The following is a 72,089-nucleotide window of genomic DNA, read 5'->3' on the forward strand; positions in this document are numbered from 1 at the left end:
TCCATTTAATTTCATCCTATCAATTTGACTGAAAAAAATATCCAACACTGCATATCCAATTCAATGCTGTCTTAACTGAATCTCATATATTTCTGCACATATGTGTACTAATTTTGAAATCTAAAAACTCTCCAGTAATACATGTTGTGTCCTAGGCATTGATCTTAACACTTTAGGGTATTACCTCATAGAACTATTGGACCAGGCACATGAGGTAGATGTCATCTCTTTTTTAAATTGAGGAATCTGTCATCAACAAGTAATTTTCAAGGCCACACATGCTGGTAAGAGATGGAAGTAAGTTTCAAACTCAGGCTGTTTGACCCAGAATTCATACTGTTATTTATTCTGATTTCTGACAACTTGGCTTTTTCTGCATTTTGTTTCTCTCTAATTCAATAGAGAATTTTTAACTTTCCAGAAAAGGACTTCCAGATTCTCTGATTTTTAAATGTATTCCCAGACTTATTGTACTGTATTTGAGAATATTCACATTTTTTTTTTACTTTGGTTTAAGAATGTATTTATGTTTTCTTTCCACCCTAATATATTGTCAAATTTGATCCTCTGGCACTTGAAAAAATTTATGTACACTTGCCAGGTACATAAATTCCACCTTATTGTTAATGTGAATTATTTATATCTTTATGTTAGTCCATTTGTTTTTTTGTCTTGGACTGAGATGAATTAGATTCTACTTTTAATGTTTGTTTCAACTTGAATTTTATCTAGTGTAATTTATATTTATCCAAGCTGTATGAATGTTCATGATTTTTATTTACAATGTGAACATTAGCCTTTAGCATAATTAAAAGCCCTTCTATGTATTTTTGGTCTCAATTACAGTTTTTCTAATATTAATGTATGTGGCTCTATTTTTGTTTGCATTATCTTTGATAGCACCGCCCATTCTTTTGTGTTCAGCCTATTTTATTTTAGCTCTATCTCTTTACTCTAATTCTGAGTTCTAAAATACATTGCAAGAGCCAGGTGTTGTGGTAACTATCTGTAACTCCAGCTACTGGGGAGGCTGAGGCAGGGAAATTGCAAGTTTGAGGTCAGCCTTAGCAACTTAGCAAGACTCAGTCTCAATAGAAAAAAGAAAAGGGGTGGGAATGTGGTTCAGTGCTTCCCTACAATATGTGAGGCCCTGAGATTGAAACAGAGTACAAAATATATATATATATATATATATATATATATATATATATATATATATATATATATACCACACAGGTGTGTATAGAGATTTGTATTACATATACACATTTATATTTTTTAATTCACCTATCTTTGCAGGTACAAGAAAAAATACCAAATTTATTTATTAAACAAATAAGAAAAAACAAATTTATTTGTTAAATATCACAAAAATACAAAACACCTAGTGTCAGAACACTCAGGCCTACTCCAAAAGGTCAGAAGTTCTAATTTCTGCATGAACAATTATTGGTGGTGGCCTGGGAGGAAGCATGTCACAGTTTAAAGAACTTCAATAAGCCCTGGGCTTCATTGAGGCTGTGGCAATGTCAGATGGAAGCTAAAGTCAGTGGCTTAGAGGTCCAGAGGCAACATGGGATGAAGTGAGGCTCAGTCATCCTATATTGGCTCAAATAATTGTGGGGGTCAGAGGGGAACACCACAGGGGATACATCCTGAGGGTGACATAAGAAGCAAGAGGTGGTCATGATATCCAGGCCACGGTAGGGGCCAAAGGCACAGCCATGTTGAGGAGTGGGCTAAGAGTTCTTGAGAAATACCACAACCTCCTGTGGCAGCTTATGGGGAGGGAAGGTCCACTTCTGTGGCACAGTGAACCCTGGTTGCCATAGCGGGAGAAAGCACAAACATCTCACTGGTGTCCACTCTTGGGTCTCCACAGGTGAAAGACTCAGGCCTGAATTGTTGCTTGATGAGGATATTCTGTGGTTCCAAGTGTTAGGAGTCAGAGGCACAGCATTTGGCAATATATTAAATAGCCATGGATTCAGAGGTTTGAGAGCAACCATTACTAAAGTTATTTTAGGCCTCAAAGGTGCAGCATCATCTAGCTTCAGCTGGGAAGAATCCCACCCAGAGACATAAGGGATTTTGGCAACCTTAGTTGAGTCTAAATTCCTAGAGGAAGAGTGGTTCAACACTATACCTTCTGCCAGGTTCACAGTGATCTTTTAGTACCCAACAGTGGCCCTGAAGAGCCTTCTAAAAGGCATAATAACATTGGAAGCAGTCAGCAGGACAATTTCAGGGAGACAACTTAGTACTGTTGTCCAGAGAGAGCAAGCATGGGCTGGGGTGCATCAGGAACCAGGAGGGGCCCCAAGGGTTGAAGATCAGAGGCACAGCAGAATCCAGGAACCATGGCAGAAAAACGAGACCCAGGTCTTACAGACTGTGTAAATGCCATCCAAAGGCAGGCACTGAGGCTCTGTGTTGCAAGCTGTTCTCTTGGTGCAGATCAAAAGGTGACTCTTGGTTGGAGGCTAGGAGGTTGTATAACAAAGTGAGTCCCACTTTGTAAAGATCACAACCATGATGACCACATCTACCAGTTGAACCATGAAGAGTCACCGTGGATGGACAGCATTTCTTTGACAGGGACACAACAGGCAGCAGGTGAATTAATGACTGTACCAGGCTTTGCATCAGCTCTGTAGACTGAGGAGGGGCACTAGGACCCTGGGTTTACAAGTACACTCAAGAGCTGCCAGCCAGCATAGTTCTCCAGAAACAGTAAGCATCTAGAGACTGAAGGTATCTCTTAAGAGCATCCAGTCCTCTCTGTGGTCAGCAACTCTGGCTTAGTGGCTTCCTGGACTCAGAGTGATCCACTTCCGCCCTGTCTTGCCCGCATTTCCACAGCTCATAGCACTCAGGTTGCAGGGTGCTCACAAAGGCATCCATGGAGAAGCTGACCCTGAACTTCCCACAGCTGCACTGAGACACTGCTTTGCCATAATTAATCCATTGCAGAGTGGCGAAATTGATGACCTCCACACAATTGAAGCCATGGTTGAAGCCAGCATGGTAGCCATAGGGAAATGTCACCATGAACTCACCACGTTTTTGGCTCCCCAAAGTGCAAGTAGTTGATGCTGTAAAGGTCCATGTCCTCCGTGTGCCACGCAAAAGTGGTCTTCCACATGCCAAAGTACAGGTAGAGCGTGTTGATACTCTCAATGACAACTCCACATTCCTGCTCAACAGGTCTAGAATGGTTCCCAGGTATCCCAGGTTCCACTCTTTAGTGTTCTCATCAAATAAGGAGCCACTGATGTCAGCACCATAAATTGGTGAGTCTTAGAGGCGGCTCTTCCAGTACTTTCTCTCCAGATCTTCAAAATTCAGGTGTGGGGGATTTCTATACTTTTCACTGTCTGCCAGGAGGTGATACTCTCCCACTGTCATGGCTTTCTTCTTTTTGTGGTATTGAGTGAACATACCTGCCTTCCCAGAGACCACCTGCTGCAGGGGAGTAGCTATTAAGATGTCACTGACATCATCATAGGACTCCCTGGCTCTCCATTCCTTGGGTGGAATTACCTTGGCCAGGCCAGCTCTGTGTGCCCCTTGGGATTCCATGTAGGCAATATAATTGTTGAAATCTGAAAATTCTTCCATGGTTGGGTGGAATGTCATAATGGTGCAACTTCTTGTCTGGGTACCAGAGTGAGCAGACTTTATATCTGCAATATACTCAATTGCAAACTTGAAAACCTCAGGTATATTAGGGATTACTGAGAATGTTTGGGAGTTATATCTTTCCCCTTTATTTTTTTTTAATGTTTTGACTTATATGTGGAGGCAGGCTTGATTTTTAAGTAATTTCCCAGACTTGCTAACACCACAGTAACTCCATCCTGTTCAGAGTTTTCTGCCCAAAGAACACAGAGTATCTCCAATTGAGCAGGTACTCCAATCCAAGTACTGGTTCAGCCTGCAGCTAGATGAGTGTCTTCAGTGGGGGCTTTCACTGTCTTTGATATCTGTTCTAAATCTCAGGCCTGCATGCATGAATAGCTGCTGGCTCCACTGTTCCAGGTGTTGTTAAGAAGTTTTAAACCCTAAACCTTAAGAAAATACAGAATAGAAAATAAGTTATCTGATACTAGACAAAGGTGCCAAAAACATATGTTGGAGAAAGATAGCCTTTTTAACAAGTGGTGCTGGGAAAACTGTAAATCCATATGTAGAAAAAATGAAATTGATTCCTTATCTCTCACCCTGCACAAACGTCAATTCAACGTGGATCAAAGACCTAGGACCAGAACCCTTGCACCTGCTAGAAAAAATGTATGCCCAGAACTCCAACATGTTGGCTCAGGAACTGACTTCCTTCACAAGACTCCTAAAGTGCAAGAAGTTAAATCAATAAGTAGGATGCCATCAAATTAAAATCTTCTTCACAGCAAAAGAAACAATTAAGAGTGTGAAGAGAGCCTACAGAATGAGAGAAAATCTTTGCCACCTGCTCTTTGGAGCATTCATATCCAGAATATATTCAAAAAAGTTAATACCAAAAAAATATAACCCAACAAATAAATGGACAAAGGAACTAAATAGATATTTCTCAAAAGAAGAAATATGAAAAGTCAGCAAATATATAAAAAAATTCAACATCTCTAGCAATTAGAGAATGCAAATAAAAACTATACTGATATTTCTTCTCTAGTCAGAATGGTAATTATCAAGTGTACAAGTGACAATAAATGTTATGGAGGATGTGGGAAAAGGGTACACTCATACATTATTAATGGGACTACAAACTGGTAGGACCACACTGGAATGCAGTATGGAGATTCCTCCAAAAACTAGGAATGGAACCACCATATGACCCAGCTATCCCACTCCTTGGTATATCCAGAAGATTTATAATCAGCATACTACCTACAGTGACCTAGCCACATCAGTGTTTATAGCACCATAATTCACAATAGAAAAGCTCTGAAGGCAGATGAATTGCTACATTTACACAATGGAATATTACTCCATTGTAAAAAAGAAGGAATTTATTATATTTTCCAGTGAATGGATGGAACTGAATAATATCATGCTAAGTGAAATAAGCCAGTCTCCAAAAGTCAAAGTTTGATGAGCTTCCACTTTTTAAAGTTTGTGAGGGGTAGCTTATTTTCCACTTTGATAAGTGGAAGCTAATCCAAAATAAGGAGAGGGAGGGTTAAAAAAAAGAATAGAAGAAAATTCAGTGGAATAGACAAAGGGGAATAAAAGGAAGGGAAGAGGGATACTTGTAGGGAAAGACAGTGGAGTGGATCTGGCATAGCTTTCCTGTGTACACATATGAATATACCACAGTAAATCTCACCATCATGTATATCCATAAGATAATAATTTTTAAAAAAGATCACTATATGTAAATAGGTGAAGGCTCAGTAGAGTAGAGAGAAGAGAAGAAGAGGAGAGGGGAGGGAAGAGAAAGGGGAAGTACCAGAGCTGGATTAGAACAAATTATATTCAATGTGGTTATAATTATGTCAAAATAAATCCTAATGTTATGGATTACTACAAAGAACCAGTAAAAAGGATCATTATTGGACTTCGTATACTGTATATAGGTGTTCATGTGGACTCATATTAATGAATGGATCTCTTGGTCATAGAACATGAATGCAAACTATCATTCAAACTGCTTTTCAATAGTTTTTTACCATATTACCCACCCACTAGCTCTGTATGAGGGTGCTCATTGCTTTTCACCTCTGAAAATCATAGGTAAATATCAGGAATCTGGGTTCTCTTTTTAGGTACAGTTATCTCTTAGTATCTGGGGTGGGGGAACTGGTTCCAGGAACTCCCTGAAGATACGGACATCCATGAATGCCCAAGTCCTTATATAAAATGGTGTAGTATTTGCATATAACTTACATGTGTCTTCTGATATACTTTAAATCATGTCTAGATTATTTATAATACCTAATACAATGTAAATCCAATGGAGGCAGTTGTTATACTCTATTGTTTAGGGAGTGTCAAGAGTACATGTTCAGTACAGATTTCATTTTTTAAAAATAATTTTATTCCATGACTGCTTGAATCCGTAGATGCAGTGGAACCCATGAATACAGAGAGACAACTGTAATAGCTCTTTATGTACTTGATAATACAGCTTTTTATTGGATATGAGTATTACAATATCTATTCACACTCCTTGGTTTGTCTTTACCCTCCTGTATCATGCCTTTTGGTGAACGGAAGTCCCTCATCAGTTATAATCAAAATATTACTAAAAATAGCTAAAATAACTGCTATGGTGGTGCACACCTGTAATCCTAGCAACTGGGGAGGCTGAGGCTGGAAGATTGCAAGTTTGAGGCCAGCCTTGATGGAACTCAGTGGTAGAGCATCCCTCAGTTCAATCCTCCCTAGTATCAAATCACCCCCACTAGCTCTGTATGAGGGTGCTCATTGCTCTTCACCTCTGCAAATCCTAGGTAAAAATCCTAGGGTTCAGCTGTCAGGCAAAGGCATAGTGGTATCCCAATAAGGTCTGTGTTTCTCTGATTACTAATGAGAGTACATAAAAAAAGAACATATGTTTTATGTGGTGACTTTCAAATGCCAGACACTGTTTAATTTCTCTTCACAAAATCATTGATTTAATCCTCACAATAACTTACAAGGAAAATCTTATGAACTCTATTTTCAGATGAGGAAATAGAGTCATGGAGACATTAGTGACATGATATCCAAATAAGATATCAGATATACAAAAAAAAGAATCTCACAGTTGATTTCCCTTTAAAGAAAGTGACTTTTCACTTATCAAACTGTGACATTTGAGTTTAAGTGGACAAATACATGTATGTACAAAATAGACAGGCCAGGGTCTTAGTCTGTTTTGTGTTGCTGTTACCAATGCCTTGTCTTTAGTGCAAATTTAATAAGGAAGATACAAGTTTAAGAAAAAGGAAAAAGGTTTATTGCTTTGCTAGCAAAGGGAAGGCAGAGGGGACTCCTGTCCCAGAGACTGTGATTCTGCCCATAAGGGGTCCAAGAAGGTTCTTCAAGAAGCTACTCAAGCTCTACATTCTAGGGGTGCCCTGACAGGGGATCCCAGGTTTGCCCTGATGGGTACTGAAATTTATTTGCTAATTTTGAAGATAGTCACTTTCTAGATCTTCTGGTTCTCTCTCCTTCCTGTCGTGGGCCTGTGCTCAAAGACAGATAATTTGGCCTGGGATGGGAAAGGATAATCTAGTTTTCTGCTCCCAGGAAAGGGAGGGTGAGATGGAGAAGAGGAAAAGAAAAACATGTGCATTTTAAAATAAGCCTCCCGGTTACACATCACATTTTTACATACTGCCATATTAGTGACTGTTGTATTCTGCTACCTTAAAAAAAAAAAAAAATAAGCCTCCCTGGCAGAGCAGCAAGGGCTATATTCAAAGCATGAAATGGACCACTATTACAATGGTACAATAAAATTCCTGAGGCTTGATAATTTTTGAAGAAGTTTGTTCAGCTCACAGTTCTAAAGGTTCAAGACTATGGAGCTTGGCCTGGCCTGCAATCCCAGTGGCTTGGCAGGCTGAATCAGGAGGATCCACAAGTTCAAATCCAGTCTCAGCAATTTAGCAAGGCACTAAGCAATTTAGCAAGACCCTGTCTCGTTAAGCACACCTGGGTTCAATCCCTGGTACCAGAGAGAAAGAGAGAACATGGGTACGTGAAGGAGAAAATGAATTAGTGTCCTAAAATGAAGTCAGGCACAGTGCCACATGCCTGTAATCCAGCTTCTCAGGAGACTGAAGGCAGGAGGATCGAGATTTCTCCCAAGACTGAACAACTTAGTGAGATCCTGTCTCAAAAATAAAAATAAAAAGGTCTGGGAAGTATATCTCAGTGGCAAAGAATTCCTGGGTTCCAACCTTAGTACTTCAAAAAATTATAATAACATTAAAAATGATTACAGATTGATTTTTTAAAAATAGTCAACTCAAAAAAGTTAGCAAAGTCCTAGAACAGACCATCCAAAACAGAAGAAATCCAAAGGGCCAAAATATATGTGGAGATGTTTAAGATCACTAATAAACTAATAATAAGGTCACTAATCACTAATCACTAATAAATGCATAAGACAGTACTTTTTACTGACATAGGAAAAATTAATAGGTGTGATGATACAGAGTACTAATGGAGATAGAAATTGAGAACCAATCTAGCTGTCCCCAGAAAAGTTGAAAATAAACATAAATACAACTCATCAACCTTATTTCTGAGTATGAAGACATTCAGTGAAGTACTGTATGAGGTAGCTAAGTTATGCAAGTAGCTGGGCATGGTGGTGCACACCTACAATCTTGTGGCTTGGGAGGCCCAAGCAGAAGGATTGAAAGTTCAGAGTACCCTCAGTAACTTAGTGAGACCCTAAACAACTTAGAGAGACCCTCTCTCAAAAGAAAAAATAAAAATGGCTGAGGATATGGCTCCATGATTCAGGGCCACTGGTTTCAATCCATAGAACAACAACCAAAAAACAATGCAAAAGTAATCCATTTGTCCAACAGCAGAGGAAGGGATACAATGAAAATTGCCCATTGACTCTTGAAGTTGCCAGGATCTGGGTATGTAGCAGTAGGCTTAGATTTTGTACAATGAGTGTTCTAAAAAGATGACACAGTGGGGAAGAAGTTGGTGAAACATAAATGACATACTACTTTTGTGTGCAGACTTATGGTTATAACAGTGAAGATTCGAAGAACTCATTATTTCTTAGAAGTGAAGAAAAGCCTAAAAGTAGAGAGAACAAAGAGAGTTCTACACTTATCTGTATATAAGGTTTTCTTAATCAATGTCTCTTGATTTTACAAAATAGAATATAAGAAAAACTTATTGAACGTGGACAAACAGGTAGTGTTGTAGTCAGCTTTTTCACTGCTGTGACTAAATGATCTGAACAGAACAACTCTAGAAAAGGAAGAGTTTATTTGAGGGCTCACGGTTTCAGAGGTCTGAGTCCATAGAAGGCGGGCTCCATTCCTCAGGGCTCAAGGTAAGGCTGAACATCATAGTGGAATAGTGTGGCAGAGGGAAGCAGCTCACATCATGCTGATCCAGAAGCAGAGAGAGACTCCACTCTGCAGATTCAGATGTATACTCCAAAGCCACGCCCTAATTCCCACCACCTCCAGCCACATCCTACCACTTCAGTTACTAGTCAGTTAATCCCTATCAGGGGATTAATTCACTGATTAGTAGGTGAAAGCTATATTTGGTCATTTCTCCTCCCACCTTGCATTGTCTCACACATGTGCTTTTGGGGGACACCTTACATCCAAGCCATATCAGGTAGATATGGGTGTGTGTTACTCAGAAGAATGCTTCAAATTGAGTGTGTTCAGATTGAGTGTGCCAACAACAAGTAACATAAAATCCTGAATAACATTTCTTGAAGGATCTCCTCCACTTCTTGAATCTCTAGAAGACTAATTTAGAAATTGGTTTAATATGCCTTTCTTTGTACTTATAGGGCAAGAGAATAAACACTAATGAATGCTACAGATAAAAATATAGGAGTGCCATGAAAACAGTGTTTTCAACAAATGAGTTGTGTGCTCATGTTTTTGTCCTTCAGAGCACCCCCCCAAATTTTTTTAAAGCAAAGACTTCTCACAGATCTATCCATCTGGGAAGAAAGTGTGATATTACTGAAAGATTATGACAAGAAATCAGCATCTGTTTTCAAAACAGGAACACCAGCCAAGGCTACTGCCTTAAGAGACACTTTTCGGAATTCCCAAATTTCTCTGCATTGCCATATCCACTAACTAATTCTACCACTAAATTTTAAAATTACCATTTCTCACTTGGAAAACAAGAACATCTGGCCTTCTACCGAGATCACTGTAAAGGCCTTGCTGAGATTATCATATAATGGAGCTGACCCACCAACTACTAACTTTGCAAATAAATTTTCAACAAAACCTCTTGCACTTCTCAATTTCACTCCCAACTCCAGTGGCATACTAGGTGTTGTAAATGCTCATCCCCAGTTGGTTTTGAGGATTGGGCTGCTTTCGATTTTTTCTTCCACTAACCTAGGAACTCAGCTTTATGAAGTTTTTGAGACAGTTCTCACTTTTTCTCTGCTATTATCCTTTCTACTACTCAGTTTGCTTCAGAATGCAATAAATGCATGAATCTTAGGTCTTCAGTGAGTATCAAAAATGAGTACAATATGCAGTCGTCACCCCAAAACGATGTTGGATGATTCAGCAACCAACCTATACTATTCTCTCCTCCCTAGACCTTCCTAATCAGTCCCCACTCCCCAATAGAAGCAACCACTGACTAGCTTCTATGAATGCAGATAAGTTTGGCCCATTCATGGAAGAAATATAAATGGAATCATAATCTTTTGATATATATATATATATATATATATATATATAATTGTCAATGAATCTTTACTTATTTATTCATTTATATGTGGTGCTGAGAACCAAACCCAGTGTCTCACATGTGCCAAGGAAGCACTCAACCACTGAACCACAACCTGAGCCCTAGTACCATAATCTTTTTCCTCTTGAAAATGGCTTCTATTGATTATAGCATAAACAGCAGTTTATTCTATTAGATTGACAGGTAACATTTCTTTTTTTATCATGTTTTTATTTTACTGGTTCTTTTGAGTTATACATAATAATGGAATTTATCTTGACATACTTATAAGTGCATGAAATAATTTGTTCTAGTTCAGTCGTCAGTAATTCCTCTTCCTGTACCCTCGTCCCTCCCCCATTCCCTTCCGGTTCTCTACTAATCTTTTTGCTACTTACTGATTTTTTAAAATTAGTGTCTTTTGGATGTACATGATGGTGACATTCACTGTTGAGTATTCATACATACATAGAAAATTAGGTAAAAATCAATTCATTGTCTTTCCATACCCCATCTTTCCTCTCTTCTCTTCATTATCCTTTGTCTACTCCACTGATGCTTCTATTATGTTTTTATTATTCCGCCCCCCCCCCCACACTTATTGTGGAGTAGCTTCCACTTCTCATACAAAAAGTCATTATTCTTTATGGCTGAGTAGTGCCTGATGGCTGTGTATGAATACCACCTTTTCTTTATCCATTCATCTAATGAAGAATATTTCAATAAACTATTATTTTTCCCATTCATCTGTTCAGAGACATTTGAATTGTTCACACAGAGCTCGATTTTCTCAATTTGGTAAATACCTATAGGAACATATTTTCTAGGGTCACTTGTGTACTTAGGTTTATAAGAAAATGAGAGTTTTTCAAAGAGGTTGTGTGACTGTCAATTGCCACAAGCTTATGACACACAAGTGTGTCCATTGCCCCAAATATGGTATTGTTCCTCTCAGAGAGGTACTTCCACTAAATCTAGGGGTAGATCTTGAAATGATTTATCATGCCTAGAGCACAACACTTGCCTCATATGCTTGTGCCTTTTAGTACTCAGAGGCATCTGTTTTCTCCAGGAGTTAAACAAAAGTTCATGAATTGGAAGCAGAGATTATCATCTGGCATTTTCTAATTCCTCACATCCCTGAACAACCTTGCAATGAAGGATTATAATGTCAGCAGGGGGCACAGACCTTCACTTTCTCAATCAAGACCTAGAGTGGTGTTCTAGTTTCTTGCCCTAGGAACACACTTCAAGAGCTCAGCACTGGGGGCATTTATTTAGAAGAGCCTTGGGGTACACATGGCCAAGGAAAAGGGAGGGGACTGAGGCAGGGTTGAGCAGAGGGAAAAGTTGAGCTCAGGTTCAGGCCCAAAGACAGTCTTAGCCAATCCTGCAAGGAACTCTGAGCTGAACTGGCCCTTCAGAGTTGTCCCAGGTGGAGAAGGGTGGCCAAACTTTCATGCCTCAGCTTGGAGCAGTCATTGGATATGGGCTTCCCTGAGAAGAGCCATGGCCTTGAGTGAGGCATCTCTCCACAGCTATAGGAACTGGCAGCTGAAACCTGTGTCCGTGCACACCAGGGGCAATAAAACTTCATCTGAAGGAATAAAAGCCTCCATCTCTCAGTCCTTATCAGATATAAGTCCATGTGAGATCGTATGTAGGCCCAAAAGCCCCCTAGGGCTTCTCCCTGCCAAATAAATACAGTGAGTTTCCATCTTGTAATCCCACCATCTCAATATTGACTTATTCTCCTTCTCAGTCGGGCATTTCACTCCCATCCTCTTCTGTTCCTAGATTTCCTGAGTTCAGTCTCTCAGCCTGGTTTTTCATCTCTTGTAACATTAGGAAAGACAGAATTGCCCACCTGGATGAGATAGGGATGAAGATATGGGGTTTTGCTGCCTTTACTCAGGACCTCAAACATGTATCAACTTTTTATTACTCTTGTCTTCAATTCTAGAGCCTTACTAAAATTCTGTGGGGAGGAGTAAGGATGGCTGTTATGAGGAGAGGGGGCTTGCTTCTCTGAAATCTTTCTTTCTCTATCCAAACTAGCACTGTCAACTTCAAAAATACATTCTGCATTTGTCCACTGTGTGCAATTTCAACAATACTAATAAAGTCTAAGTTAGCATTACTCTCACTTGTATTATCTAGATGGTCTAGCTGCTACTCCAGCCCCTACATTTTTCACAAGACTAAGCTGATTATTGAAATTTGGAAATCATATCATGTCAACTGCTGTTTTCAACTTCTAATGCCTTCTCCTTTCAAGTTGCGAAAGAATCAAACACTTACCATGAGATACAAGGCCCACATACTCTGGCCCTGCCTCTTCTTCCTTTCTATGCCCCAGACACAAATGAGCTTCCTTTCTATTCCTAAGAAAACACAATCACCCTGCTCTGCATTAGGCCTGTTGCACATACTGATTCCTGAAAGTGGAAAATCCTGCTCTGGACCTTAAGGGACTCAAAAATGTCTTCTGCTCTGTGAAGCATTCCGTGACCAAGTGTACCATTTGGGACACTTGCATCCCAGGGAGCATATCCCCAGTGAGAAAAAAGCAATGACATTTCTGTTTTCTCCAGAACAATCCTCTGCATTTGCGCCATACAATTCCCTCTAGGTCACAAAGGCAACACTTACTGCTCCATTAATCCTAGAAACACAAGCTTAGCATGAAAATTATGAGGAATACCCTTTAACGAAGAACTGACTGATCCCTGTGCATGTTTCTGGGATATTCCTGACTGCATTTTCCTACAAGCACACCCCACCTGCTCTGGTTACATTCAGAACCTTGGCGACCTCTGAGAGCACAAGTGGGATGCATTACACTGTCCAGCCCACACCACGCAATGGGATCCCACATGTGTGAGTGTGTGAAGCTTGGGAAAAGCTTCCTGGCATTCTACAGCCTCCTGTCCACCACACCCAGAAAAGCCACATGGAATCTAGAGAGACTACCAGTAAGAATAGACATGGAGCATACCTATACCCAGGCTGTACTAATGAAGGGAAGAAGAAATGTGTTCCTCCAAAGCCTCAGACCCTCACAATGAGGAAATATGGAAAGAAACTAGAATTATAAACCTGTCATCTAGGATAAAACAGAAGGGACTCATGAGTTCCCTGAAATGTTCATAGATTTTCACGTGTGTAGAGTTATTAAAGGGGAAGTTCTGTAGCTTTCAGCAGACTCTCAATGCCCATCAGGAATGCCAATGTTCATTTTAAATCTAAAATAATAACCTTAGGTATAATTTTTTAAATTAAGAAATAATTATATAAAAAGTAATATACTGTAGTTATTTAGTTAGAAATATGGTCAATACATGCATGATTTTAATAAAGAATATAGAACTGAATCTAAAAGATGATAAAAATGGCTTTGAAAAAGGACTTTGAAAGATTTTTGTACATCAGTGCTCATGCAGCACTATTCACAATAATCAAAAGGTGGAAAAAAACCCAAATATCCATCAATGGATGAATAGATACACAATACTTTGTGTACATTCAGACTGGGACAGTGTCTAGTGTTGAAGAGGAAGAAAATTCTGATACATGTTACAACCTGGATGAGCACATTATACTAAGTGAAACAAACAAGATACAAAACAACACATACTGTATCATTCCACTTGTTGTAGGTGCCATAATAGTCAAATTAATACAGAATCCATGGATTCTGGCAGCTGGAGCAGTGTGTAATAAGAAGTATTGCCTAATGGGTAGAGTACCATTTTGTGGTGAGGAAAGTTTCTGCAGATGGATAGTGGTTGTGATGATTGTATAATTAGAATATTTTTTATAGTCACTAAAATGGTTATAGATTATGTTACATATACTTAACCACAACAAAAATATTTTGATATTTAATGAAAGAAAGAGTTTCATGGATGTTCATAACTGCTTTACTTTCATTTCAAAGTGTGTTTAAAGAGTTCTTTAGTATTATGAAGAACCTTCTAGACAGTAGACATGATCAAAGCATGATATATTCATGTCGGGAAAGATCACAGTAAAACTCATTAATTTGCACAATTCATATATGTTAATAATTACAATTTGTTTTTTTAAAAATGCCCCTTTTCTAGGGCCAAGGCTGTAGCCCATTGGTAAAGTGGTTGCCTCGCATGTGTGAGGCACTGGGTTGGATCCTCAGCACCAAATAAAAATAAATAAAGATATTTTGTGTCCATCAACAACTAGAAAAAAAGTACACACACTTCTTCTATATAGCTTTGGTCTCATTTTGTTTGTCTGATACTAAGATCCATGACTACAGTGAGGTTTCTTTGTTTGCATTTTAGTTGGTACAGTGTTGCCAATTTTATTGTTTTATATCTACTTGAAACACTGTTTAGATATATCTCATTCATACAATTTGGATATGAAGAATATATTTTAAGGGTTCCCCTCTTTACTTTGTGGGTACACATTAGAAATAACAAATTTATTAAACAGCAATAATGTTACAAAACCTGCCCGGGGTAGAACAATCAGACTCAATTGGTCAAAAAATTTAGTTTCTTCAGGAGCAGTGGTTGGTGGTAGCCTGGGAAGCAGAGCATGTTACACTTGTCGAGCTGTGAGGTGCTACTGGGCCTCACTTTGGCAGTGGCAAGATCCAGGGGAAGGCTCATTAAGGACAGACACCCTGATGGAATTTGGGGATGAAGTAAAGAAGCTCAGTCAGGTTCTCTGCATCATCCAATGTTGACCCATGATTGTGGGGGCTAGAAGCATATACCATAGAGGAGGAAACAAGGACATAAGAAACAAGAGGTAGGCATGGCATCTAGACCATGGTAGGGGCCACAGGCACAGCCATGTTCAGGAGTGGTCTGAGAGTCCCTGAGAGATGCTACAACTTCCTGTGGCAACTTATAGGGTGGGGAGATCCACTTCCTAGGCCACAGTGAGCCCTAGTTGTTGTAGAGGGAGAAAGCATCAGGCATCCTCAGAAATGTCAATTCTTGAAAGTAACAGGGAACAGGTACTAGAGACAGGCTCATGCCAGAATTGCTGTATGACTGAGAACTTCTATGGTCCCTTCCAAGTTTCCTGAGTGGATTTGCCAGCATTTCATTACTGTAATTAAATATCTGAGGCAGACTACTTGGCAAACATAGAAATTTACTTTGACTCATGATTTTGGAGAACGAAAGTCCAAACAGGATGATGCAGTCACCTGTAAGGGTATGTACTGGTTGCATCATATGGTAGGGAGAGCGTGTATATATCTCTGTGTATATATGGTCTCTTTCCCTCTCCTTATAATGTCACTAGGATTCTGTGATGACAGCTGGATCCTAAGGAGCTAATCTAAACTAATCATATTCTAAAGGTCCCAACCTTAAACACTTTACACAGATTAAATCTCCATACTCTTAAAACCATTAACATAAGATTCATTGTTTTAATCAGGTTTTTCATCACTGTGAACAAAAGACCCAGCAAGAACAACTCAGGGAACATTTATTTGGGTCAGGGTTTCATAGGTTCCATGACTGGTCAGCTCCATAGCTCTGGGCCTCAGTGAGGCAGAACATTGCAGTGGAAGAGTGTGGCAGAGAAAAGCAGCTCAGAACAAGGTAACCAGGAAGCAGAGAGAGAAAAATCAATACTCATCAAAAGCAAAATATAAACCACAAAGGCCCCCAGTGATCTAATTTTCTCTAGCCACACCTTATGTGCCCACAGTTTTGACCCAGTTAATCCATATCACTAGATTAATTCAATGATTAGGCCATACCTATTGTGATCTAATCATTTATCTTATGAAAATTATTGCATTTTTTAAAACTTGAGCTTTTATTGGACATGTTATAGGTAAACAATAACACTCACACAGGACTAATTCTTCTGAATGAGTTCAGGAGGACAATTTATATTTGAACCAAAACACTAGGACTAGGGGTCAAAGACACAGTCACATTTACAATATATTCAGTAGCCAAGAGTAAAAGCATCCATTGGTGGCCAAGGCTTCTCCAAAGTCAAAGGTTCAAATCCCTCTAGTGGCAAGAAGATCCTGGAGACCTCCACTGGATCCAGAAACATAGAGGAATAAGAGTGGTCCAAGCCTACAACCTCAGCAGGTGTCATGCAGTCCCCAGTATCATCCTTGGCAACTCTTACAGGTGGAATGAAATCAGGAGGAGTCAGTGGGACAATTTCAGGGAGATTCAGCGTGATGTTATCCAGAGATTGCAAGCATGGGCCAGGGTGCATTGGTTCGTCAGGATCCAGTGGGGGACCCAAGGGTTGAAGATCAGGGGCACAGCAACATCCAGAAGCCTTGGCAGGAAAATAGGGCCCAGCTCTCACAGATATAGAATCCTTCATCAAAGCTCTATCCTCAGGCAAGGGCTGATGCTCAGAACCTGAAGCTGTGTTCCCTGTGGCCACCATTAGGAGTCCTTTGGTCTGGGTCAAGACAATAGGCTCAGGAGCCTCCAATTCCCAAGAACAAAGAGGATTGACAGTTTTGGTCCTTGAACGGATCCTTCCAGACTTTGAGAAGCAACCTTTAACTGTAGCCCTGGGCTGCATATAACCATTTGGGGATGACATGCTACAGGACGCAGGACATATTGGGGTGCAGCCACGGCTCCCACGGCATGTGGCTACAGGACATTTGAGGCATCTTTTTTGCTGCCTGCGGAGGTGTCTCAGGCTAGGCGCCAGTCTCCCAGGAACCTGTTTCTGTTTTGCTGATGCGGTGGGCTTGGTGTGGTCCAGAGCTGCTGGGTCTTGCGAGAGTGGGAACTGTCTCAGGCTGGGGGAAGCTTTCCTACGTGAAAGGACGTCCCTCCAGGTGGTCTTCGCCTGTCTACCAGGTGCTGTAGGCTCAGTGTGGTCCACTACGGCCCTGTCTTGTCCGCATTTCCACAGCTCATAGCGCTCGGGTTGCAGGATGCGCACAAAGGGGTCCATGGAGAAGCTGACCCTGAACTTCCCACAGCTGCACTGAGATGCCACTTTGCCATAATCAATCCACCTCGGAGTGGCGAAATTGATGGCCTCCGCACAGTTGAAGCCATGGTTGAAGCCAGCATGGTAGCCATAGGGGAATGTCACCATGAACTCACCAGCCTCCTGAGTCACGCGATTGAAGGGAATGCCATTCTCATGGAGGACTGTGGGTGAGATGAGGGCCACCTTGTGCCTCAGGAAGGCCTCACAGCACTGGGAACTGCCCGGGAAAAGCTCCCTGGCCAGGCGCTCCAGGCGCTGCCCATGTTCAGGGGGCACCGCGTACCACGTTTTGGGCTCCCCAAAGTGCAAGTAGTTGATGCTGTAAAGGTCCATGTCCTCCGTGTGCCACGCAAAAGTGGTCTTCCACATGCCAAAGTACAGGTAGGGCGTGTTGACACCCTCAATGACAACTCCACATTCCTGTTCCAACAGGTCCAGAATGGTTCCCAGGTGTCCCAGGTTCCACTCTTTAGTGTTCTCATCAAATAAGGAGCCACTGATGTCAGCACCATAAATTGGTGAGTCATAGAGGCGGCTCTTCCAGTACTTTCTCTCCAGATCTTCAAAATTCAGGTGAAGGGGAGTTCTGTACTTTTTGCTGTCTGCCAGGAGGTGATACTCTCTCACCGTCATGGCTTTCTTCTTTTTGTGGTATTGAGTGAACATACCTGCCTTCCCAGAGACCACCTGCTGCAGGGGAGTGGCTATTAAGATGTCACTGACATCATCATAGGACTCCCTGGCTCTCCATTCCTTGGGTGGAATTACCTTGGCCAGGCCAGCTCTGTGTGCCCCTTGGGATTCCATGTAGGCAATATAATTGTTGAAATCTGAGAATTCTTCCATGGTTGGGTGGAATGTCATAATGGTGCAACTTCTTGTCTGGGTAGCAGAGTGAGCAGACTTCATGGTGCAATATTTTCAGCAACAGATTCTAAAACCTTAGATGAATTATAGATTCCTGAGAATGTTTGGGAATTATTTCTTCTCCTTGTCTTCTTCCTCCTTATTTTCTGTCCTTCCTTCTTTACTCCCTCCTTTCTTTCTTCTTTTAAGTATGTTTGTTTATCTCTGACGCAGTAACCCAGTCTTGAGCCTCCAATTCAATGATATATCTTTTCCAGGTTTGCTGATTCACCAAAGGTACTCTATTCTGATCAGCGGATATTTTACCCAAATAAAATATAGTATTTTCCAGTGGAGCAGGTACCACAATCCAAGAACTGGCTCAGCCTGCAGCTCAGTGAGTTTCCCTTTGTTGGATCTGTAAGGAATGACAATGACCAAATTATACTTATATTGTGTGCAGGTACAAATATGTAACAAATGCAACCATTAGAGCATAGCATTGTGGCCCATTCCTGTAATCCCAGCAACTCGGGAGGCTTAGGTAGAAGAATCACAATTTCGAGGCCAGCCTCAGCAACTTAGGAAGATGCCTGAGCAACTTAGTGAGACCATATTTCAAAATAAAAAATGAAAAGGGCTTGGGAATGTAGCTCAGTGATAAAGCACCCCTGGGTTCGATCTCTAGTACCCCCTCCAAAATAAATCCAACAATCATGTAGAAAGAAGTATAATGTAACAATGCAATCATTGGGAAAATAGCGAATCCTCAAATGCTAAACTCATAGCATTTTGTAAGTAGATTCTCTTACTTTCTTTTCTATAATCTTTTTTAGAATGATTTGGGTTTATGAGGCCATGAGCATAACCTTGATTCCAAAACCAAAACAAGCCCCACTGAAATCTCATAGGCTCGTTTATCTAATGGCAAATTTACAAATATATTAAAAAAGAAATAAATGAAATCTGTAATGCAGCTGGGTATTAAAAGAATAATACACCACAAAGGTTTTGTTGTTTTATTTGTTAGATTATTTTAAAATTAACCTTTTAAACTTTGGATACTTAAGGCTTTAGAGGGAAACCCCAATTTTTCACTATATAGCTTTGTACAAAACTTGAGTTATGTAAGATTTAAATGAAAATATACAATCAAGGAAAAATAAATAAATAGAAGATGAATCGTACTTCATGGTTTTCAGGATGATTTAAAAATCCAGCAGTGTAATGGAAAGCAGTATGGAGATTCCTCAGAAAACGTGGAAAGGAACCAGCATTTGACCCAGCTATCCCACTCCTTGGTCTATACCCACAAGACTTAAAATCAGCATACTATAGTGATGCAGTCACATAAATGTTTATAGCAGCTCAATTCACAATAGCTAAGCTGTGGAAGCAACCTAGATGACCTTCAATAGATGAATGGATAAAGAAAATTGGAATATATCACAATGCAATATTACTCAGCAATAAAGAGGATAAAATTATGGCATTTGCAGGTACATGGATGGATCTGGAGAGTATCATGCTAAGTGAAATAAGCCAAACCAAAAAACCAAAGGCCAGAGGTTCTCTGTGATAAGCAGATGCTGATCCATAATTACGAGTAGGGGTAGGGAAGAATGAAGGAAGTTTAAATTGGGCAGAAGGGAGTTCAGGAAGAGGAGGGGTGTGGGGGTGGGAAAAGTGGTAGAATGGACATTATTATCCTATATACATGTATGATTACACTACTCGCATGACTCTACTCCATGTTCAGCCAGAGGAAGAAGTTGTGTTCCATTTGTGTACAATGTGTCAAAATGCATACTACTGTCATGTATAGCTAATTAGAACAAATTTAACAGTAAAAATAAAAAGAAATAGTACATATTAAGAAAAAAATCCAGTAGTATACCTGTTTACACAAATAGTTGAAAAAAGGATATTATTTCATGAGAAATATAATTAAAATAACTTAATCTCTAATAATTACTTGATATACATCATGTATGTTTTAATTATTAATTTTTAAAAAGAGGTATAAATTCCCTTCATGAAGAATACTTTGTAGCAGATTTCAAACAGAAATTAATCAGAAGAGAAAAAGAAGGTCCCTATATCTTAGACAAGGGAACAACCCAATAAAAATATAAAACAATAGTAAATATTCATGTCCCAGATGTCAACCCACCCAATTATATGGACAAAAGATACCCCATGATATTAAATCCCACATAGACCTCACATCATAATAGTGAGTGCTTTCAGTATATCTTTATCACCAACAAACAGGCATCAAAAATATAAAATCAATTAAGAGATCTCCAACCTAAATAACATTATAAATCTAATGAACATAATGGACATCTATAGAATATTCCACCACAAAACAGCTATAATTTAACTTCCTCTCAGCTGTACATGACACTTTTTTCAAAATAGCCCATATTCTAGGCCACAAAGTAAATCTTAGCAAATACAAAAAAATCTATATAACCCCACATATCCTATTAGATCATGATGGAATAAAGCTAGAAATCAAGAGCAAGAAAAATAATAAAAACTGCATAAACACATGGAGATTACACAAAACTTTCAAAGGAAGAGGGGATAGAAGAAAAAATGAGGATAGAAATCAAGAAAGTCTCAGCAACACATAAAAATAAAAAATAAAATAAAAGTCCATCTACAACAAAAAAATTTATAAAAAATACACGAGAACAGAGATATAAAATATTAAAATCTCTAAGACAGTATGAAAGCAGTTCAAGAGGAAAATTTGTAGCATGGAGTGCCTACATTAAAAAATTAGAGGGGGCTAGGGATATAGCTCATTGGTAGTGCCTGCCTGGCATAAGTGAGGCCCTGGGTTTGATCCCTAGTGCCACAAAAAGAAAAAAAAAATAAGAGATCTTCCAAATAAATAACCTTATATTCCAGCTCAAGGTCTTAGAAAAAGAAGAACAATCTAACCTCAAAACCAGTAGAAGACAGGATAACTAAGATCAGAGTCAAAATCAATGAAATTGAGTATAAAAAAACTGCAGAGGATCAACACAACAAAGAGTTGGTTCTGTGAAAAGATGAGTAAGATGATCAAACCCTTAGCCAAATTAAGCAAAAGAAAGGGTGAGAAGGTGCAAATCAACAAGATCAGAGATGGAAAAGGAGATATTACCACAAACTCTTCTGAAATCCATGTTCTGATTACCAGAACCTATATTGAAAATTTTTACTCCAAGGAACTGGGAAATCTGGAACACATTGACAAATTTCATATGCTGCCCAAATTGAATCAGGAAGATGAAGAAAACCAAAACAGACCAATATTAAGCAATAAAATTGAAACAGCACATAGAAGACTTAAAAAAGAAAAAAGAAACAAAAGGGGCTAGGGTTGTGGCTCAGTGGCAGAGCGCTTGCCTAGCATGTGTGAGGCACTGGGTTCGATTCTCAGAACTGCATATAAATAAATGAATAAAATGAAGTTTCATCAACATTTTTTAAAATTAATAAAGAAAGAAAAGCCTAGGATATGATATCTTCTCATCTGAGTTCTAGCAGACTCTTTATCAGACTTTCTCAACTTATTACATGAATATGAAAGGGAGAGAACAATCACAAATTCATTTTATGAAGCCAGTATAACCCTGATACCAAAACCAGAGAAATATCCATCAAGGAAAGAAAACTACAGACCAATATCCTTGATGAACATAGAGGCAAAAATCCTTAATAAAATATTAGCAAGGTGCATTCAAAAACACATCAAAAAGATAATACACCAAGATCAAGTGGGTTTCATCGCAAGGATGCAAGTTTTGTTCACCATATGCAAATCAACAGATATAATTCACCTCTTAAACATAATTCAGGACAAAAATCACATGATCATCTCAATAGACCCAGAAAAGGCCTTTGATGAAATTCAACACACATCCATGTTAAAAACTTTTGAGAAGCTTGGGATCGAAGGAACTTACACTCAACATCATAAAGGCCATTTTTTTTAAAAAAAATATGTTTTAGTTATAAGTGGACCTTTATTTATTTTTTATTTATTTATACGCAGTGTTGAGAATCAAATCCAGTGCCTCATACATGCTAGGCAAGCGCTCTACTACTGCCATAACCCAAGCCCAAAGACTTTTTATGACAAACCCAAAGCCAACATCATACTAAATGGAAGAAAAACTGAAAGAATTTCCTCTAAAATCAGGAAAGATACAAGGCTGTCCACTCTCACCACTCTTACTCAATACAGCCCTTGAAACATTAATCAGAGCAATCAGGCAAGAAAAGGAAATCAAAGGGATACAAACAGGAAAAGAAAAAATCAAACAATCTCTGTTTGCTGACCATATGATCTTATATCTACAAGACCTAAAATAACTCAACTAGAAGACTCCTATAGCTTATAAATAAATTTAGCAAAGTAGCAGGATACAAACTCAGCACCCACAAATCAATAGGTTTCCTATACTACAACAGTAATTCATCTGAGGAAGAAATTAAGAAAACCATTTCATTCACAATAGTCTCCTCCTCCAAAAAAAAAAAAAAAAAAGAAAGAAAGAAACAGAAAACTTGGAAATTAAACTAACTTAAGGACATAAAAGAGTACTACTATGAAAATCATAGAACACTGAAGAAAGAAACTAAAGAAGACCTTAGAAGATAGAAAGACATCCATGGATAGGCAGAATCAAATTGTCCAAATGTCCATACTACCAAAAGCAATATACACATTCTGTGCAATCCCCATCAAAATAATAATGACATTCTTCACAGAATTAGAAAACAACAATTCTTAAATTCATTTGGAAGAATAAGAGACCCAGAACAGCCAAAGCAATACTAAGCAATAAAAGTGAAGAAGGAGGCACCACAATGCCTGATTTGGAATTTTACGACAGAGATGTAGTAACAAAAACAGCATGGTATTGGTGTGAAAATAGACAGGAAGACCAATGACACAGAATAAAAGACACAGAGACAAATCCATACACTTCTAGCTGTCTGATATTTAACAAAGGTGCTAAAAATATTTTTTGAAAGACGGCCTTTTTAACAAATGGTGCTGGGAAAACTAGAAATGTAGAAAAATTAAACTAGAACCCTCTCTTTCATCCTGTACAAAACTTAAATCAAAATGGATCAGACTTAGAAATTATTCCATAAACTTTAGAATAAGAAAACATAGGGTCAACACTTCATTTTGTATTTGCTGGCACTGACTTCCTTAACAAGATTCCAAAGCAGAAGAAATAAGACCAAGAATCTAAGTGGGATGCCATCAAACTAAAAGTTTTCTGCATAACAAAGGAAATGATGAAGAGCATGAAGAGAGAACCTACAGAATGGGAGAAAATCTTGGCTATCTATTCCTTTAAAGGGGTATTAATATGCAGAATATACAAAGAACTAAAAAAACTTAACGCCAAAAAACAACTCAATCAATAAATGGGAAAAAAAACTAAATAGAAACTTCTCAAAAGAAGAAAAGGTAGCAGAATACAACAGTCACTAATATGGCAGTATGTAAAAATGTGATGTGTAACCGATGTGATTCTGCAATCTATATTTGGGGTAAAAATGGGAGTTCATAACCCAATTGATTCTAATCTATGAAATATGATTTGTCATGAGCTTTGTAATGTTGTGAACATCCAATAAAAAAAAAAAGAAGAAACACAAATGGCCAACAAATGTATGGGGAAAAAAATGTTCAACATCTCTAGCACTTAGGGAAATGCAAAACAAACCTACACTAAGATTTCATCTTACTCCAGGCAAAATGACAATCATCAAGAACATGAACAATAATAAATGCTGGCAAGGTTGTGGGGGAAAAGGAACTCTTATACATGGTTGGTGGGACTGCATACCAGGACAACCACTGGGGAAAGCAGAAAGGAGATTCCTCAAATAACTAGGGATGAAACCACCATGACTCAGAAGTGTCACTCCTTGGTATTTTCCCAAAAGAGCTAAAATCAGCATAATACAGTGATATAGCCATATCAATGTTTATAGCAGTACAATTCAGAAATTAATCGAGGAGCAAAAGGAAGTCTAGCAAATTAGAAGAAGAATGTGAGGGGGAGGGAGGAAGGGAGGGCAAAGTGGAGGAGAAGAGGGAGGTTACATACTGACATAGATTTCCATGCATCTAGGAGTTTGTCTAGATGAACACAATTACAATGTACAAATATAAAGCTCTATTTTTTTTTTAAAAAGAGTATTTTTGTAAAGCAGTAAGCAGGCAAACAATCACAAAACATGTACTTATACAGGTCCAATAATCATTATTTTTAGTAGCATTCTAATTAAAATTCAATCACTGCTTAGGATTAAGCGAAAAAAAAGTTATTAGAAACACTGCGCTCAGCAAATTTTCTAGATTCAAGGTCAGCATATAGAAATCTATACCATTCTGCACACGAGTTAATAATCAATTACAAAATGGAATACCAAAAACACTTCAATTCTCTATTTTTTTAATTTAATGCTGGATAATGAGCAAGGTCCTTAATGTTCCAAACACATGCTCTACCACTGAATCCCACCCCTGTCCTGATTTCAAGTTTTTTAACAAGAGAAACTCAAGGTTCCAATAAAGAAATATAGACTGTAAGTGCATGCAATCCCAGATATTCCAAAGACTGAGACAGGAGGATTGCAAATTCAAAACCAGTTCAGCAACTTAGCAAGGCCCTAGCAACTTAGAGAGACCCTGTCTCAAAATAAAAATTTTAAAAGGACTGGGGATGTGGCTCACTGGATGAGTGCCATTGGATTCAATTTCTGGTACCATCCACCAAAAAAAAAAAAAAAAAAGAGGATCAAAGAAGAACTTTAAAAAATAAAAATAAAAAAGAAATAGGAATATACACATTGATGAAATTTATGCACCTAACACAGTCCTGAGACACAGAAAACAGACGGAAAGTCAAAAATTAAAGGTAAAAATCATCAGTGATGCTGGGAATTTTTTGTATTGGTTTGGTTTTTGTTTTGTTTTGTTTTGTTTTAACACATTCCTTAGAATACTATACAGAGTAGACAATAAAATGAATTGTGCTATAAAAATATTTAAACAAACCTAACAACTTCAAACATAGCCAACTACAAATACATGACAATTGGAAAATCCTTTTCAATAAACACAAAACAATTATAAGTACATACCAACTACAAGCCTACAAAATAAATATCAATTAAAATTTCATGCAATCTATATATTACGCATCCTCAAAAACAATGAAATAAAACTGAAATCAACAATAAAAGCAATGAACCCAATCATATTTATTGAAAATAAGTATCTGTATTTTTAAATATTCACTCACTTTATGTAAACTCAATTAAATGAACCAAACAATATAAAATTACACAAAGGAAAATGGAAGTTAAATTAATGATAGAATGATACATAAGCAAAAGGGAAAACAAACCAATGCAAAAGTTTAGATGGTTAATAAAACTGAAATCAGACACCTTTAAAGAAAATAAAAGAACTATCTAGAACTGAGCAGAAAATATATCCAATGAAAGAGGAGCATCCTGTATTGCTGGAAAATAAGAATATGCTAAATACAAACAAAAGCATTGAAGGTAGAATCCAAAGAGAAACAGAAACCATTGGATATGGCTCTCAATGACCAGAGTTCAAATGAGTTGACCAAATTAAAACAATTTTGGGGGGCGGGGTAGTAATGGGAATTGAACCTGGAGGCACATAATCAATGAGCCACATCTGGAGCCCTTATTACTTATTTTGAGACAAGGTCTCCCTAAGTTGCTTAGGGTCTTATGAAGTGGCTGACTTTGAACTCGCTATCCTCCTTCCCCAGCCCAAACTGAGGAAAATCAAATCTACTATATGAATGAACAAAGGTGTTTAATTGACAAGAACTCACCAATTTTGGTTCTTTAATTGTAACAAATGTCCCATACAAATGCAACATGTTAATATTAAGGAGAGTTGCTGGGCATGGTGGCACACATCTATAATCCCATTGACTCCCTCAGCCTCCTGAGTTGCTGGGATTACAGGTGGGTACCACCACTTCAAGCTAAAATAGTATACAATTCCAGCCAAGGTACAAAATAAATATCTCTAACTTCATATAGATACACATAAATGATAGAATAACTTGAGAAAAATGGGAGAGAAGAGACAAATTTCTCCTCCAAAGAATTCAAATAAATTCCACAGAAGCTCTGCCCTGAAGAAGAGAGCATTGTCCCTGTCCTTACTCTTGTACTTGAACAGTGACTTCCTTCCAGAGGTGCATATGGCTAGCAGGGGAAGGGGTGCGGAGTGCATGATAGTAACTCCACAGTGGAGAAACCTGACAACCACTATTTTGGCCAGGTCAATGTGGAGTCCTGAGTCATGTTGATAATGTGTACCCTGGAAATGATATGATGTGATAAAAAGGGCAGAAACACAGCTACCCCATTGGATCATAGGAAAGACATCAGAGTTCAATCCAGGGGTATCCTACAGTGTGTCAGACCAGCTCTCCCCCAAAACCTCAAGTTTCTGTGCAAATGTTTCCTCAAGACCAGGGAGAGCCTGAGAAACTGTCAGGGCCAAGAGAGAGCTAAGGAGAGGTGAAAACTAGATGTCATGTGGTGCTTTCATCGGGATGCTGCAATAGAAAACAGACTCTAGGCTCAAGAATAGGGAGATATGTTAGGCAAGGATTCTATACTGAGCTACAGCCCAAACTGAGGGAAATCTACTATACGAATGAACAAAGGTTTTTAATTATCAAGAACTCACTGATTTGGGTTCTTTAGTTGTAACAAATATACCACACGGATACAAGATATTAACATTAAGGGGAGTTGCTGGGCAGGGTAGTTTACACTTGTGATCCCACCTGTAACTCCCGGAGCTAAGATAGGAGGTTCGCGAGTCCAGCCTCAGAAACTTAGTGAGGCCCTAAGTAACTTAGGAATAACCTGTCTAAAAATCAAAAATATAAAGGGCACCACTGGGTCAATCCTCAGTACAAAAAAAGTGGTGGGGATAAGGATCCCTGCTCCTCTGAAGCCAGAGCCCAAACCTAAACAGTCCCTGCAAAAAAGGGAAAGTACTAAAGGGGAAAGTTGAACTCACCTGGGTGTGAATAACCCTGTAAAAATGGAGATGCCAAACACACAGGGAGTTGAAAGTGCTGGAAATGCCAAGGGACTGTGCACTATTGATCACTGAGTGCTCCTGGCCACTGCACAGTCTGAAATACTACTTTTATCAGGTTCATAAAAATGCAGAACTCGGTTTTACTTTTTAAAAACGCTAAGTTGTTTTCACATGAGGCACTTCATTTCTGCTTTGGGGGAAAGGAGCAGGTCATTAGTAGAATGTCTCCAAAGCTGGATTGCTGTGGGGAAAACACCTTTCCCTGCTAGCTTTGAGACTTCCTCTTGGCTCCCAGAAGGAGGGATTCCCTAACCTTGGCACACACAGCCACTTGGCACAAACACCTTGTGGTGAGTGGGGGAAAACTCAAATTCATCTTTATGTTCTCTCCCATCTTCATAGACTTAACTACCTAAATCTAGAGGCTTACTGGGACCTGACCCCCAGCATCCTTTCTACCCATGTCAGCGAATCTGGACTTTCCAGTGACCTTTTTGACATAGTGCTCTCAAAAGGACAGCAATTCCTTCTCTAGACTGGGCCTCTTTTCTAACTGGGCCATTTTCTTTCCATTTCCTGCAAGTCAGGGTTGGCTTGTGAAAAGCTGTTAAACATCATGCTAAAGCTGAAATACCAACCCTCACTCTAAACTCTCCCTATTCAGGGCATCTCATAAATAAATCATTGGGTCTTATGACTTTCTGATTTTAGTATCCCCTCCAAGAAGGAGTTTTACCATTGTTGTATACTATTAATGATGGTCTGCCATGTCCTGCCTTAGTACCAATTTGTTTATTAAAAAAAAATCTTTAATAGCCAGGCATGATGGCACACGTCTACAATCCCAGCAGTTTAGGAAGCTGAGGCAGGATGATTGCAAGTTTAAAGCCAGTCTCACCAACTTGGCGTGGCCCTAAGCAACTTAGCAAGACCTGTCTCTAAATGAAAAAAAAAAAAAAAAGTCGGGTTGGGGAGGTAGTTTAGACGGTAAATGACACTGGATTCAATCCCTGGTACCAAAAAAAATTAAATATCTTTAATAAAATTAGATACAGTTAAAAAGGAAATTCAAAGAATTAATATTAAAAAATTCTTTTTTAAATCAGGGCATAAAATGAACCATAAACAATAAAAAACCTAACACCTAATATAGATGACAACAAAAAAGGAAAAAATGATTTCTTTGAAAAAACTACAAAATAAATCACAGTGATAAAATAGGAGACACTGCCATAAATTTATCAGAGGTCCTTGGTTTTAAAAGTATTGTTGAATCTTACCAACAACATGGTGGTAACATTTCCTCAAAAGTAAAATATCCAAGAAGGCCCACCAGAGAAACAGAGGGACCTACCTTCCCCAGCAAATTCTAGATCCAGGTGGAGACACTCCAGCACACAGAGAAGGCTTCCTCTGCACACCTACTGTCCACAGGAAGCCCAGACCCTGAGGACCCTGTTTTATACCTGAGCTCAGCTTCAATCTAATCAACACCCACCTGATATAATCACAGGGCTGGGTTCTAGGATCACCACCCCACCTAATCCAATGCCATCCACCCTCCTCTTTTCTTAATTCAATCAAATCAAATCTAAGAAAGAGGTTGAACATCAACGATGGTAAAAGACAAACAGGCTAAAATTAAGCAAAGGAACCTGACATATCAAACTGTAGTAACACTCGCCTCTTAGCCCAGCCCCTTAAGCGGGAAGCTGAAGCCAGATTGCAAGTTTGAGTCCAGCTTTGTCTATGTAGGAATACCCTGTCTCCAAATAAAAAAGAAAAAGCTTGGGAATAAAGCTCAGTGGTAAGACTTTCCTGGGTCAAATCACCAGTACAAAAAAAAAAAAAAAAAAAAAGAAAGAAAGAAGAAAGGAAGAAAGAAAGGAGCAGAAACAAAACAAACCTGGCATAGCAATACTAATGTCAGATAGATCCGTGGGATCAAAGAGAGATTTTCATAGCTATTGGAAAGAAAAACTCCAAAGAAGCATACTGCAGTGGTGAACTTTGGTAGCTAACCAGCCAGCAGCCAAACCTAGAGAACCAAGTCTGAGAGCCACAAGGTAAATCTGACCAATCTTCTACCAGGCTTAGAATAGTGCTTTATTTTGACACCACTCCCTCAGAAGCTGACAGAGTAGAAAAGGAAAGAAACAATGTCATCAAGTACGAACAACTAAACAAGTTTCATCTCATCACCTGCAACAAACACAAAACCAATGAAGGAAAAATACTTTTTAATGTACATAAAATGTTTGGGCTGGGGATGTGGCTCAAGCAGTAAAGCCCTCACCTGGCATGCACAGGGCACTGGGTTCCATCCTCAGCACCACATAAAAATAAAGATGTTGTGTCCACCGAAAACTGAAAAATAAATATTAAAAAATCTTCTCTCTCTACTTTTCTCTTCTCTTCTCTTCTCTTCTCTTCTCTTCTCTTCTCTCTCTCTCTCTTTAAAAAAATAAAAAAATAAAAAATATACATAAAATGTTTGCAAAACTTAACCATGCAGAACTACAAAAAACATCTATAAAAATTTCAGACAATATTGAGCAGTTGATCACAATTAAATAACATTAAAACTATAAAAGTACATATTTACTTAAAATTTAATATCCACATTTCTTTAAAAAATCTATTCATCTTTGTTAAACTGTGTGAAAACAAATGAAAACCAAACCAAGCAAAAGTCAATGAAGTATAAAAATACTAATAAAATGATAAAGGGGAAAACATATATGAAATTGAGATGGTTAATAAAACTGCAATCTGATATTTTTAAAGAAAAATAAAATGAAGAAGCGACAACACTGATGAACAAGAAGTTTCTAGGTCTGGGCAAGGAAATACATGACACTGAAGCTTTTTGCATTGCCTGAAAATGAGAATGTGCCAAATGCAAACATAAACATGGGCAGGAATATCAAAGGGAAGCAGAAACCATTAATGAAAATGGCCCCAGTGATCACAGCTGGAATGACCAGGAGCAAAAGGAAGAGAGTGTACAATTATAAATCAGTGTCTCCAAGGTGGTACAGATACACACAAATGATAGAATACATTGAAAAAAGGGGAGAAGAGACAAATTTCTCCTTCAGAAGAATTCAAATAAATTCCACAGAGCCTCAGCCCTGAAGAGGGGAGCACTGTCCCTGTCCTTACTCTTGTCATTGAACAGTGACTTCCTTCCAGAGGTGCCTATGGCTATCAAGGGAGGGGGTGGGGAGTGCATGATAGTAACTCCACAGTGGAGAAACCTGAAAATCACTGTTCTGGGCAGGTCAATGTTGAGTCCTGAGTCATGTTGATAGGGTGTACCCTTGATGTGATGGGATGTGATGTGATGTAAAGTGATGAACAGAGCAGAAACACAGCTACCCCAGCTCATCATGGGAAAGACATCAGAGTCCAATTGGGGGACATCCTATAGTATGCCAGACCAGATTCCCTCAAAATCCTCAAGTTTCCTCAAGTCCAGGCAGAGCCTGAGAAACTCAGAGCCAAAAGAGAACTAAGGAGAGGTGCAAACTAGATGTAATATGGTGCTTTAGTCAGGACTCTGCAACAGAAAACAGACGCTAGGCTCAAGAATAGGAAAATATGTTAGGCAAGGACTCTCCAGTCTGAACCAAGGGAAATCTGATATATGAATGAACAAAGGCTTTTAATTATCAAGAATTCATTGATTTTGGTTATTTATTTGCAACAAATGTACCACACGAATGCAAGATGTTAATGTTGAGGGGAGTTGCCAGGCGGGGGTGGCACACACCTATAATCCCATCAATTCCAGAGGTTGACAGAAGCATTGCAAGTTCGAGGCCAGCCTCAGTAATTTAATGAGACCTTGTCTCCAAAGAAAAGATAAAAGTGGGCTGGGATGTAGCTCAATAACACAGCATGCCTGGGTTAGATCCCCAGTACCAATAAACAAACAAACAAATAAGGAAGTTGTAGGGATATGGAAGGGGTGTTGTATGGCAGTCTCTGTTCTATGCTTAAACTTTATGTAAATCTGAAACACTTAAAAATGCAACATTTTGGGGGCTGGGGATGTGGCTCAAGCGGTAGCGCGCTCGCCTCGCATGCGTGCGGCCTGGGTTCGATCCTCAGCACCACATACCAACAAAGATGTTGTGTCCGCCGAGAACTAAAAAATAAATATTAAAAATTCTCTCTCTCTCTCTCACTCTCTCTCCTCTCTCACTCTCTCTTAAAAAAAAATGCAACATTTTTCCAAAACAATATTAGGAAGGAAGTTTAGAAATACAATCAGGGTTTTTAAAAGTTTACAAAACAATAAAATGCAACATAAATCAAATGATTCTGTTAATGATTATATGCCTCTTACATGCTTTAGAACAGAAACAACTTGATGTTTTTTAAAATTGTGCAATGTATCAGAGAAATGCAAATCAAAACCACCCTAAGATACCATCTCACTCCAGTAAGATTGGCAGCCATTATGAAGTCAAACAACAACAAGTGTTGGCGGGGATGTGGGGAAAAGGGTACACTTGTACACTGCTGGTGGGACTGCAAAATGGTGAGGCCAATTTGGAAAGCAGTATGGAGATTCCTGGGAAAGCTGGGAATGGAACCACCATTTGACCCAGCTATCGCACTTCTCGGACTATTCCCTGAGGACCTTAAAAGAGCGCACTATAGGGATACGGCTGCATCAATGATTATAGCGGCACAATTCACAATAGCTAGACTGTGGAACCAACCTAGATGCCCTTCAATTGATGAATGGATAAAAAAAATGTGGCATCTATACACAATGGAGTATTATGCAGCACTAAGAAATGACAAAATCATAGAATTTGCAGGGAAATGGATGGCATTAGAGCAGATTATGCTAAGCGAAGCTAGCCAAGCCCTAAAAAACAAATGCCAAATGTCTGCTTTGATATAAAGAGAAAAACTAAGAACAGAACAGGAAGAAAGAGCATGAGGAAAAGACTACAGTAAACAAAGACGAATGGGGGGAGAGAAACGGAGAGAGAAGGGAAAGCATATGGAAATGGTAGGAGACCTTCAAGGATACATAAAATTATAAGAGGTTATGAGGGGCAAGGGGGAGGGAAAAAAAAAAAGGGAGAGAATTGAACAACAGCAGGGGAGGTAGAGAGGGAAGATGGGAGGGGAGGGGAGGGGAGGGGGGATAGTAGGGGATAGGAAAGGTAGCAGAATACAACAGTCACTAATATGGCATTATGTAAAAATGCGAATATGTAACAGATGTGATTCTGCAATCTGTATTTGGGGTGAAAATGGGAGTTCAAAGCACAATTTGAGTCTAATGTATGAAAGATGATATATCATGAACTATGTAATGCGATAAATAATCAATAAAAAAAAAGTCATTCTCAGTTAAAAAAAAAATTAAAAAAAATAAAATTGTGCAATGTAACATATTTATTGGATATTTACAAAATACATACATACATATGTACCATTAACAAATAACACAGTGAACAAAAGTGAGACCCCATTAGAGGTCAAGAAGCAAAACTTGCCCTGCACCTGACTGTTCTCTTCTTCCACAGATCACAGCCCTGTCTCTCTCCTAGACTCACCCTGGTCTAACTTCAAGGGCTTAATTTGCCTTAGCAGTACAAAATTAAAATTTTGACTATTTTATAGCATTGCATAGTTTTATATAAAACATAATTATATATAGTAATGTATTTTATACATCTTGATATTGCTTTATGTAGCTATACTTGGTTCTGCTTTCCTACCATAAGGTGTTCAGCAGACTAAGTATTTCTGCTCTTGATGGGCATTTGGGTTGTTCCCACTTTTGACCCCTTCCAAACAACACTGCTCTGAACAATCTCAGACATGTTCAATATATAGACATTTCAGTCAGCAAGTCACCATATTGAGGATTTTTGCATAAGTGTTCATCAGGTATGTTGGTCTGAAATTTTCTTTCCTTGATGTGTCTTTGCCTGGTTTTGGTCTCTGGATGATACCAGCTTCATAGAATGAGTTTGAAAGGATTCCTTCCTTTTCTAGTTCATAGAATAATTTGAGGAGTATTGATATTAATTCTTCTTTGTAAATCTTGTAGAACTCAGCTGTGAATCTATCTGATCCTGCGCTTTTCTTGGTTGGTATGTGTTTGATGGCTTTTTCTATTTCCTTGATTGAAATTGATCTGTTTAAATTGTGTATGGCCTCTTGACTCAGTTTGGGTTGATCATATGCCTTTAAAAATTTGTCGTTGTCTTCGAGATTTTATATTTTACTGAAGTATAAATTTTCAAAATAGTTTCTACTTGTCTTCCACATTTCAATAATGTCTGTTGAGGTATTTCCTTTTTCATCCTGAATTTTAGTAATTTGAGTTTTCTCTCTCCTTTTTGTTAGGGTGGCTAAGGGTTTATCAATTTTTTTTTTCAGAGAACCAGCTTTGTTTTGACAATTTTTTGAATTTTTTTTTTTGGTTTCAAATTCATTGATTTCTGACTTGATTTTAATTATTTCCTTTCTTCTACTACTTTTGGTGTTGGTTTGTCTTCTTTTTCTAGGGTTTTGGGATGTAATGATGGAGCCCTGGTCTGTTGAGATGAAGTTGAAAAATCCCTATCATCTACTAAACTCAGAGCCTTCCTAATATTATGGAGCAAGGAATTACTTGTATGTTTATTTTGAAGCTGGTAGAAACAAACCCACTGTGCTGCCAGTTGGATAAAAATGTAGCATATACAATTGCATACAGTACATAATATTTGACAATAAAAATAAATGACTATGCTCCAGGATTATAATGTTTGCTATACTATATTATTTATTGCTGCTTTAGAGTGTTCTCCTTCTGCTTACAAAAAGTTACTGTGAAACACTGTGCTGGCTGAAGCCTTGTATCTCACATTTACCACATTTATTGATTGCAATATTCTCTCATCTTTGACCTAATCTCATATGATTCTGACCATCATGACCCCTGAGCATACAAAATGTACTGCTAGCATTGCCAGGAAAAGGCCATATCAAGAGATGGACCTGGAAATGAAATTAGAAGTAATTGAGGACCACCAAAGCAGAAAATCAGTGATGGTTTTTTCTGGCCATTCAGTTCATTCAACTTCGCTGTGGCTTTGAACTGAAACAGTAACAAAGTGAGAAAACCTGCTGAAGGATCTACTTCATTGAAGGCAAGGAGACTAATCAAAATTGGAGACAGGTCCTCAGATATGCAGAAACTTGTAATGACTGGATTAAAGACCAGAGAGCAGTGGGACCTTCTCAGCACCATGAGAATCCCAGCCAAAGCAAAAAGTTTGTGATGTCTAAAGAAAAAACTGAATCTGATTACAATGTTGAATTTACTGCTGGCTCTAAGTGGTTTAAACCATTCGAGAATTTTTATTAATTACATAATATGAATGGGAGTAGAGTATCTGTGAATGCTGATATGAAGCAGATGGAGGATATTGGGAAATTCTAGAAAAGCTGATGTGTGTGTGTTGGGGGAGGGGAGGTTGGGGACATGGCTAGCCAGAGTGTATCTTCAATATAGACAAGCCCTTCCAATTCTGGAAACAGATGTCTGTAAGGACTTTCATCCATACTGAGGCCAATTCAATGTCAGGTTTCAAGACTTTTAGGGATAGGATTATGGCCTTGCTTGAGAGTAACGTTGCAAGCAACAAATTGAAACCTTTCACAGCAAGAAACCCAGGCCTTTAAGCATATCACTAACTGCATATGCCTGCAAAGTACAGGAGCAATAAGAAGTCAGAGATTACCCAGCTCCTCTTCCAATATGCCCTGCTGATTTCTGTGCTGTCAAAATGGGAAAGTACTGTTCAGAGAATAATATACCTGATGACACATTTCTCAGAACGTATCTCCATTATTAAGTGTCACATGGTTGTATATTAGAGGTCTTATGTACTCATACTTTAGATCTCTTGATCATAGAATATGTGAATGCAATCTATCATGTACACTGTTTTCAACAGTTTTCACCAATATGCACACTTACTAACTTTATGTGAGGCTGTTCCTTGCTCTTTACTTTTGCAAACCTTAGTAAATATCAACTTTTTTAGTTTTAGTCAGTCAGGAAAAGTATCTCATCAAGATTTGAATTTCCGGGCTGGGGATGTGGCTCAAGCGGTAGCGCGCTCGCCTGGGATGCGTGCGGCCCGGGTTCGATCCTCAGCACCACATACCAACAAAGATGTTGTGTCCGCCGAGACCTAAAAAAAAATAAATAAATATTAAAAAAAAGATTTGAATTTCCTTGATTATTGATAAGAATAGGCAATTTTTAATGTTTATTGATCTTTTGGATATTCTTTTTTTTTTAGATTTTACTTTGAAAAAGAATCTTGCTACTTGAACTCATGATCCTCCTATTGTGACTTGAATTATTTTGGGGGGGATGGATACTGGGGATTTAACTCAGGGTCATTCAAACACTGAGCCACATCTCCTGCCCATTATTGTATTTTATTTAGAGACTGGGTCTCACTGAGTTGCCTAGCACATCGCTTTTGCTGAGGCTGGCTTGGAACTCTCAATCCTCCTGTCTCAGCCTCCTGAGCCACTGGCATTACAGGCATGCACCACAATGCCTGGCTTTGAATGATTTTTTTCCCCCTGCACTCCAACTTAGTTCCCTCTTTCAATTCACTCATTTAAAAATATTGATCTTAAAAATCCTGTTCCCTTTTAGTTTGAGTACAATAGTACCCCAAAATATTTTACCTAATAGAGAATCCCCAAATGTTTAGCCCTGTTTGAAGCTTTCCTTTTATTTATTTTTTATACTCATTTATCAGTCACTTAAATATAGTTTATTTGATTTTATAGTTTAAAAATCAAGGTTCATAAATATTTAATAACATTAAATAAATATTTAATAACACAAAGCTACAGAGCTGAGGAACAGATAAGTACATTTTTTTGATCGCAAATGTTTAGATTTTCTTTCTTTTTAATTAATTTTTTATGAAGTATAACAGCAGAATGTATTACAATTCTTATTACATATATTGACCACAATTTTTCATATCTCTGGTTGTACACAAAGTATATTCACACCATTTGGTGTCTTCATACATGTACTTTGGATAATGATATACATCACATTCCACCATCATTTCTAACCCCATGCTTCCTCCCTTCCCATCCTACCCCTCTGCCCTATCTAGAGTTCCTCTACTTCTCCCATGCTCCCTCTCCCTATCCCACTATGAATCAGTCTCCTTATATCAGATAAAACATTCAGCATTTGGTTTGGGGGGATTGGTTAATTTAATTTAACATTATCTTCTCTAACTCCATCCATTTATCTGCAAATGCCATGATTTTATTCTCTTTTATTGCTGAGTAATATTCCATTGTGTATATATGCCACATTTTTTAATCCATTCATCTATTGAAGGGCATCTAGCACAATTCACAGTTTAGCTATTGTGAATTGTGCTGCTATAAACATTGATATGGCTGTGTCCCTGTAGTATGCTGTTTTTAAGTCCTTTGGGTATAGTCCAAGGAACAGAATAGCTGGGTCAAATGGTGGTTCCATACCCAATTTTCCAAGGAATCTCCATACTGCTTTCCAAATTGGCTGCACCAATTTTCAGTCCCACCAGCAATGTATGAGTGTACCTTTTCCCCCACATCCTCGCCAACACTTATTGTTGTTTGTCTTCATAATAGCTGCCATTCTGACTGGAGTGAGATGATATCTTAGAGTGGTTTTGGTTTGCATTTCCCTGATTGCTAGAGATGATGTTTTTTATATATTTGTTGATTGATTGTATATCCTCTTCTGAGAAGTGTCTGTTCAGGTCCTTAGCCCATTTGTTGATTGGGTTATTTGTTTTTTTGGTGTTTATCTTTTTGAGTTCTTTATATACCCTAGAGATTAGTGCTCTGTCTGATGCGTGAGGAGTAAAAATTTGCTCCCAGGATGTAGGCTCTCTGTTCACCTCACGGATTGTTTATTTTGCTAAGAAGAAACTTTTTAGTTTGATTCCATCCCATTTATTAATCCTTTGTTTTAATTATTGTGATATAGGTGTCTTATTAAGGAAGTTGGGGCCTAATCACACATGATTAAGATTAGGGCCTACTTTTTCTTCCCTTAGACACAGAGTCTCTAGTTTAATTCCTAGGTCCTTGATCCATTTTGAGTTACATTTTGTGCATGGTGAGAGATAGAGGTTTAATTTCATTTTGTTGCATATGGATTTCCAGTTTTCCCAGCACCATTTATTTAAGATGCTATCTTTTCTCCAAAGCATGTTTTTGGTGCTTTTGTCTAATATAAGATAATTGGAATTTTGTGGGTTAGTCTCTGTGTCCTCTATTATGTACCATTGGTCTACCAGCCTGTTTTGGTGCCAATACCATTGCTATATTGTTACTCTTGCTCTGTAGTATAATAAGGTCTGATATAGTGATACCACCTGCTTCACTCTTCCTGCTAAGGATTTCTTTAGCTATTCTGGGTCTCTTATTTTTCCAGATGAATTTCATGATTGCTTTTTCTATTTCTATGAGAAATGCCATTGGGATTTTGATTGTAATTGCATTAAATCTGTATAGTACTTTTGGTAGTATGGTCATTTTGATAATATTAATTCTGCCTATCCAAGAGCAAGGTAGATCCTTCCGTCTTCTAAGGTCATCTTTGATTTGATTTCTTTCTTTAGAGTTCTGTAGTTTTCATTATATAGCTCTTTCACCTCTTTTGTTAAGTTGATTCCCAAGTACCTTTTTTTTTTAGGATATTTTGAATGGGGTAGTTTTCCTCATTTCCTTCTCAGAGGATTTGTCATTGATATACAGAAATGCCTTTGATTTATGGGTGTTGATTTTATATCCTGCTACTTTGCTGAATTCATTTACTAGTTCTAGAAGTTTTCTGGTGGAGTTTTTGGGGTCTTCTAGGTATAGTATCATATCATCAGGAAATAGAATTAATTTAAGTTCTTCTTTTCCTATACATATCCCTTTTATTTCTTTCGTCTGTCTAATTGCTATGGCCAGTGTTTCAAGAACTATGTTGAATAGAAGTGGTGAAAGAGGGCATCCCTGTCTTATTTCAGTTTTTAGAGGGAATGCCTTTAGTTTTTCTCCACTTTTAGAATGATGTTGGCCTGAGGCTTAGCATAGATAGCCTTTATGATGTTTAGATATGTTCCTGTTATCCCTAGTTTTTCTAGTGTTTTGAACATAAAGGGGCGCTGTATTTTGTCAAATGCTTTTTCTGCATCTATCAAGATGATCATATGATTCTTATCTTTAAGACTATTGATGTGATGAATTACATTTATTGATTTCCTTATGGTGAACCAACCTTGCATCCCTGGGATGAATCCCACTTGATCATGGTGCACAATCTTTTTGATATGTTTTTGTATTCAATTTTATTGAGAATTTTTATTGAGAACTTTTGCATCTATGTTCATTAGAGATATTGGTCTGAAGTTTTCTTTCTTTGAAGTGTCTTTGTCTGGTTTTGGAATCAGGGTGATATTGGCCTCAAAGAATGAATTTGGAAGTGAAGGAGCTACTGATTTTAATGCTATATTTTGGTTATATGTGCAAGCAGTTTGTCAAACATTTTTCTTCCAAATCCAACTCTAGCTATGGCTTCATCTGAGACTTCCTCCTCAAATTGGCCATATTCCTCCACCTCCAGCATTTCTCCACCCAATTTTCTAGAAATAAACTGCCCCTTCCTTTCTCACCTGCTGCACAGGAAAAACTACTACAATGTCATGACCATAACTGATTTTCTCTTAGATAGGCCTACCTTGTGTGAGCCTTTGTATTTGATGAAGATTTTTGTTTGTTTGTTTGTTGATTATCTATTTATTCTGATTTGTTACACATGATGGCAGAATGCAATTTATTTCATATTACACATATAGAGCACAGTTTTTCCACTGGTTGAACATCATTCGTGTTTCATACATGTACTTAGGGTAATGATGTCTAACTCATTCCACCATCATTCCTACCCCCTTTACCTCCTTCTTTCACCTCACTCCCCTTTGCCCTATCTAAAGTTCTTCTATTCCTCCATGCTTCCCCCCATCAACACCATTATGAGTCAGCATCCTCATATCAAAGAAAACATTCAGCATTTGTTTTTTGGGGGGATTGGCATGCTTCACTTAGCATTATATTCTCCAACTCCATCCATTTACCTACAAATGCTATGATATTTATTCTCTTTTAATGCTGAGTGATGTTCCATTATGTATATATACCAAAGTTTCCCTGTCCATTCATCTACTGAAGGGCATTTGAGTTGGTTCCACAATTTAGCTATTATGAATTGTGCTTCTATAAACATTAATATGGCTGTGTCCCTGTAGTATGCTGTTTTCAAGTCCTTCGGATATAAACCGAGGAGTGGGATAGCTGGGTCAAATGGTAGTTCTACTCCAAGTTTTCCAAGGAATCTCCACACTGCTTTCCAGATTGGTTGCACCAATATGCAGTCCCACCAGCAATGTATGAATGTGCCTTTTTCCCCATATCCTTGCCAAAACTTATTGTTCTTTGTATTCTGATAGCTGCCATTGTAATTGGAGTGAGATGAAATCTTACAGTAGTTTTTGATTTGCATTTCTCTAATTGTTAGAGATGTTGAAGATTTTTTCATATGTTTGTTGATATTGGATATCCTCCTCTGAGAAGAGTCTTTTCAGTTTCTTGGCCCATTTATTGATTGGGTTTTTTTTTTTGTGTGTGTTTTTGAGTGCTTTATATATCCTAGAGAGTAGTGCTCTATCTGATGTGCTTGTGGTAAATATTTGCTCCCATTCTGTAGGCCCCCTATTCATCTCACTGATTATGTCTTTTTGCTGAGAAGAAGCTTTTTAGTTTGAATCCATTTCATTTATTGATTCTTTATTTTAATTTTTGTTCTATAGGAATCTTACTAAGAAAGTTGGGACCTAATCCAATATAATGGAGATTTGGGCTTACTTTTTTTTTCCATTAGGTGCAAGGTATCTGATTTAATTCCTAGGTCCTTGGATCCACATTGAGTTGAGTTTTGTGCATTGGTGAGATTTATTTTTCTAAAAATGTTTTAAAGTTTTTTCATGACCATAAAAAAAATGCCATTATTGTAAAACTTAGATTTTGAACACCCCTTTCCACAGATGATGTGGTATTATTGATAAGCACGAAACTCCTAAGTCCTAGGGTCTGCTCTGGATATAGATAAAATTGAGAGATACATATGTGAAAACACTATCCTAAAAAACAATAACTGCAGTAACAACAAAATATGGACTACAGTCTGTCACATACCATCACTAATTCTAACTTGAGCCATTCAGGTAAGATTATAAAATATCTGCAAGCTTGCCAGTTCATTCAAGAACTGAATACTGGATTCAGGTGTTTTTGCACCAAGGAAATGAAATATTTCTTTATTGATCATTCAGTCAATAAATAATAGTGGAGAGAGATATGAATGAAAGAATTGTTTTCAATCAGCCTCAATACAATCCTATTGTTGCCAGATTATTCATGGCTCCAAATTGTTATTTTCTCATTGCTAATGCACCTCACTTTGTTATGTCATTATTACTAGGGACAGGCCTAGGCCAAAATTGTCACTTAGTTGGGAACTTGTATGGTTCTGAGGATTGAGGGAAGAGGCACAGCCACATTTGGCAGCATATCCTATAGCCACAGTCAGAAGTTTCAGGCCATTGGTTGATGGCAAATAATTTAGAATTCAGAGATGCAAGTCCACCTAGCTTTAACCCCAGTATATCAGAAAGGGGTGCCACAGACACTGGAAACCTCATTTGGGGACAGTATTCTATAGGCATAAATGATCCATTGCTACAACCTTAATTAGGTTCAGGGTGGGGGTGCAGTTCCCATCAGCACCCCTTGGAAAATCTCCAAGGTCAGAATATTGGAAACAGTTAGTCAGACACTGCCAGGGAGATTTCCCATGCTGTTGTCCAGGGACAGCAATTACTTGCAAGGGTGCATCAGATTATCAGCATCCAGAAGTCCCCAAGATTTTAAGATGGAGGCACAGGAGCAGCCAGAAGCCCTTCCATGATGCTGCCATCAGAGCTCAGAAGTGTAGGCATGTGCAACAAGCCACCCTCTTCAGACAGGGGATGAGCTGGGGAGCCCAGAACTATACTCTTTATGCCCATCAACAGGCACCTCTTAGCTGAAGTCTGATGGGTCAGCTTCTGAGCTTAAAGTTTTCCTAAGTCATCGACCACTCACACATCTGCCATGTAATTAGGCCATATAGACTCAAGAAGGAGCCAGTGGGGGGCTCTTGGGAACTTTCTTGGGAACTCTGGGGAGCAGCATCTCTGGGCTGGGTAACAAGCACTTCTGTAGCCCAGCCAGATACAGGCTGCTGTGCCTGGTACTCTGGGGATGCATGGGCAGGGGAGGGGGGAGCAGGGACAAGTCTCAAGCCCTGAGGCCACAACCCCCATGGACACAGACCCAGAAGAGAGAAGAGGGTGGTCCAGCTTGGCAGAGGCTTGAGTCTCTGATGAACCCAGGTGTTCAGCTTCTGTTTGACCCACAAAATGGATTTATTATTTCTTAGAAGGGAAGAAAAGCCTAAAAATAGAGATCTTGCAGAAATAACAGAAAGTTCTACACTTATCTGTATATAGTTTTTTATTTTATTTTTTGAATATTTTTTGTTTGTATATAATTTTTGAAATCAATGTCTCTTTTTTTTTTTAGAGAGAGAGAGAGAGAGAGAGAGAGAGAGAGGATTTTAATATTTATTTTTTTGTTTTGTTTTCAGCAGACACAACATCTTTGTTTGTATGTGGTGCTGAGGATCGAACCCGGGCTGCACGCATGCCCGGCGAGCTCGCTACCAGCTTGAGCCACATCCCCAGCCCCATAATCAATGCCTCTTGATTTTACAAAATAGAAAAACTTATTGAATATGTACAAATAGGTAGTGTTTGACTCAGCTTTTTCACTGCTAAATGACCTGACCAGAACAATTCTAGAAAAGGAATTTATTTGCGGGCTCACGATTTCAGAGGTCTTAGTCATAGAAGGCCGGCTCCATTCCTCGGGGCTCAAGGTGAGGCTAAACATCATAGTGGAATAGTGTGGCAGAGGGAAACAGTTCACATTATGGTGATCAAGAAGCAGCCAGAGACTCCACTCTCCAGATTCAGATGTATTCTACAAAGCCACGCCCTAATTCCCACCACCTCCAGCCACATCCTACCACTTCAGTTACCAGTCAGTTAATCCCTATCAGGGGATTAATTCACTGATTAGTAGGTGAAAGCTATATTTGGTCATTTCTCCCCACACATGTGCTTTTGGGGGACACCTTACATCCAAGCCATACCAGGTAGATATGGGTGTGTTTTACTCAGAAGAATGCTCCAAATTGAGTGTGTTCAGATTGAGTGTGGGAACAGCAAGTAACATATAATTCTGAATAACATTTCTTGAAGGATCTCCTCCACTTCTTGAATCTCCACCAAGACTAATTTAGAAATTGGCTTAATGTACCATTCTTTGCACTTATAGGGCAAAGACAGGGAATAAACACTAATGAATGCTACAGAGTAAAAATATAGGAGTGCCATGGAAACAGTGTTTTCAAAAAATGAATTGTGTGCTTATGTTTTTTGTCTTTCAGAGCCCCCCCCCCCAATTTTTTTAAAGCAAAGACTTCTCACAGCATCTATCCATCTGGGAAGAAAGTGTGATATTACTGAAAGATGATGAGAAAAAATCAGCATCTGTTTTTCAAAACAGGAACACCAGCCAAGGCTACTGCTTTCAGAGATACTTTTCATAATTCCCAAATTTCTCTGCATTGCCATATCCACCATCTAATTCTACCACTAAATTTTAAAATTACCATTTCTCACTTGGAAAACAAGAACATCTGGTCTTCTACTGAGATCACTGTAAAGGCCTTGCTGGGATGATCATTTGATGGAGCTGACCCACCAACTACTAACTTTGCAAATAAATTTTCAACAAAACCTCTTGCACTTCTCAATTTCACTCCCAACTCCAGTGGCATAGTAGGTGTCATAATTTCTCATCCCCATTTAGTTTTGCAGATTGGGCTGCTTTCTATTTTTTCATCCACTAACCTAGGAACTCAGCTTTATGAAGTTTTTGAGACAGTTCTCACTTTTTCTCTGCTATTATCCTTTCTAGTACTCAGTTTGCTTCAGAATACAATAAATGCAAGAATATTAGGTCTTCAGTGAGTATCAAAAATGAGTGCAACATGCAGTCATCACCCCAAAATGATGTAGGATGATTCAGCAACCACCCTATCATATTCTCTCTTCCCTAGCCTTTCCTAATCTGTCCCCACTCCCCATTAGAAGCAACCCCTGACTAGCTTCTATGACTGCATATCAATCTGGCCCATTCTTGGAAGGAATATAAATGGAATCATAATCTTTTTAAAAGTACATATATTTAGTTGTCGATGCATCTTTACTTATTCATTTATTTATATTTGGTGCTGAGAACCGAACCCAGTGCCTCACACGTGCCAAACAAGTGCTCAACTACCGAGCCACAACCTGGGCCCTAGAATCATAATCTTGTTTTCTCTTGGAAATGACTTTTTTAGCCCAACCTCGTGTTTCTGACATCTATTTATTATAGCATGAACCGTGGTTCATTCCTATAGATTGATAAGTCATATTTCTTTTTATCATTTTTTTTTAATTTTTTACTGGTTCTTTTTAATTATACATAATAGAATTCATTTTGACATAAGTGCATGAAATATAATTTGTTCTAATTCAGTCCCCAGTACTTCCTCTTCCTGTCCCCTCGTCCCTCCCCTGTTTCCTTCTCTAATCTTTCTGCTATTTACTAATTTTTTAAAATTAGTGTCTTGTGGATTTACAATGATGGTGACATTCACTGTGGTATATTCAAACATGTACATAGAAAAATTAGGTCAAAATCATTTCCTTTCCCTATCTCATCTTTCCTTTCTTCCTTTCATTACCCTTTGCCTACTCCACTGATGTTTCTTCTGTTTTTATTATTTTGGATTAGCTTCCATTTCTTAGAGAAAACATTTCACCCTTGATTTGGGGGATTGGCTTATTTCACTTAGCATGATAGCCTCCAGTTCTATCCATTTACCAGTACATACATAAAGTCATTCTTCTTTATATCTGAGTAGTACTTCATTGTGTATATATACCACCTTTTCTTTATCCATTCATCTAATGAAGAATATTGCAATAAATTCTAATTTTTCCCATCCATCTGTTCAGAGACATTTGAATTGTTCACAGAATTTGAATTGATTTTCTGAATTTGGTAAATACCTATAGAAGCATATTTTCTAGGGTTACATGTGTGCTTAGGTATATAAGTGTTAGGGTCTGTAAACAAGTCAAGATGGCGCCTGGCATTTTGCCAGAGGGAGTGGCTTGTGAAGTAACGCCAGCGAGCTATTAAGTGTGGAGATTCCTTATTGGTTGACTGCTGTATCTAGTTTATGTTAATTAATATAAGCTGTGTGGAATGTATATATACCCCTCCAGTCCTACAATAAATGGCTCCCACTCTTGCTGTATCAATCTACACAAGTTGCTCGTCATCCCCCCCCCCCTTAGTTTGCCCAGCCAGCTGGGCTGTGGCATATAAGAAATTGCCAGTTTTTCAAACAGGTTGTGTGACTGTCAATTGCCACAAGCCTGAGACACACATGAGTGTCTGTTGCCCCAAATATGGTATTGTTCCTCTCAGAGAGGTACTTCCACTAAATCTAGGAGTAGATCTTGGAATGATTTATCATGCCCAGAGCACAACACTTGCCCCATATGCTTGTGACTTTCAGTACTCAGAAGCATCTGTTTTCACCAGGAGTTACAACAAAAATTCATGAATTGGAAGCAGAGATTATCATCTGGCATTTTCTAATTCCTCACATCCCTGAACATCCTTGCAATGAAGGATTATAACGTCAGCAGGGGACACAGACCTTCACTTTCTCAATCAAGACCTAAAGTGATGTTCTAGTTTCTTGCCCTAGGAACACACTTCAAGAGCTCAGCACTGGGGGCATTTATTTAGAAGAGCCTTGGAGTACACATGGCCAGGGAAAAGGGAGAGGACTGAGGCAGGGTTGAGCAGAGGGAAAGATGAGCTCAGATACAGGCTCAAATACAGTCTCAGCCAATCCTGCAAGGAACTCTGGAGCGGAACTGGCCCTTCAGAGTTGTCCCAAGTGGAGCAGGGTAGACAAACTTTCATGCATCAGCATGGAGCAGTCATTGGATATGGGCTACCTTAAGAAGAGCAATGGCCTTGGGTGAGGCATCTCTCCACAGCTGTAGGAACTGGCAGCTGAAACCTGTGTCCCTGCACACCAGGGGCAATAAAACTTCATTGGAAGGAATAAAAGCCTCTATCTCTCAGTCCTTACCAGATACAAATCCAATCGTTTCTCATGTGAGATCTACTGTAGGCCCAGCAGCCCCCTCGGGCTGTTCCCTTTCAAGGAAATACAGTGAGCTTCAATCTTGTGGTCCCGTCATCTCAATATTGACTTTCTGATTTTTGGAAAACTGTCAATTTCTTATAAACCTAAGCATACATGTAACCCTAGAAAATATGCTCCTATAGGTCAGGCATGTCACTCCCATTCTCCTCTGTTCCTGGAGTTCCTGAGTTCAGTCTCTCAGCCTGGTTTTCATCTCTTGTAACATTAGAAAAGACAGAATTGCTCACCTGGATGAGATAGTGTGGGGAGCCATTCTTACTCATGACTGGGCGACTCCCGGTTTGGGTCTGAGGCATTCTGGCTGTGTCGGAGCTTTCCCGGCCCTCTCCTGATGAGAGAACCCATCCGTGTGGGGGGTGTGACTGACCACTGACCCCGGGGGCCCAATCACTGACCCTGACCTTGGAGTGCGCCCCCCCCCACCCTTCATTGGATGGAATTCTCCCCTGAATTTCTTGTTCCCCAATAAAAGGCTACTCCCTGGCATTCTCTCTCTCTCTCTCTCTCTCTCTCTCTCTCTCTCTCTCTCTCCTGCTAGCCCTGAGTAATCCTTGCTGGGCGGTTAGAGGTGGAAACCAGAGAGGGGAGCCGTCTTGGACCTGGCCATAGAAAAAGGTAACTGAGTCTGTGTGTTTTATTTCGATCTCTGCTAGCTAACTTTTATGCCAAGAACCTCATTAATGAAACCATTGTGCTGGCCGCATGGTGGAATAGGGATGAAGATATGGGCTTTTGCTGCCTTTACTCAGGACCTCAAACATGTAACAACTTTTTATAATTCTTGTCTTCAATTTTACCTGGTACTTCCAATTCCACAGCCTTACTGAAATTCTGTGGGGAGGAGTGAAGATGCCTTTACTGAGTAGAGGGGGGCTTGCTTCTCTGAAATATTTCTTTCTCTATCCAAACTAGCACTTTCAACTTCAAAAATACATTCTGCATTTGTCCACTGTGTGCAATTTCAACAATACCAATAAAGTCTAAGTTAGCATTACTCTCACTTGTATTATCTAGATGGTCTAGCTGCTATTCCAGCCCCACATTTTTCACAAGACTAAGCTGATTATTTAAATTTGGAAATCACATCATGTCAACTGCTGTTTTCAACTTCTAATGCCTTCTCCTTTCAAGTTGCGAAAGAATCAAACACTTACCATGAGATACAAGGCCCACATACTCTGGCCCTGCCTCTTCTTCCTTTCTATGTCCCAGACACAAATGAGCTTCCTCTCTGTTCCTAAGAATCCTGAATCACCCAGCTTCACATTAGGTCTGTGGCATTTGTTGGTCTGTGAAAGTGGAAAATGCTCCTCTGGACCTTCCCTTTTTCTCATTTGGGCCTCAAAAATGTCTTCTGCTTTGTGAAGCTCTCCCTGACCAGGGGCTCGTAACACATAATAGTAACTGAAATTGTCTCATTTATTGATTTGTGCACTTTTTTATTGGGCTGAATAAGGGAAATGTGAAATATACTTACACTACTGTCATGTATAACTAATTAGGACAACATTTAAAAAAAAATAAAAGCTTTCAAAAGTCAGTAGAAACTTGAAGAGAACACAGTAAAGTGATAGAATGTTTTTCCTATGCTTGATCATCTCTCCCAGCAACGTAACTTCCATTGCCCTGCATATCATCCTCAAACATGGTTGCAAACAAAAAACTTTCAAAAAGATAGCCAGAATTCAGTGTGCATCCCCAAGCCCACTCACCATCACCACACAATGTAACTAGTCTACAAAAAAAAAAAAATGTTTTGAAACAATTAAGAAACACACATAAAATAATATACTCCACTACCTGCCCCCATTGTTTGAAACTATAGTATTAGAAATAAGGTCAAATTTTAACATTTTGGTTCCATTACCTTTAATATACTTGTGAACAAATACTGGGTGAGAATACATTTTAAATACATCAAAATTTGAAAAGGTTTATCACCTTCTTTTCAGTGCTCTATTAACCTAATTGGTCAAAAGTGCCTCATTTTCCAAGAAAGGTAAGGGTGAGTGGGAAAAGGGAAGAGAATCAGAGCTCTGGATTCTTCACAAGTGCATCATCATCCACAATGGGTTTGGAGGATGAGAGATTAGGGAAAATCAGGTTTCAGCAACCTCAGTGGAACCTAGTTCTCAAAGACACCAGAGGTATCCAGTGGATGATACCTAAGCTGGAGATCCAGAAGTTGCCAGAGTCCAAGGTCAGTGAGGAAGAACAAAGTATGCCAAATTTTATAACTATCAGGGACTCAGCAGTGCAGGAGGGGCATTGCAGGAGGGGCTCCCTCATGTCATGACCAGTGTTCCCCAAACTCATTCAAAGTTCTAAGATGTAAATTTGACCTGTCTCAGCAAACTTCCATGCAGCAGAGCACTAGGTTATAAAGGCAGTCTCAGGGCTTAGGGGTCATAGCAGGGTGCTGCAGCCTAGGTCTTAGAGGTTCAGGGTTGATCATCAAATCTCCATGAGCAGTTTTGAGCCGAAGCTCTGGGTCCAGAGCTATGCTGGCTGTGCCAGCAGAGAGGCGTCTCTTGACTGGAACCTGGGAAGTCTGTTCCTGAACCCTTAGTTCCCTAGGAGGACGACCACGACCACGTCTGCCAGTCAGAACTGACGGATGCAGGGTCAGTGGCGGGGCTGTTTCAGGCCCCTGGGAGCTGTGGGCTGTGGCCCTAGGCTGAACTGCAGCACTTCTGGCTGCCGAAGGTAGGTTGGGCATCGGGCACACCTGAGCACTGCAGTGGGTCTCACCAGTGGCGGATTCGGGCAGAGCAGATTGTGAGGCCTGGCGGAGTGGGAGATGTCTCAGGCTGGGGGAAGCTTTCCTACGTGAAAGGACGTCCCTCCAGGTGGTCTTCGCCTGTCTACCAAGCGCTGTAGGCTCAGTGTGGTCCACTACGGCCCTGTCTTGTCCGCATTTCCACAGCTCATAGCGCTCGGGTTGCAGGATGCGCACAAAGGGGTCCATGGAGAAGCTGACCCTGGCCTCCCCACAGCTGCACTGAGATGCCACTTTGCCATAATCAATCCACCTCGGAGTGGCAAAATTGATGGCCTCCGCACAGTTGAAGCCATGGTTGAAGCCAGCATGGTAGCCATAGGGGAATGTCACCATGAACTCACCAGCCTCCTGAGTCACGCGATTGAAGGGAATGCCATTCTCATGGAGGATTGTGGGCGAGATGAGGGCCACCTTGTGTCTTAGGAAGGCCTCACAGCCTTGGGAACTGCCCGGGAAAAGCTCCCTGGCCAGGCGCTCCAGGCGCTGCCCATGTTCAGGGGGCACCGCGTACCACGTTTTGGGCTCCCCAAAGTGCAAGTAGTTGATGCTGTAAAGGTCCATGTCCTCCGTGTGCCACGCAAAAGTGGTCTTCCACATGCCAAAGTACAGATAGGGCGTGTTGACACCCTCAATGACAACTCCACATTCCTGTTCCAACAGGTCCTGAATGGTTCCCAGGTGTCCCAGGTTCCACTCTTTAGTGTTTTCATCAAATAAGGAGCCACTGATGTCAGCACCATAAATTGGTGAGTCATAGAGGCGGTTCTTCCAGTACTTTCTCTCCAGATCTTCAAAATTCAGGTGTGGGGGAGTTCTATACTTTTCACTGTTTGCCAGGAGGTGATACTCTCCCACTGTCATGGCTTTCTTCTTTTTGTGGTATTGAGTGAACATACCTGCCTTCCCAGAGACCACCTGCTGCAGGGGAGTGGCTATTAAGATGTCACTGACATCATCATAGGACTGCCTGGCTCTCCATTCCTTGGGTGGAATTACCTTGGCCAGGCCAGCTCTGTGTGCCCCTTGGGATTCCATGTAAGCAATATACTTATCAAAATCATTAAACTCTTCTTTGGTTGGATGAAATATCATTATGTTATAGTTTGGATTCTGAGCACAGTTGGGCTTAGACTTCATAGTTTTGATTTAATAAGCAGCAAAATCCCAATATTTAGATATGTTCTAAATAGATGAGGTGGCAGAAAAATGCTACTTTTTAATAATCAAATAGCTGTACTATGAGGCTGCAAGATCCATCAGACAACTATTTTTCAAATGAGATGATAAGTCTTTCTTAGGCTTTTTTGTTGACCAAGAGGACTGCACTGCAGGCAATTTAGCTTTATCCAGATAAGATGGTGGCTTAGTCAGCAGCTCTATTATTGTCCTCAGTTGGTGCGTGGTTCTGTCCTCTTGAGGTCTTCCAAATTACCAAGGCTTGGGTGAGTGACTCAAATGTAGCAGTGTGTCTTTAGGGCAGTGTATAAAACAAAATCTGAAGGAAAGAATACAGAAATATTGAAAATTAATATGTAAAAAATTATTAGCAAACTACAAATTAAACACCATAATGGAATATTACCATTACAGAGAGGCTAAAATTTTATAATAATATTGTCAATACAGTGATGATGTCAATGTGGAAGAAAATGCTAGGAATTCTCATACCCTACTACTAGAGGGAATATGAAACACTATAATCACTTTAGAAAACTATTTGGACAGTGACTTCTAAAATAGAACACATGCATTTTTTATGATCCAAGTGTTATACATGCTCAGGAAATGTGTAAGACTCTGCACTGAAACTCACATCTGAGAATGTTCATAACAACGTACTTCTAGTACCAAATACTGTAAACTACAAAAATGTCACCAACAGAATGGATAAGTGTTGTATATTATTCTTACAATGGAATACCATATAACAATGAAGACAAAAACTACAGAAATAGATTTTATAAAGATAATATTGAGCAAAATGGTTAAATTCAAGAGAATATCTATTACATGATCTCATTTACATAAAGGTCAAAGGAGACAAAGTAATCTATGCTCAAGGTAAAAGTAATGGTTACATTTGAGAAAAAGAGAGGTTGCTGTGAGTTGGGGCTAATGGAGTCTCTAAAGTAATGTTAATATGCTCTGAACCAGGGTGCTACATATACACCCATCAGAATAGCTAATTTAGTAATGCAGTAGAATGAATCCTATGTTCATATATGAATACATGACCAATGTAACTCCATATTATATGGAACCACAAGAATGGGAAGTTATATTCCATATATGTATGTCAAAATACTTTCTACTGTCATGTATAACTAAAAAGAACAAAAAATTTTTTAATTGTGATAACTCATCAAACTATTACTATTTCCACAAACTTCTATATGTATTTAAAATAGAGTTTAGATCAAAAACCACTAAAGACAACTAAGAAGTATATTTCATTATATTTAAATGGAAAAAAATGACTGAAAATAAATGAACTAAACAATCTATTAAAGAGGCTAGATAATTAGAATTTGAAGGAAAAAGGAGTGATAGTAAAGAAATAACCACAAATAACAATCATTTGTTTCCATAACTCATATTGTGTGGCTTTGTGGCATTTGTCCCCCCAAGTCTTACACAAGTGATAGCAACCCTACACAAACCAATCTAGCACAACAGAATTATTCCCCATAGAGGAGGGTCATCCAAAAGATATTAGAAAATCAAATAGTGCATCTTCAGTCAGAATTAGGGTTTTTCCTGGCAACTATAATACAGAGAAAGGAGGACTTGGATGTTGGTGGAAGGGATGGGTGACCAAGAGAATGATTATAATGAGGGACTATTAAGTCTATTCTGGATTTTAAAAAAAGGAAATGAGAACATGAACCCCGGGGATCCAGTTTGGGCTTCTCTCCTGTTTACAATCATCACAACTCAAGCTAGACTTAGAGGGTCTATATGTATCATGTGATAATATCCCCATCATACCCTAATTTTTAATTTAAAAATTTATTCTAAAATAATATTATCATATTTTTGAAATATATAATCAAACATTTCAGAATATATAACCAACTAGTTCATTCTATTTGAATACTTGCTCTAAAAACAAGAAAAGAGGAGTGTGAAATAATTTAGGAGGAGAGTTCAATATCAGAAACTTAAATACCATGCTAAGGGGCTTTCCTCCAAGAAATAACAAATACAAAGTATAGTATCACACAAGCTCCCATTTTGTATTGAATATACTATTAAAATAAGCTTTGAATATTTGTCTTTGTTTTATACATTTGTTTATAATTACGTTATTTCTACATTTGTAAGGATTTTAAGAAGAATGAGGCTATGTTTCCTTAAATGTATAGTCTTCAGATATTGCACATCAAAAGGAAATACTCTGGTTTTCCTGAGTAATTCTGTGCTCACAACAAAACTGCTCAGAATTTGCCAGGAAAAATTACAGAGTAAGCCTTCTGTACTCTCGCCAAATGTGTCACTTCTCACTAAGTCTTGTATGTTCAGTTTTAGTGTTAGACTGCCTTCTTGCTTCTGTCAAGTGGAACCACATGACACCAGTAAAGAATAATTACCCTGCCTTCTCAGATAATCTTCCATTTTATCCTTACCCATAGTAACTACAGTAAGAAAAAATCTTCATCTAAGGAAATTTGATAGTTCTGACAATAAAAGAAAAGCATTTCCTTTTTATCAGAATGATTTAAAAAATGATTCTTGCAGGGCTGGGTTTGTGGTTGGTTCAGTGGAGAGCGCTTGCCTAGCACGTGAGGCACTGGGTTTGATCCTTAGCACCACATAAAAATAAATAAATAAAAAATTTAGGAAAATGATTCTTGGTCCCTTAAACCTGAAGAATTTCTGGAAATTAGGAAGTTTTTCCTTTATGTCTTTTAAAATATTGCCTTCTAAGCCTCTCTGGGTGTGTGTGTGTGTGTGTGTGTGTGTGTGTGTGTGTGTGTGTTTAAACTGGAAAAGGTGAAGACTGAAGACTAATCAGTTTAACAGCCCCTTTACTGCAATCCTTGCCCAAATTGTAGGATGAGTCTTTCTATCTTTCCAGATGCATACATATTTCAAATTTATTACTTCAAATGGGGGGTTTTGGCAAAATGCCTTAGACATTGGTCAGAGTTTCTTCTGACAGTCAATATCCAAATGCTGTACTTAATTAACATTTTCTTATTAAATTAGAAAGTCTATTTACTATTCACTGAAAATAATTTATAACCATAATGTCTGATAGGTGAATAAATTCTATTAGGTAATTACTTATGTATTTATTCCAAATTCATTGTCCAGAACAGTATACCCAGTAAAATAAAGGTTGAATGAATGAAATTCCTTAGATATTGATAAAAAGAATTTATTATAGGATTAAATATCTTAAGATCTAAAACTTTCCAACAGAATCTATTATTTTATATCATCACTATTAAGCAAACTTATTATGGAAAATTTTTTTTACAAATTTGGGAAGTGACAAACTGTAGCTCAAGTTGTAATTTACATTTTTGGGGTTGCCACTAAGGTTAATTTTTTAAAAGAATATTAGCCATCTAGATTTCATCATATGTATTGGTTCATATCTCTTGTCCATTTTTCTCTAGTGTGTTTTCTTATCTATTTTATGAACATTTTACTTATTACTTAACATATTAAACCCTTTGTTAGATATGTTAATGATTTTTCCCAATTTGGTATTTCTTTGATTTCAATTTTTGATATTGTTGAATCTACTTCCCCATAAAGAGGTATATAAATATTTTCTAGGGTTTCTTTTCCTTTCTACATGCTAATTATGCCTTTAATTCTGTTTTTCTTTTAGGGAGTTTTTAATTGCTTTGTGGATATTGGCATAAGAATGGGTATGGGTATTAAGAGGATATAAATCTGTCTCTTGTTCATTGTATGTGCTTGTTATTCTTGTTTTGATGGGCCTCTTTTTAAAAAATTGTTTTGTGGGGTAGATGAACAGAATGCCTTTGTTTTGTTTTTATGTAGTGCTGAGGATTGAACCCAGTGCCTCATGGCATGCACTGCCACTGAGCTACAACCCCAGTCCTGATGGGCTTATTTTTGTTGTTTGATTTGGCTTGTTTTCTCTCAAAATTTTTGTTCCAATATTCTTAAATTTTATAAATCACAAAAATTGGTTTCTTTAATGTTAGGAATTTTTTAGTAACTTCCTTTAAATGACTTTAAAGCATTTCATCTGTACATAATTCCTGTTAATTGGATATTGGATCACTCATGTATTAGACCTCCAGTTTTCATATTATTCTTTTCCTCCCAATTTTCTAACCATTTTATCATTACACCATATCTTCTGAAAAATTTCCCCCTTTTCATCTTCTCAACCTCCTATTTGTTTTTTTTCATTTCTCTCATCAAAATTTAAATTTCCAAAATTTAAATCATTTCTGTTCCCTTGTTTTTGTTTTGTTTTTTATATGTAGATTACCTTTGTTTTCTTTCTTATTGTCTTGTTCTTGTTTTATGGATGTATTTCTTCTATTTCTTTGAAAATACTAAAATATCAGTGGTTTTTGAAGTTTTATTTTGTTCTCTTATATGGTGTGTTTCTTTGACATTGCTTTTTGTCCTTTTTTATAATTTTGGGTCTTTATCTTTCACATTTAAGGCTGTCCTCAAAGGTCCTCAAAATGTCCTTAATAGTTGCTTTATATAAAAGCAAACTCAAGAAACCTGAGCAGGTTTGAGGATCATGCTTCCTGCCTGGCGACCTGGCTGTTTTCTGGGTGAAGCTTGATGCTACTCCCTCCAGGGCTAGTCAGATTCCATGTGAAGGATCCTTTGACTTTTCTCCTCAAGGCAACAGGTCTTCCCCAACAGAATGAAAAATAGGCCTAAAAGTTCCAGCATCCAGCTCATAAAATTTACTTGCTTTTTCCATGACAACCAATCTCTTAATGGTTCCTGGAAATTTCCACTCCAGAGACCACCTTTTTACCTAGAAAATTAATCTTCTGCTCGGTTCAGAGAATAGCAATTTACCTGGCTTTCAGAGGAGGAGTGGGGATCTGGGACACAAACTGCTACTTACACTTTCAACAAATCCTCCTTGGTCTCATTTCAATTGCCACTTCCAGTGGCGCCTAACACCATGGGATCATAAGCCTTTTGGACTCTGTAGAGAAAATTGTGATGCTTCTTGACTTCTCCCTGCAAATTAGGACCCAGCTTTCAGGGTTTAACAAATCAGTTTATACTTCTTCATTGACTTTCCAACATCCAGATTTTACCATTATCTTGTCTTCTTTATCACTTTCTGTCTCTGTAAGTTTATTTCTTAAAACACAAATCTTATTATTGTCACTTTGTGGGTTTTTTGGAAAGAGTAAGGAATAATTGGGTTCAAACCACTATCTTTATTGATTTTCATTTTCTTAAATGTATCTCACCATACTTTCCTATACAAACTCTTGGTTCTAGTCAAATAGTTTTAGTCACTGCTCATGACACTATGTTCTTCCTTCCTCACTTCTTTCTCCCTTCTTTTAAGTTATCAACCCTTACTTTCAGACCAATCTAAGCCCTGCTACATGAGGAATCTTTATTAATCATTCCTAGACTTTGATGAGGATTATGTCCTCTGTACTCCATGAGTACTATTTGCCTTGGCTATTTATTTGGTGCTTAATACAAATTGTTGATGTGGGAGTCCTCCAGAATTCATTTTACTTGAAAGGCATCTTTCATCTAATGGGCATTTATCTTAGGTAATGAATCTTACTTCTTTGAGATGCATTTGCTTCTCTCTTCAAAATATCTGTATGTCTCTGGACCCAGAAGCCTGTATTAATAAGCTTCCCAGGAAAGGAAAAATAAAAAGATGACTTTTCCTGTACCCTTTTAAAGTGTCTATACATGAAATATTTGGTGTGGGCCTCCTATTTAGGAATATCAGAAGGAGTATGAATATAGAGAAAAAGACCCATAGAAGTATCAGGCATGAAGAACAAGATTAAATTGTACATAAAACCTGAAGACTGAGATTTGGCCTTTAAATTCAGCTATTTAAGTGTCACTTTAAAAATTCCATGTGACATAATAATTTGAGCATGAGATTATTAACCGCATTGAAGTCATCTCTATTTGCTTTCATCTGTTGTATGGATTCCATAGCAGTAATAGTGCTATAGAATCTGGGAGCAGAGAGACACAGGAGTGAGAAGTCTTTTTTAACATTTATTTATTTATGTATCTTTAGTTTTAGGCGGACACATTATTTTGTTTTTATGTGGTGCTAAGGATCGAACCCAGTGCCTCATGTGTGCTAGGCGAGCACTCTACCACTGAGCCCCAGCCCCAGCCCCGAGAAGTCTTTTTGAATCTATCTTCAAGGATAGAGTCAATGAGGCAAATACTAATACATGTTTCTTTGAATTATTAGTACTTTAAATACATTTCTTGAGTAGCATTTAAGCCTGGTTCTTGGGTTCCTCCAGAGACTCTATAAATACTCAATGCTTCAAAGAACAATCTCCTTTGGCTTAAACAAAATAGAGTGCTTTCTATAGTATGCAGCTAAAAGAATCCTGATCAATGCATTTCCCCCCCCTCCCTCATTCCTACTCTTCAAAGGCAATTATCATATATTATAGCTGTTTCTTCTGGGTTTGTTATTTTTACCTATGTTTTTGGATTTTTCAATTTTAGATATTGCAGACACTGGTACAAAGACATGAATTTTATTCTTTTATAACTGTTCCATAACCTGTCATCATAACTCTCATGTAGCTGTATCAATTGTTTTGGTTAAATTAAAGGCCTGAATTTTTACTATGTAAGATCAGACACAGATGATTCATGTAAGGTATTGCGATTGCATTACAATTGAAGTACAAATTTGTTATCTTGTATTTGAAAACTGTCTCATTATTTCATTTGATTTGCTTTACTTTGTATATATTCATTCCCAGATCATTTCCACAAATTTATTTTAAATGCATACAACATACCAGGTACAAAAGTAGATTTCTCTTCTCAGAAATCCAAGGGATTGCCTTTCCCTCTCTGTTATGTTAGAGCCCTGAACCTCCTCCATCTTGGTCTCATTCCTAGTTTGCTCACTTGTGTTGGTATACTATATCCACCAAGAGCACCCTTGGAAGCTTAATTATGTAGAGATTAAGTAGCTCAAAAGCATCTCTAGGAGGACTACAGATTTGGGTTTGAAGACTGAATCCAGGAATAATACCCAAATTACCTAACAAACTGTTTTGAGGTATTCATGTACCTCTTCTTGTCAAAGGAACCAAAATCAGAAAGAGAAATTTCCAACTAGAATTGATGTCATTGCTGCCTCTGAAAGCTAACTCTCTTAGCATATTCTTCCAGAAATGTATCCTTTGCAAAATCTGCCTCTTTACATTTCTTCAAATTAAAGCCCTGCATGGAAGTGTTGGATACAGCCTAGGTTACAGGTCTATGTCTTTGCTGCAATAGATGCTGGGCAGTTGAATTCTGGCTTCAACTTTGGTGAGGCAGAAATCCCAATATGGAAATATCTCCAAATACAAAGGAATTTTAAAGTTATTGGGTGGCTGAAAATATCACAATTGTTTACCAGAGTTTGCACACCTGAAAATGTTTTCATTCTACCCTCATGCTTTTCTTTCAGAATTCTGAAAACACTCTTCCATTGAATTTTAGCTTCTCAAAATCCCAAACCAATCCTTCAGATCCTTTTTTTATAAAGGACACTTTTAGGATACTCCTTTGATCTTCATTTTCAAAGAGTTCACACTAAGACATGATTTGTAGATCTTTCTTGTCAACTATTGTTGTGTCCGATATAGAAACTCACATTCTTCATTACTGTGAAATTGTCTTAGATCATTTCTTTAATGTATTTTTTCCCACTTTATTTTCAGTCTTTTGTTTCTCTCCTTGTACATACAATTAGTTGGACATAAAACCTCTTGACTGTGCTCTAATTTTCATACTTTTCCTCTTACATTTTAACATTTTGTTTTATATTTACCAAACTTCTTTGTTATTTTTAATTTCCAGAAATAATGTTCTTTGAATATTCTTTATATCATAGATTTTTAAAGATTTTGCATGGCTACCCATTTTCTCTTCTCTAGGAGTATTAATTACAGGGATTTTTAAAAGTTTCATTTATGCTCTACATTGTATCTGTTTTCTTTGCATTCACATTTCCAGGAAGTTTTGGTTTCTATCTTGCATGTTAAATGTATTCCTCACATACATGTTTATATGTCTTGTATTTAAGAACAGGGTATTAAAGAGTTGCATTTACAATGTAAACTAGTGAGTTTTATAGTTTCTAACAGGGACCTTGTCATTTCCTTTGGGATGGGAATACCTGTCAGTACTGAAGATAAATGTTTAATAAAAAGCTTCTAAAATTACACATTTATCTAATTTGAAATTGATACCCCAGAATTTATGGTGTCTGAGTTTTTGATTTTGAGAAATATTAAAAACAGAAAAAATATAGACAATCTATAACAAAAACCTGCATTCCAACCAGCGAAAATTGACACCTTCAGATTTGCTTAATGTAGTTTATTTAGAATTTACAAAACACAAAATTCACCCATTTAAGTGTACATTTCAGTGTTTTTAGTATATTTACAAAGCTGCTCAACCATCACTGCAATCTAATATTAGAACATTTCCATCCCTCCAAAAAAAGAATCTTTGTTCCAATCTTCAGTCACAGCCCATATACACTCCACCCCTCCAAGGCAGCTACTAATCTGCTTTTTAATCTCTTATCAATTTGCCTACTCTTGATATTTAACATAAACAAAATCATATATGTGTTCTTTTGTGTCTGTCTTCTTTCATTCAGCATGTTTTTGAGGCTCATTCATGTTGTAGTTATCAGTATTTTGATTCCTTTCATGGCTGAATAATATTTTATAGTGTTCTGGATAGACCATATTTTACAGATCAATTCTTTGGTTAATGGATATTTGGACTGTTTTCATTTTTAAGCTATTGTGAATAATGCTATTATGAATATTTGTGTACAAGTCTGTATTGTAGATATGTTTTTATTTATCTAGGATAGATACACAGAAGTGAGATTGTTGGGTCATATCACAACACTGTGTTTTAACATTCTGAGAAATTGCTATACTGTTTTCCAAAGTAACTACAACCTTTTATATTCCCACAAATAATATATGAGGATTCCAATTTCTAACATCCTTACCAATACTTGTTATCATCAGTCTTTTAATTATAGCAGTTCTAGTAAGGATGAAGTAACAGTCATTGTAGGCTTTCATTTGCAGTTCCTTAATGAATAATTGAGCATCTTTTCATAAGCCTATTGGCCATTCACATTTTTTGGAGAAAATTCTAATCAAATTTTGCTCATTTTTTGATTTGTCTTCTTATATATGAGTTGCAAGAGATCTTTATATGTTCTGGTCAAAAGTCCTTACCAGATACATGACTTGCATGTATTTTATCCAAATCTGTGGATTTTCTTTTCACTTTCTTGACTATGTCTTTTGAAGTGTACAAGTTTTGAATTATAACGAAGTCCACCTTATCAATTTTACACATTATTGCTTGTACTTTTTGGTGTTGTATCTAAAAAATTATTACCCAGCCCAAGGTCATGAAGAGTTTCATGATTTCTTCTAAGATTTTTTAAATTTTAGCTTCCATTTAAGTCTATGATAAATCTTGACTTAATTTTTTTGAAGAGATCCAAATTCATTGTTTTTGTATGTGGATATCCGTTGTTCCTGCACCATTTGTTGAAGATTATTCTTCCCACTCCCAGCATTGAATTATCTTAGAACTTTTGTTGAACATTAATGATCATAAATGTGAGAGTTTATTACTTTCAATTGTATCCCATCAAACCTATCACTATGCTTACACCATAGCCTTAAATATTATTATAGCTCTGGGGCTCCATGTTGTTCTTTTTCAAGATTTACTGTGTCCTTTGTTTCCAGGCAAATTTTAGTATCAACCCTTAATTTCAAAGGGCAAAGAACAAGCATAAATAATGATAGAGATTGCACTGACAAAGCAGATCAATTTAGGGAACATTACCATCTTAACACATTTAAATCTTCTGCTCTGTGAACATGGAATGTCTTTCATTTAACTTTTAATTGAATAATGTTTGTAGTTTCTAGTGTATAAGTTCTGCATTTGTTTTACTAAACTTATTCCTAAACATTTCTTTTTAAAAATATTGTAAATAAAAATTTCCTTAATTGTTTATTGCTAGTATATATAAATCAACTGGTTTTTTTTAACTGATCTTATACCCTGAAACCTTGCTAACTTTTTGTTCTAGTAGTTTTTTTGGTTCCTTATGATTCTCCATATATAAGATCATGTTCTCTGGCAAAAGTTTTATTTTTCCCTTCCAATCTGGATGCCTTTTCAATGCATTCCCTTACCTAATCGCCCTGACTAGATATTGAATAGAAATAGTGAGAACAGACATCTTTAAGGATCTTTTTCCTCCTTCAAATGCTTCAAAGCAAAAGAAATATATTTCAGATTAAGTAGAGGTCCCCTTCTGTTCCAAATCCCAAAGCCTTTTCTTCTTTCTCTCCCCACAAGTAACTACAATCATGAATTTGGATATCTTTTTCTGTGTGTGTATGTCCCCATTAATAAGAATACTGTATGGATATCTGCCATTTTTACTTTATACAAAAGATATTATATAATCATTTCCAATAATTTTTAAATTCAAATTTAAGATATGATAATATATCATATACATACATATAAGTGTATATACACACATACATATGTTATCCATGGACTGTTAATAAGAATGTATTTTACTAATGCATTTCCCTATTGGTGGGCATTTACAATACTTCCAATGCTTTGTATTATAAACAATGGTGCATGGAAATTTTCATTTGTGTCTTGTGCTTATACGCAATCATTTATCTAAGGTAAATATTTTGAGGCATTATTTCTAAATGATATAGAACCTACATTTTGTATTTTACTAGGAAATGTCAAATCATCCTACCTAGTCAAATTGCCGTACCAGACATCATATCAACTAATTAAGAAAGACAGTTTCTGATTCTCTACATCTCCAAGTATGCTTGATAATGTCAGTTTCTTATACTAGAGCAATTTGAATGATTCATATCCTTTTTATTATAACTGTGTGACCTACTTACTGATGAAGTCAAATACTTTTTCATTGATTTACTAACCTTTGTGGGTTTCAGTTCTGTCAATTCCCAATTATATATTGTACTCATTTTTTTCAGTTAGATTCCTTTTTTTTCCTATTGATTTACAAAAGTTCTTTAAATATTTGAGACAATATTTCTGCTTTGTACTCTAACAAATGTTCTGTTCCAGCTCTCTACTTCCACTTAAATTTCTTATAATGTCATATTTTGAAAAAAAAATAAATGTAATAAAATTTATTAATTTGTTTCATTATATTTTATTCCTTTAAGTCTTGTTTAAGTAATCCATCTCTTTGAGGTCATATCTTGTAATTGTTTTACTTTATTTTTCATTTGTTTCACTCATTTAAAACACTATATTGTTGTTAGGAGGCAGGAATCTATATTTTTGGTTTGGGCTTGTTTGGGGGTTTTTTGATTTGTTTGTTTTTGTTTTTGTTTTTGGGAGTCCAGATGTCTAGAACCATTTTTTCCCTTGAGTTGGAATCTTCCTCTCACATGCCAAGTTACAATCTAAGCAAAGACCTCTTTCTAAACTCTCCATCTGGTCCACTGATTCATTTGTACACTTCTGTGCTAATGTAATGCTGCTTTAATTATTACATTATACTTACCACTGATAGTTGGTAAAGGAAATCTCCATATCCTTATCCTAATCTTTTTTTAGAATTAATTTAGCTAGATTTATAAACTTTAGCATTCACTTTAGAGTAAATATGTCAAGTTCTATAAAAGTCTTGTTGGTTGAATTAGAATCACACTAAAATTATAGTGTATTATAAATTAAAAGTTTTTCTATTCATTTTCTCATTATGTATTGATCTTACATTCCTTTTTAAACCTTATATTTACTATCTTCTATTAGTTTTACTAGTTTGACCATAGATTCTAGATTTTTTCCATATAAATTATCATATTTAGGGGGGAATAATCTCTTATTTTTCCATTATTCATATTTCTTATTCTTTTACTTTGGAGCTGGGCAGGAAGGGGGGCCTTAAATAACTAAATGTGATCTTTAGAAAAATGTTGAATAGGGGGGATAGTAGGGGATAGGAAAGGTAGCAGAATACAACAATTACTAATAGGGCATTATGTAAAATTATGGATGTGTAACCGACGTGATTCTGCAATCTGCATTTGGGGTAAAATTGGGGGTTCATAACCCACTTCAATCTAATGTATGAAATATGATATGTCAAGAGCTTTGTAATGTTGTGAACAACCAATAAAAAAAAGAAAAATGTTGAATATTGACTGAGTAAAAATTCTATACTCTTTTTAGATTTTAGTAAGTGGTTCTAAACTTTAACATCAGGTTACATCCTATCATTTATCACCAAATCTTACATACCTTTGAAAGTAAAGGAAACCAGAGATGACAGGCATAAACTGCAATGCTACTCATACAAAAAGCAGTTTAAAAGCAATAGACACATAAAACTCTGGACTCCCAAACTTCAGAATATTTTTCAAGAACTATTAAAGCTTTACAAAGTTGGCCATAAATTTGTGTCTATAAACCAAGTTTTTACAAATGTCAAAGGGCCAAAAGCACACAGGACATGTTCTCTGACCATAAAACAATAAAGTTAGAAATTAATAATCAAAAGAAAATTCCTAATTTTATTTAAAATTAAAATACATGAGGTTGTGAGGGGAATGGGAAAATAAACAAGGAGAGAAATGAATTACAGTAGATGGGGTAGAGAGAGAAGATGGGAGGGGAGGGGAGGGGGGATAGTAGGGGATAGGAAAGGTAGCAGAATACAACAATTACTAATAGGGCATTATGTAAAATTGTGGATGTGTAACCGACATGATTCTGCAATCTGCATTTGGGGTAAAATTGGGGGTTCATAACCCACTTCAATCTAATGTATGAAATATGATATGTCAAGAGCTTTGTAATGTTGTGAACAACCAATAAAAAAAAGTAGCAAACAAAAAAAATAAAAAATAATAAAATACATGTCTAAATAAACCTTTAATGAGAATAAAACAAAACAATGAAAATTTGGAATACTTTGATCTAAATGAGAATGAATATACTACATTTCAAACACTATGAGATGTTGGTAAATAGTATTCAAATAAAGATTTAAAGCCTTAAGAAAAGGAAGAAATCTAGAAAAATTAAATGAACTAAATATCTATCTACCTGAGGAAATCAAGAGAACAAAAATAGCAACAACAACAACAAAAAAACTAGGAGATAGTATGCTTGTAAACCCATCAACTCAGGAGACTGAAGCAGATGGATGAGCAAGTTGGAAGCCAACCTCAACAATTTAGTGAGACCCTGTCTCAAAATAACAAAATTAAAAATGTCTGGGGGTATAGCTCAGATGTAGAGGGCTTCTGAGTTCAATCCCCTGAACTATCAAGAGAGAGAGAGAGAGAGAGAGAAAAAGAGAGAAAGAAATAAAAGTAAGACCAGAAGTTGATGAAATACAAAGTCAATATAAGAGAATGAACAAAATTTTTAAAAAATTGTCTAGAAAAATTAAAAACTATTTGCTGAAAATAGTGGAGAATAAAAATATAAGACATAACTAATATTAGGAAAGAAATATTATAAAGAAGTATCTAGCTATTGCAGACATTTAAAAAATAAAGAGACAAAGAAAAATAATATAGACTTTATGCCAGTAAATTTTAAAATTTAAGTGAAATTAATTATTGGAAAAATAAAACAGCAAAATTGACACAAGAAGAATTAGAACACTAAATATATTCATAATCATGGAAGAAACTGAGACAGTAGTTCAACTCCTTCCAGAAAGAAATCTAGGCTCAAGAAACTATCCCAGCAAATTTTACCAAACATCTAAAGGAAAATGTAATACCAATCATTGACATATTTTCCTGGAGAACAGAAAAAGAAAAACTCTTCTGATTCATATTATGGCATAAATTTTCTGAAACAAATCTTCAACACTATGAGAAAGGAAAATAAATAAGCCAATCTCTCTTATGAACATAGATTCAAAAATCTTAAAATCTGAGCATACTGATTCCAGAAATACATACATCATGATCCATTTAGTCTATTTCAGTAATGAAAGATGAGGTGAAACTTAATCTCAGATGCAGTAAGTGTTTGATAATGGGATCCTAATTAGAAAAAGTTATACTCCATGTATGTATAATATGTCAAAATACACTCTACCATCATATAAATATATATATATATATATATATATATATATATATATATATATATAAAATTTTTAAAAATCACTTTTCATCAAACTAAAAATAGTAAGAAAAATTTTAGTAGCATAAAATGTATCTACCTCTAAACTTCTGCAAAATCATAGTTAACAGAAAAAAGTTGAAAGTTTTCCCTTGCAAATCAAGAAAAAGACAAGGATACCTGTACTCAGCATTTTTATTCAACATTGTCCTGGAAGTCCTAACCAACATATGACAAGGAAAAAAGAAAGCAGGGAAAGAGACTGTAAAGGAAGAAACATAGTTGTCATTATTGGCAGATGATATGATTGGATATGTGAAAAATGCAAAAGATCTCTGAGTAAACTACTTGCATTTAAAATAGCTGTATATAAAGAGCAATTTTCTCTGTATACTCTAGCCACAGTAATCAAAATCTAAGAAAGATGCCATTTACAATAGCATTAAATATTAAGTAGCACCTGAGGCTAACAAACAAAAGATTTGCAAGATTTCTATTAAGACAATAATATAAATATACTTAGAGAAGTATACTTAGAGAAGTATTTAAAGATGACCTAAATTATGGGAAAGATACAGCCTGTTAATACATTTGAAGACTTGATATTGTAACAATGTCAATTTTTCTTAAATTAATCCACAGAATTGATGTTATTTAATTAAAGTATTTTTTTTAAAACTCGACGATTGGCTCCTAAATTTTATGGTAAAGTCAAAAAGGCCAAGCATAGCAAATATACTCATTAAAAGAAACAAGAAAACTTGTTTGACCATGTTTCAAGACCCTTCCATCAGACCTTGTACAAAAATGAATTTCTAGCAGACTTAAGAAAGTCCTAAGAAATATTTAGAAAAGATTATCTGAAAATATCAGTATGACTTTTCAATCAAATATAACTGAATAATTTATGCAAACATAACTGAATAAATTATATTATGTATTTTCACACAATCAAATTCTATATAATACACCACAGCTACATACAACACACATTAAGTGGGAGAAAAAAAGCAAAACACAAAAGAGTACATATAATTCATTTATATAAACATTTGAAATATTTATATAAAGTTCAAAAATTGGCAAGACTAACACAATTTAGAAATGCTCACACAGGCATTTATTGAAATTGATTTTGGGGCTTTATACTTGATTAATTTGGAAAAATATTCAATGTTTATTGAAAATAATGTGTATTCTGTTTTTGTTATAAGATTTTATATACATATATAAATACAATAAGCATACATATATAATACACATATATTCACACACATATAACATATATATTAGATCAATATTGTTAGTCTGCATGATCTACCAAGATGAGAACAATTTATGTTAAAAAAAGATTTCCACCATGATTGCAGATTTGTCTGCTTTTCCTTGAAATTCTTTTTGCTTCACACTTTTCCAGCTATGTGGTTAGTTGCATACTTGTTAATGATTACATTATTTTTAGTGGATTTTTCTTTGTAATATAATAAGATGCACATCTTTGTCCCTATTAATGTTACTTAATAAAAAGAATAATTTAATAATTAATATCACTCCATAAAGTCTTGTTGTTATTGTTTATATTGCCTGGCATGTACTTTTCTATTCTCTTATTTTCTATAGTTTAGATATTTTAACTATTTTTAGTAAGTTTTATTCTTAATTGTCTTAGTAATAATTGTCTAGCTTGCTAATTAGTATAAAATAACCATGTAATTAGACAAGTAATAGTTAGATTATAATATTATCCAGTAATCTACCTGGACTATCAGCAAAGAAAATTTCACACTGAGGTTATATCCAGGAAACCACCCCTCTGAACCTAAGTGTCTTCATTTAAAATCAGAATTTGGGGATAGAAGGCAAGCCACTTTTTAAAAACCTCCTTACTTGTCAAAACAAATTAAAGCACTAACTTTTCGTATAGAATTAGGTTTAAATTTCAAAGCAGATTCCATTATTCATATTATTCATTAATGCAGTTTTTTACTCATGCACATTGGGTTTTCTGTTTCTTATCAAAAACATCCAACATTTTTAAGCACAAATTTCGACTTTGTATATGAAAGGATTTACTAGAATTGGGAGGAAGTGATTCAATTGGTAGAAATGGAGAGAGATTGAATCAGCCGTGATTGGACTTGGGGTAGGGAATGACTTAATTAGAATTTTGATGGTATATATTGAACCTGATCAGCACATGAATTTTCACTTAGAGATTCTCTCCTGAATGGAAATCATTTCTCTGGGTCTTGTCATATCTTCATTTCAAATCAGGATTTCAGACTAGTGGAATGTAAGTTACTTTTTTCTCCTTTAAAATATAAAAAGATTAAGACAGTAACTTTTTACATAAGAACATGATTTTTTTCCGGTTAAAACTTGTTCAATCATCCATCCATCCATTCACTCATTTATCTTCTTATTTTGAAAATTATTACTGGGCAACCATTGGTGTCAGGCATTGCTTTAGATGCGTGGACTTTATCACTGAGCAAAACAAAGATCCTTTCCCTTGTAGAAATTATATTCAGAATGGAAAAGGTGGAGAAAGAAACAAATGTAAAGTAACTTAAATAGGGTCATGGAAGAAAGTTCATGCTGCTAGAAAAAGAAGAGCAGAGTAAGGGAGATACACAGTATACAGGATTTTCGAAGACAGAAGGGAAGTACAGTTGTCATTTTAAACAAAATATCAGGGTTGGTTGGTTTAATTTGAGCAAAGACCAACAGGAGAAGGAAGACTATCTTGGCAGAGAAAATAGCTAGTTTGAGGGCCTCAAAGAAGAAGCAGCTATGTAAGTTCAAGTATCATAGTCTAGAAAGGCAAATGAATATGATGAGTCAAAGAGTCAAAATGACTACAGAACACCTGGGGGGGCCCTGGGGCACTTTTGAATTTAACTATGAAGGTAACAATACCTCCCCACTGTCTGACTTAATATCCTTTTCTTTCAATCATATCCAATTCTATTAAATTTGCTTAACTGTTGCTAATTAATGCTGCAATGTGATACTTTGTTGTTAGTTATGTTCATTTTTCTCATTGGGAGATTCAGTGTCTTTCATGTTTATTGTCTATTGTTGATTTGGAATTATTCTTCCTGAATAGCCTGTTTATATCTTTGTTAATTTTAATTGGGTTGTTTGTATTTTTATATTATGTATATTAGTGTACATATTATATTAGTATTAACAGTAGTCGTAGCAACCCTTTCTGTTACAGACATGAAATTTATCTGCTAATCTAGTAGTTAGCAATTGACTTTGTATTTGGCATATTGGCTATAAAACTAATTTTTATCATATACATGACTTTTTAAAAATCATATATTTTAAAGCTCTTAGAGGGTCTACCTTGATTAAAATGTCTTTTCAAGCACTAGGTACTATAATTTCTTAAAATTTTTCTTTTTAGATTATTATGGTCTTTTTTCCCCTTTGGGGTATTGTTTTTGTATTAGCTTTGAAGTTAGAATTCGTCCATTACTTCCTGCCTTAAGAATAGCCAGTTTTGTAATCAAAATTATTGAATACAACACCCTTTTTACACTATAAAACACTACCTCTGTCATATCTGGAGAATTTTTACAGTTAAGATATACCATACTATGTCCAAAAGCTATTAAGTATGATTTGAAAAGGATGGCTTTGTAGATTATGAGAAACAAGAAATAAAGCAGTCATTAAGAAGTCCAGAGGATTAGGATCCAAAGCACAAGGGGGTTTGAGGTCACCTCCTTTCTAGTTACTCGTGGAAAGCTGAGGATATGGGCATAGCCAAAGGCAACTTGATAGATATGCCCAGAGGTAAGATCTTCCACTCTCAAGAAAGAAGATGAGAAAGGAAAGGAAATGGAAGAGGCACGTAGACATAAAGAAAGAGGGAAATGTGGGAAATGTTATTGAGTAGAAAAATAAACAATTAGAAAAATAGAGGAAGATTGTTAGGCAGAATTAAGGACCCAACTAGATTTCTGTGATAACAGGTTTAAATTAAGAATTGTAGAGAGGTTATATGATTTTTTCTGGTTAACTTAGCAGATAGGGTAAATTTTAAGCTTTTACTGAATTTTCCAACTTTTAGTTTCTTTTTCTTAATATTTTCAAAACTGCTTATGTCAAAGTTTTATAGTTCAATTTTCTGATAAGTATTTTCAGATAATTTATGTATAAATTTTTTAGTATTTTTCTTATTAATACTTTTAGACCATTTTAGTTAGAATCTTTTAATTTTGTGAATGGACTGATTATAATGTACATTGGTATTAATAAAATCATGGCATGCTTATTAAATTAAAGTTAGCAGTTAAAAGAATGGGTAGTAAGCCGTGAGTTAAATGGATTGGGGTTACTCACTCAGGGTTGATAAAGGCAGTTAGAATATAAAAAGTGTGGGTATTTTCTAAAACTGTGTCACCATCTTGTCATTGTTACTTCATTCCCCTATTTCATAGTACATGATTCATTCATTCATTCATTCAACAAATACTTACTCAGCACCTATTATGTGCCAGGCACTGTTCTATATGCAGAGGATACACCAGTGAACAAGAGAGACAAGGTTCCTGATTTCCTGGAACTTATTTTCTAATATAGGAAAATAGACAATAATAATAAAAAAATAATATTAATAATAATAATAGCTAACATTTATTTAGCAAGTACTGTTTGCTGAGACAGTTCTAAGTACTTTACAAGTATTAATTTACTTAATCCTTTCAGTAACATTATGAGATAGGAACTAGAATTATCCCCATTTTTGCATGAGGAAATTGAGGGCACAAAAAGGGAAAATGACTTGCCTAAGGTTACAAAACTAGGAAAGGGCAGAACTAGAATTTAGAACCTAGACTAGATCTTTACTCTCCATGCCTTTCTGATACAGCCTCTCACATAAAAAAACAAAGCAATACAACAAACAATAAATTCAGGAAGTGTTCGGTTTTATGAAAAGTAAAACAGGGTTATATGAGAGTGTGTGTTCATTGGAGGGGTGGGGTGTTGATGTAGATGTCAGGAAAAACCTCACCGAGGAGGTGGCATCTGAGCTGAAAGTTGAAGAATAGCAGTTGTTATATTAGGACTGAGATAACAGAAAATCTAGTGCAAAAACAAAGAATCTTTTCTTGTTTTGTGAAATAAATGCCCAGTTGGCTACGTCTTGAGCTTACTATGTAATTGACTGAATGAACCAGAAATCAGGGAGGTATGCAAGAGTCAGGCTCCATGGGGCCTCAGGACATATTCTTAATTTTTAAGTGCAATAGACTTTTATGCAGGAGAATAATGCTATCTAATAATTTTAAAACATAACTCTTGCTGCTATATGTAAAATTGTAGCTAAAGAGAAGGCACGAAGATCCACTAGGAGGTAATCACAATCCAAGTGGAAGATGATGGTGGCTTGCTTGGATGAGGGCAGTAGCAGTGAATTGAAATGTTGGGTAAATTTTTTAAAAACTGGTAAGATTTGCAAATGAATAGGATATGAAGAGTGAAGGAAAAGCAATTTAAGTAGGTCTTTCAGGATTCTGGATGTGAGACTGGTGAAGATACCTTTAAGTAAGATAAAAATGAATATTTTTTATTTTTTCCAGAGTTTCCTGACATCTATTCCTCAATAGTTTGGTGTAGGAGCATTTGCTCTAGTATGAGAGTTAACCCGACCCCCACCCTACCCCCGTGCTGGGGTGGGGGTGGGTCAAGATTTTTATCTCGAACTTTATGGGCGAAGAGGGTTTTTTCTTTCTTCATTTGAAAGTTTTTTGAAGAAAGAATCCATGGAGAGAGGGTTTAAGCATCCAATTACGTAAAATTTGACATTTGAAACTAAATTGGGGGAGCTGAATTTTCATTTGTTGAACAATGACTTATTGAGCATTTACTATGCTCCAAGATCTGTAATGAAAATAGCAATGCAAACAAAGCAAAAAAAGATCTCTGCTCTCGGTCTTTTTTTTTTTTTTTTCTTTTGATAGCGGTGGGAGACCATTGGTGATTATTTCCCCCCAGGTTTTCGTTGTCTTATTTAAACTTCACCTAACGCTTGAGTAGCCATCTTAATTCCATCTCGCGCTTCTGACAGTTTGGGCCCACCGTTCTAAACGTTCAACGTCGTAAACCTAAAACTGACGTCTCCCCTCCCATTAGAACTTCGCGCTTAAAAAAAAAAGATAAAAATTCTAACCAACAATACGACTACAACCTTTGCTTTGAAGTCTAAGGTTTTTGAGGAATGGTACCTTTATAAAGATCGTGGTTGCCCCCGTACATATTTGTTCTTTCTTCATATCCAATTAAGTGAAAATACTAGTCTTTCCGTAGCCAAACTCCCTAGGCTGGTTGGGTCTAGCTCAGGAGCAGGACGGAAGCAGGAGCCGTTGGATTTTAACAGTTTGATATAATCCTTTTCCACTCTCTCTCCCGCTAGTTGGGGGACGTGGTGTCGGCTACCCGGGGCTTTCCGTCCACGCAGTACCGGAATGAAGGAGTCTGGGAGGGGGTCGGGGAAGGAAAAGACGGAAAAGACATTAAGTAATTGGTTCTCCAAGGTATAAAAATGATATTTAGGGTCTACTCTGAGGCACAGATTTCAAACGCCCGCCCCCTGGGCTGTCTCAGCCCCACCCCCTGCTGTCGTCACGCCGACTTCCACCCGGGCCTCTGCTGATTGGTGGTTAAAGCGCTTGGGTTTTGCTTCCGGGTCTTAGGCTTTGGCCCTGGGAGCAGAGGATTCTGGGGGCCGAGAGTGGCAATGGTATCTGTGTGATCTGCGGAGGTGGTCAGACCTCGGCCAAGGTGAGCTGCAGGCCAAGGTGTTTCTTCTGCGGGTGGGAAAGGAAAGGTGGGGTCGGAGTCCGCGGCGGGCGGAGGAGCTCCGGAGCAGTAGTCAGGGCTGGTGCGTGCGAAGCTCTTGGGCCCACTGCAGAGAAAGCGGCGCCAAGGCAGCTTTGCCTATGGCTTAGGTGGGCCGGGGGTACTCCCACCGCCTTCCCCCGTGGGTGAAAAGACAGCGAGTTCCTGGTGACAGCCCAAGGGCGCGCTCCCGAGATACCGAATCGCGAGGTGTGCAGGACGCGGAGGCACCTAGCAGCAGGCAACCCTGTTTCTCCTTCTCTGGACACACGCCTTTACCCTTTATGAAAATCAAGAGAGGTATACCCCTCAAAATCTTTCCATTTCCTCGTTCTTTTGATAGGAGTGGGAGACCGTTGTTTTTCTGACGCTAATGGGATTTAGCGATTGTGCCAGGTGGTAGGTACACTTGGTTACCCAGAGCTGAACGTAACATACAGAATGTGTTCCTGATTTTTTGGTTATTAGAATCTTTTGGGAGTGAGTTTCCTGTCTTCTGAGCGTCTCTTAAATTATAACCTTAAAAGGGCTGATTTATATTGTGATAACTTACAGGAGAAAATCAACAAATGGTTGTTAAAATTTTGCCCATGTAACTGTCATTGAATTTTAGCACACTTACCTCCTGGACACTCAGTAAGTTTGTCAGTGATTTTTAAGTTTTGTTTTGATTAACTTATTTGTTGTTCTGTGAAGCTTAGGAAAAAATGCAAATCTTGGAAGCTTGGGGGAATGTGGTTGAGAATTCTTAAAACTTAAGAGGTGAAACTGTATATTACAAGAAATTGAGCATGTCATGTCCCATAATTCCAATAATCCTAAAAGGAATATCCCCATTCCACTGATGACAGAAACAAGTTAGGGGACTTGCCCCGAGACCAGGCAGCCAGGAGAACAACAGGATCACAAACTTAGATCCTCATGACAGAATTTTTTGTAGTAGTAACTATCTGCAAAGCTATATTCCTTGTTTACCCCTTAGGCCATAGTTTGTTTCCTTCGAACTTGTGTATAGAAAGATTATGCAATTTTGGAGGGATGAGTTTTGAAATTATTTCACAAGGGTAGATATTGATGAATAAATTTATGAAGCAAGAATTCTATTGGGAATAACTTAATACTGTTTTTCTTTAGAGCAT

The 72,089-nt window shown here is 37.3% G+C and overlaps 3 protein-coding genes, 1 long non-coding RNA gene and 1 pseudogene across 6 annotated transcripts in view; 1 reads left to right on the forward strand and 4 right to left on the reverse strand.

The window, feature by feature from the left end:
* Positions 1 to 2,787: 2,787 nt before the first annotated feature.
* On the reverse strand, positions 2,788 to 3,639 carry LOC308641687 (lysine-specific demethylase 4D-like; annotated as a pseudogene). The gene has a single exon. The product of its transcript is annotated as a lysine-specific demethylase 4D-like (transcript).
* Positions 3,640 to 16,362: 12,723 nt separating this feature from the next.
* On the reverse strand, positions 16,363 to 18,303 carry LOC308641688 (lysine-specific demethylase 4D-like; the record flags this gene model as incomplete). Its single annotated transcript, XM_081280312.1, has 1 exon — positions 16,363 to 18,303. The coding sequence occupies one exon, from the start codon at positions 18,301 to 18,303 to the stop codon at positions 16,363 to 16,365; it is 1,941 nt and encodes a 646-aa protein (XP_081136438.1).
* Positions 18,304 to 48,291: 29,988 nt separating this feature from the next.
* On the reverse strand, positions 48,292 to 49,818 carry LOC308642409 (lysine-specific demethylase 4D-like; the record flags this gene model as incomplete). Its single annotated transcript, XM_081281286.1, has 1 exon — positions 48,292 to 49,818. The coding sequence occupies one exon, from the start codon at positions 49,816 to 49,818 to the stop codon at positions 48,292 to 48,294; it is 1,527 nt and encodes a 508-aa protein (XP_081137412.1).
* A 15,320-nt stretch (positions 49,819 to 65,138) lies between these two features.
* On the reverse strand, positions 65,139 to 70,446 carry LOC308642838. The gene is made up of 3 exons (XR_014020652.1): positions 70,338 to 70,446; positions 68,589 to 68,682; positions 65,139 to 66,406 (listed from the first exon to the last, which is right to left on the reverse strand). It is a non-coding gene; the product is annotated as an uncharacterized lncRNA (long non-coding RNA).
* A 340-nt stretch (positions 70,447 to 70,786) lies between these two features.
* Positions 70,787 to 72,089, forward strand: part of CWC15 (CWC15 spliceosome associated protein homolog) — an 8,359-nt gene continuing 7,056 nt past the window's right edge. The window contains exons 1-2 of one of the 2 annotated variants that reach the window (XM_081280512.1): positions 70,787 to 70,893; positions 72,085 to 72,089. The exon at positions 72,085 to 72,089 is cut by the window's right edge and continues 136 nt beyond it. The gene's annotated coding sequence lies outside the window, so the exon portion shown is untranslated. Of the gene's footprint in view, positions 70,894 to 70,962; positions 71,251 to 72,084 lie in introns of those variants that run through there. The other variant, XM_081280513.1, reaches the window with a different exon arrangement.

This window comes from Spermophilus citellus, assembly GCF_964194105.1.
Source record: "Spermophilus citellus genome assembly, chromosome: 2".
NCBI lineage: Eukaryota > Metazoa > Chordata > Mammalia > Rodentia > Sciuridae > Spermophilus > Spermophilus citellus.